Source organism: Lactuca saligna, chromosome 3 (genome assembly GCF_052625555.1).
Source record: "Lactuca saligna cultivar CGN05327 chromosome 3, ASM5262555v1, whole genome shotgun sequence".
NCBI classification, from domain to species: domain Eukaryota; kingdom Viridiplantae; phylum Streptophyta; class Magnoliopsida; order Asterales; family Asteraceae; genus Lactuca; species Lactuca saligna.
In genome coordinates, this window is record NC_136419.1 from 177,860,718 (window position 1) to 177,932,806 (window position 72,089).

The window sequence follows — 72,089 nt, forward strand, 5'->3', positions numbered from 1 at the left end:
ATTCTTGCATGGATTAGGAAGAGATTTGGATAAAACAAAGACTCTAAGTAATAGATCCAAGCATAACCTGACCTTAGATGAAGAGTTTGTGGAAATATCCTCTTGAAAGCTTCCTAAATCTCGAGATTTTTGAGTGGAGAGGGAGGATATGTTCTTGAGTGTTCTTGAGAGAGTTTGAGAGATATTTGTGTATGTGTGTGTGTGTGTTTCGGCCGTGAGTGAGGGAGAGGGAAGAAGGAATGAACTTTGAGGTGATGTATGCATGGGTATATGAGATATAATGCATGGATAACCATGAGGTAATAGTGAGGTGTCACTTGAAAGTCAACTCTCTTCATCTCCTCTTGGGTTTGGGCCTTGGGCCAAGAGTTTTGAATGGAAAAGGAAAAATTTGGGCTTTTGCCCCTAAGCCCAATATTAGAGTTTGTTTGGGTGTGTTTCAACCTAAAAGAATGTGATATGACTTTTACGTTTTTATTGGACTAGTTTAGGTTATTCATGGATCAAAGCTTTTAATTCATTTCATTCTAGGCCCAATATGGCCCAAAATGTTGAAATAAATTAATGTGAGTCCAATTAGAGCCCATTTAAGGTTCTAAGCCCATGATAGTCAAATTGGAAGCTTATTGGTCCATTTGGGTCCAATAAGGAAGTCCTAGTCCAAAGTGGACCTAAACAAGAACTTCTAGGGTTTCCAATTGTTTGGTGACTATTTGTAGTACTAGTATGATGTATTTGATTGAAGTTTTTGATGTCATAATAATAGGTGTCACACATGTTCTTAAGTTTTTGATTCACATTAACTTGAGTGTATAGATTACATGACACAAAATTTCCAGTTGTGACACCCCAAAACCAAGAACAGCAGAAATGTTCAGGGGTGGAGGACGTCATGTGAAGTATCATAACAATGTAAAGTAGTAAACAAGCAACAACATCATCCGTTGCATTAAAAGTAAAGTTTTAATACATGTGTGTTCTTTCATTGTAATAAGACACTAAAATATGTAATCAAACTAAAAGACGAGTCTTGTCTGTGCTCCGTCTTCTCAAAACCTGGTTATCGTACCTGTCTACTGGTGACCTAAGAATACAAGTTATTCTGAAAGCGAGTATCAGCATAAAGCTAGTGAATTCATAAGTATTTAAGTGTCATTACTCTGTTTTGGAAAGCTGTTATGAAGCCCTGTAAATCTTTGAATGAACATTTAATATAAGTATGAAAAAGCTAGCAAATCCAATATTTCCTACTAGTATAAAAGTAGTCTTCTACCAAGACCCGAATGTTTTGAAAGTAGTTTTCTACCAAGACTTGAATGTTTTATTGTAACAAAGATGGTTTTTCCCCTGTATGGCTACTATTAACAATATATAGTCTACCTCATCGTTTATGTCAACGTATCACAAAATAAAAGTAATAAGGAAAATATAGCCATAAAATGTATTATCCTTTTGTGTTAGGATAAACACGACATCGTGACTGCCGAAAAGTATTAACCTTGAACATCCGTAGATGTTCATTTTCCTCAGTAGCTAACAGCAAGTCGAAGGAATGGTTAGCCCCGTAAAGGTACCCCTAGTATAAGTATTAACCGTAGGCATCCATAGATGTTTATTACCTCTGTTGCTAACAGGTGCGTGCCGGAATGGTTAGTCTCGTATAGTATCCTTTTGTACTAGGATAGACAGAACTAAACTACACATATGATATGTAATATTATCTCATCATATAGTATCTAGGTATAAGTATCCATGTAAGTGTATCCAGTAAGTGTATCTCTTCCTATAGCATTTAGTATAGACTCATGAATGAACGGACTCTGCTGTAATTCCTTTGTAATAGGAATAATGTTTTGTATCCCGTAAACTATCGCTATGATAGTTTACTGGTGTGGGAACTGAATGAAGGATGAAAGTTATCATATCAGTACATACACACACACACACACACACACACACACATATATATATATATATATATATATATATATAAGAGCATAAGTGTTTAGATATAGTTTTGATCAAGAAGATGAAAATGGTTTTGTAAGACCTTTAAGATTTTTGAGCAATAAATAACAATGACTTGATGTCATTTTAATAAACATCTCAAAAGTAATACATTTGATAACAAAGTGTTTTTAAGATAGAAAACCATTTCATGCATCACATTTTGAAGTATGTGAAGTCAGCTGGATGAAAACACAGTTATAAATCACATGTGATTGATTCATTAACATGCTGTTTTCTACTTGCATTCCCCCCACCCGATTAAAGCATTTAAAATCATTTAAAAACATTGATTAAGGGGTATGAACTCACCTGTACATGGTGGTTTAGATGAACTGAATTATGTAGGATAGCTAGGTGAAAAGTGAAGACTTGTTCACACCCAATGATCCTAGTTAACATATAATCACACATCTATGTATTCAATTAGACTTTAAACCACTAATTAACAAAGTTAAGACATCCTAAGGCATGTAAAACACCATATATAAGTGCTACAAGTCATAAGCATTGCATCTATGTGCTAAAGCACCTTGCTATTGTGTTTGGGGTTCAAGGGTAAACTCCTTTGGAGTTTACGGTTTTCATGACCATTACCCAATGAGTTTACGCTCGTATACTCAAGAGTTTACGGTTGTAAGTGCATCACTCTTTGACCATAAGATGTTTTGAGGCTTTACAAGTTCTTTGAAGCATTTACACTCGATGGTTAGGCCTTTGGAAGAGATTAGGTCATCATTACACTCCTTTTAGGAGTTTACGGCCCCAAGACCATTTCCTTTTGGGTTTACTACCGTAAACCCATATGGAAAGTGGTATTTTCATGTTTTCAAGTCCTATACACAATAAGGAGTGGATCTTGACTAGATTCAAAAGGAAGGAAGGGACTAAGGCACACTTTTGGCCCTTAAAGAAGACTTTACGGTTCAAGGAGTTCTTGAACCGTATACAGCTTTGATCTTGGTGTTTCCTTGAGTTTCTTTGATCTATAGAAGTATAACAAGCCTTACAATATACTAGGGTAGGAATACTTACTAGTTGGAAGCTTGAAAGGTAACAAAAGGCCAAGAACACTAGTGTGTGTCCTTGGTGTAAATTGAAGAATCGACCTTTTGGAATGATTTCACGGTTAGAAGTGTGTTAAATCACTAGATTAAGTGATATACTAACTTGAAAGGGTTAGAAAAACTTACTAGAAGAAGATTTAGACGAAATCTTTGGATGATACTTGAGAGAGTTTGGGATTTGGATCTTGAAAGTTGGAAAAGTGATAAAAATAACTAAGTGTCACTTTTATACCACTTCCCATTAGGGTCTACGACCATAAATTCCTTGTTTAGGTTGTAAAATCTAAACTTTTGATGTTTTGAGAGTTTATTGTTGCACAAGAAACCCTAGGTCATCCTCTCTCCTGACTTCTATTGACTTGAAATGTTGTACATAATAGAAATTTCGGGTTGTCAAATCATCCCCTCCTTAGAAGGAATTTCGTCCTGAAATTAGAATTTAAGCAAATAAGTAGTTAAAAATAACTAAGCAAAAAGGTTAGGATATTTTAGTTTTATCTGATCCTCTTGCTCCCAAGTGAATTCCGATCCTCGCTTGGCGTTCCAGCGAACCTTCACTATCGGGATATCGCTTTGCTTCGTTTGCTTGACCTCTCGGTCCATGATCTCTACTGGTTCTTCCATGATGTTTAGACTCTCATTGATCTTGATCTCATCGAGTGGGATAATGAGAGTCTCGCCGGACAAACACTTTTTCAAGTTTGAGATGTGGAAGGTAGAATGTACGTTACTGAGTTCGCGCTGTAGATTGAGTTTGTAAGCTACAGGGCCGATTCGGGAAAGAATATTGAAAGGACCTATGTATCTTGGATTGATCTTCCCACGCTTTCCAAAGCGTTTCAAGCCCTTCCAGGGTGAGACCTTTAGTACAATCTCCCTAATGTAGGTTCTCGTAAGTTTCTCCATTTTGTCGGTTTCTTTGATGGGTAAGAAGTGTGCAGACTTGGTCAATCTGTCGATGATGACCCATATGGTATTAAGTCCACCCGTTGTCTTGGGAAACTTGGTTATGAAGTCCATAGTGATCCACTCCCACTTCCATTCTGGTATCTCCGGTTGTTGCATAAGACTGCAGGGTCTATGGTATTTGACCTTTACCTTCGCGCAAGTAAGGCATTTAGTTGTGAAGGTAGCAATATCTGCTTTCATGTTAGGCCACCAATATAACTTTTTAAGATCCAGATACATCTTATCTGAGCTTGGATGGACGGAATAACGAGTGTTGTGTGCCTCGGTCATGACCAAGTCTCTGAAGCCACCGTGTTTTTGTGTCCAGATTTGATCAATGAGGTATAAGGCTCCGCTACCCTTGACTTCCAAGTTCTTATCCATCCCTCTCCGGGATTCACTTGCCACATTTTTAGGTTTCAAAGCGTCGAGCTGAGCCTCCTTAATTTGTGTGGACAAGTGTGAATGGATAGTTAGAGTCAAAGATTTGACTCTACGACCAGAGTATTCCTTCCGTCTCAGGGCATTAGCTACTACGTTGGCTTTACCCGGATGATAACGAATTTTGCACTCGTAATCAGTGAGTAGCTTGACCCACCGTCATTGTCTCATGTTGAGCTCCTTCTGGTCGAAAATGTGTTTTTGACTTTTGTGGTCTGTAAAGATCGTGCTTTTTGTACCATACAGGTAGTGTCTCCAGATTTTCAGAGCAAATACAACTGCTCCAAGTTCAAGATCATGGGTGGTGTAGTTAACCGCATGTGTCTTCAGCTGTCTCGAGTCATAGGCGATGACTTTACCTCACTGCATCAGAACACATCTGAGTCCTTGATTTGATGCATTGCAATAGACAATGAAGTCTTTTATCCCTTCGGGGAGGGATAATATTGGTGCGGTGCACAAGGCTCGCTTGAGCTTTAGGAATACTCTCTCCTGTCTCTCTTCCTAATCAAAGGCCATGCCCTTCTGGGTCAGTGTTGTAAGAGGTTTCGCTATGTGGGAGTAGTTCTTAATGAACCTGCAATAATAGCCAGCGAGACCTACAAATTGACGAATTGTTGTAGGTGTCTTTGGTGTTGACCAGTTCTCAATGGCCTTGATTTTAGAAGGGTCCACATATATTCCCTCTTTGCTAACAACGTGGCACAAGAATTTGACTCGTTGGATCCAAAATTTGCACTTAGAGAACTTCGCACAGAGCTTCTCAAATCGTAATGTTTCTAAGACTTTCCGGAGATATTGACTATGCTCTTCCTTACTTCAAGAGTAGATGAGTATGTAATCGATGAAGATGATGACGAACTGATCCAACTAAGGACGACACAACCAATTCATCAGATCCATGAATAGTGCGGGTGCGTTAGTTTATCCGAATGGCATTACTACAAACTCGTAGCGTCCATAACGAGTTCGGAAGGCTGTCTTGGGAACATCCTCCTCTAACACTCGTAGTTGGTGATATCCGGATAGTAGATCTATCTTGGAGAAGTAGTTGGCTCCTTGAACTTGATCAAATAAATCGTCAATGCGGGGCAAGGGATAACAATTTTTAATGGTAAGCTTGTTGAGTTGCTTGTAGTTGATGCACAAGCGAAACGATCCATCTTTCTTCTTGACGAACAAGATTGGTGCTCCCCATGGTGTGAAGGTTGGCCTAATAAATCCATTCTTGAGAAGTTCGTTAACCTGACTGGAAAGTTCCTGCATCTCTTCCGGTGCCATACGATAATTAGACCTGGCTACAGGAGTAGCCCCTGGCATTAAGTCGATTCTGAACTCGACTTGGCGTTGTGGTGGTAATCCTCGGAGTTCCTCTAGAAAGATGATGGGCAAGTCGTGCACCTATGGGATGTTATGAATGTCCTTTACTTCTTGACTCGTATCGATGACGTGTGCGAGGAATGCATGATATTCCTTTCGTAAGCATTTCTGAGCTTGGATGCACGAGATGATGCAAAGGCTCGTACTCGGTTTGTCGCCGTAGATAACTAAGGTTTCGTTGTTAAGAAGGTTAAGACCAACTACTTTCTCAAAGAACATGATGTCGGCGTGAAGAAGACTCAACCAATCCATGCCGATGATAACGTCAAAAGATTTAATTGGGACCGACATGAGGTCTATCTTGAAAGTTTGGCCATCTAAAGTTAGAGTACAACCTACGTATATGCAGTTAGCACTTTCCGTTTTCCCGTTTTCCATCTCTACAATGAATGATTTATCTAAGGCACGAGGTTTTTGTATAAGTAGGTGTGCAAATTTATGGCTTACAAAACTGTTCTCCACTCCACTGTCGAAAAGTATGCAAGCATATGAGTTATCGAGGAGAAACGTATCAGTAACTATCATAGGATGAGCTACTGCTTCCTCGTGGCCCATGGGAATAACTCTTCCTACTCCGCCAGCCATCCCTGCCTTAGGGAAGTTCCTCTTGTAGTGGCCTACCTCGCCAGAACCGTAGCAAGCTTGGCCCACACTGGCGTTAGTATCTTGGGCAGTCGGCGCTGCTGGAGTCTTGCAAAAACGGGCAGTATGCCCCTTCCTATTGCAATTAGAGCACTACATTTCTTTGCAAGGTCGATGGTGATGGAAGTTTCATTTGTTGCACCTAGGAAGATTACCGGCATATGCTTTTGCTGGTAAGGGGTTTGCAGGGATAACATGGGTTACCATGGCAGCATTCATCACCACAAGTTATTGTCTCTTTGAGGATTCTTGTGAAGCTCCTCTTTTTCTCTTGTTCCACCCCTTTTTCTTATTGTCGTCGTTGTTTCCCTTTTGTGGTTGTGGTGTAGGGATTGTTGGGTACTAGTGTTTCCCATGATCTATGAGAGATTGTGCCAGCTCTTTGGCGCTGTCAAAAGTGACAGGCTTGGATGCTAACACACTTGACTGGATCTGGGGAGAAAGTTCTGAGATATATCTCTCCCTATTTTCTTGCTCTCTAGAGCAACCATATCAGGGCATAGAATTGCCAGATCACAAAACCTATTCATATAGGTTGATATGTCGGACCCAACCATTTCCAGACCCCAGAGTTCCTATTCGAGTTTTTGTATTTCCCCTCGAGGGAAATACTCTCTCATAAGCATGGCTTTCAAGTTTTCCCAGCTGATAGAATTTGCCACCAGTATAGTCAGAGACTTAACATGGACATTCCACTAGGTTAATGCTTTGTCAGAAAAGGGACAAGTAGCAAACTTGACCTTGTTGTCATTTGGGCAGGCACAAATTTCAAAGACCGCTTCCATCTTTTCAATCCATTGCCTTAAAACCATAACCCACCAGTTCCATTGAAGTTTCGGGGCTTGGAATTCGTAAAGTCCTTGTAGGTGCATTCCCAGTGATGCCCATGGTTCTCGCCGTGGTTGGAAGGATGTGAACTTGTTCCCGATCCACTAGGGACAAGAGTATTGATGGATGACACAGCAGCTGCTACTACTGCCTGGAACATAGTGGGCATCGAAAGGAGGAAGTCGTGGTATCGCATTTCGTTATTCGGGTTACGCCTTGGATCCATGCGTGGTGACATATTTTAACTATACGTTTAAAAAGATGATAACATTGATAAGAATAATCGAATAATGAGAGTGACTTATGGACTAACGCTCCATATTCCAACAGGACAATGAATAGTATGATTGAATGAAGATGATAGCATTTGGATAATAATTTCCATATGATTAGGTATCTGTCAATAATACTGGAATTACAGATGTAACAAGTTTTGGAAAAACGGCCTAGAAGTAGGTCTTACATCAACCAGGCTGAGAAAATATTGACAGAACTATGACTAGATCAAGACCTAACAGGTCTAAGATTTACAAGGATTGGAAAATAAATCAAAGTTTCTACATAAACTAGGTTATATCCAAAAGATGAGTCGATGAGATTCTATCAGTGACGAGAACTGCTAGCATGAGTTCTTGATCCCGACAGTAGGCGTTCTATGTCCCTTATAAGCCTTTCAGCTCTCACTTGCTGAGCTTGAAGTTCCCTAACTTCAGCTTGGGTTTCAGCAAGTTCTGTCTATAGAGCTACATTGTGGACTAGATTCCTTTCCTGAGCAGACTCTAGTTGGGGAATGCGAACAGTGTTAACGCCAGAGTTAGCCTCAATCTCCAAGACTCGATTGATAGTGGAGTAACCCAGTATCGTGTTCCGAGAAATCCTACGAACCATGATGGGTAGGACCCTATCAGCAGAACCTCCCTCAGTGAGGTTGTAGAAACTTCTGTCTCCGTTGTAAGGGATAGGTTGACCCTGTTCCTAGCTCCATGTATTCAAGTTTGTGGCCCGCAGAGGCTTGGTCCTTGAAATGTTGGATGAGGGTTCAGGATTGGGTTTTGAGCAGCTGGAGGTAGGTTGTTGACTTCAGGCTCCGAGTCAGAACTATCAGAAAAACCCTCAGCATGGTGATCATCCAAAGGGATTAGGTGATCATCTTCTGGTTCTTCCTCTAGCCATCTAGCGTTGCCTTAGTTTGGGAAGTACGGGTTGCCGTGGTGAAATCTAGTCATGATATCTACGCGAGAAAAGGGATATAAGAAATAACTAACTAGACGAACTAACTAAGATAATTATAAGATGATCTTTATCAGTTTCTTCAATACTGGTTTAGTGTATCCACTAAACAACTATTGACATATTAATAAAAATCTATTTAGTTCTCAAATAAATAATTATAGTAAGAACAAATACCCCTATGGTATTTATTTGTAGTTTTGTTGGTAAGTTTTTAGACTTGTTGCCACATCACAACCATTCTTGGGCATATGCTAATCACTCCTTGGACAAGCATAGTTGATCAGACTATGCCACTCACAACACTGACCATATATCCCCAGGCTCACTTGTGATATTCAACAATTATAATACATTTGTTCTTGTCATTGTGACACTGATTTTAGTATGAATGCAGGCACGTATACTTACTTAAATGTTTTATTATTTAAAAGTATAAAGTCTCAGTCAGAGTATTTTAATCCCAATGTATTTATAGTTAGTATATCTTCTATGGGTGGATATACTTTATTCACTATAAACAATGCTCTAATACCAATCTGTCACACCCCAAAACCAAGAACGGCGGAAACGTTCAGGGGTTGAGGACGTCATGTGAAGTATCATAATAGTGTAACCTAGTAAACAAGCAACAACATCATCCGTTGCATTAAAAGTAATGTTTTAATACATGCGTGTTCTTTCATTGTAATAAGAGAGCAAAATACGTAATAAAAATAAAAGACGAGTCTTGTCTGTGCTCCGTCTTCACAAAACCTGGTTATCGTACCTATCTACTGGTGACCTGAGAATACAAGTTATTTTGAAAGCGAGTATCAGCATAAAGCTGGTGAATTCATAAGTATTTAAGTGTCATTACTCTGTTTTGGAAAGCTGTTACGAATGCCATGTAAATCTTTGAATGAACATTTGATATAAGTATGAAAACCCTAGCAAATGCCGTATTTCCTACTAGTATAAAAGTAGTCTTCTACCAAGACCTGAATGTTTTGAAAGTAGTCTTCTACCAAGACTTAAATGTTTTATTGTAACAAATATGGTTTTTACCCTGTATGACTATTATTAACAATATATAATCTACCTCATTGTTTATGTGAACGTATCATAAAATAAAAGTCATAAGGAAAATATAGCCATATAAGTATTATCCTTTTGTATTAGGATAAACACGACATCGCAACTGCAAAAAATTATTAACCTTGAACATCCGTAGATGTTCATTTTCCTCTGTATCTAACAGCAGGTAGAAGGAAGGTTTAGTCCCGTAAAGGTGCCCCTAGTATAAGCATTTACCGTAGGCATCCGTAGATGTTCATTACCTCTGTTGCTAACATGTGGGTGTCGGAATGGTTGGTCCCGTATAGTATCCTTTTGTACTAGGATAGGCAGAACTAAACTACACATATGATATGTAAGATTATCTCATCATATAGTATCTAGGTAAAAGTATCCATGTAAGTGTATCCAGTAAGTGTATCTCTTCCTATAGCATTTAGTATAGACTCATGAATGAACTGACTCTGGTGTAATTCCTTTGTAATAGGAATAATGTTTTGTATCCCCTAAACTATCTGTATGATAGTTTATTTTATTGTATTTGATGTTCAAGAAGGTTTATACACCCTTGCTACCCAAGAGTGTGGGAACTGAATGAAGGATGAAAGTTATCATATCAATACACACACACACATATATATATATATACATATATATATATATATATATATATATATATATATATAGAGATATATACATATATAAGAGCATAAGTGTATTGATATAGTTTTGAACAAGAAGATGAAAATGGTTTTGTAAGACATTTAAGAGTTTTGAACAATAAATAACAATGACTTGATGTAATTTTGAGAAACATTTCAAAAGTAATAGCTTTGATAACAAAGTATTTTTAGGATAGAAAACCATTTCACGCATCACATTTTGAAGTATGTGAAATCAGCTGGATGAAAACACAGTTATAAATCACATATGATTGATTCATTAACATGTTGTTTTCTACTTGTATTCCCCCCATTAAATCATTTAAAATCATTTAAAAACATTGATTAATGGGTATGAAGTCACCTATAGATGGTGGTTTGGATGAACTGAATGATGTAGGATAGCTAGGTGACAAGTGAAGACTTGTTCACACCCAATGATCCTAGTTAACATATAATCACACACATATGTATTCAATTAGACTTTAAACAACTAATTGACAAATTTAATACATCCTAAGGCATGTAAAACACCTTATATAAGTGCTACGAGTCATAAGGATTGCATTTAAGTGCTAAAGGACCTTGCTATTGTGCTTGGGGTTCAAGGGTAAACTCCTTTGGAGTTTACGGTTTTCATGACCATTACCCAATGAGTTTACGGTCGTAAACTCAAGAGTTTACAGTCGTAAACTCATCTTACTTTGACCATAAGTTTTTTTGAGGTTTTACAAGTACTTTGAAGCATTTCTACTTGATGGTTAGGCCTTTGGAAGAGATTAGGGCATCATTACACTCCTTTGAGGAGTTTATGGCCCCAAGCCAATTTCATTTTGGGTTTACTACCGTAAACCTATATGGAAAGTTGTATTTTCATGTTTTCAAGTCCTATACACAATAAGGAGTGGATCTTGACTAGTTTCACAAGGAAGGAAGGGACTAAGGCACAATTTTGGCCCTTAAAGAAGGGTTTACGGTTCACGGAGTTCTTGAACTGTAAACTCCTTTGATCTTGGTGTTTTATTGAGTTTCTTTGATGTATATAAGTATAACAAGCCTTACAATACACTAGGGTAGGAATACTTACTAGTTGGAAGCCTAAAAGGTACCAAAAGGCCAAGAACACTAGTGTGTGTTCTTGGTGTTCTTGGTGTAAATTGAAGAATCAACCTTTGGAATGATTTCACGGTTAGAAGTGTGTTAAATCACTAGATTAAGTGATATACTAACTTGAAAGGGTTATAAACACTTACTAGAAGAAGATTTGGACGAAATCTTTGGATGATACTTGAGAGAGTTTGGGATTTCGATCTTGAAAGTTGGAAAAGTGATAAAAAAACTAAGTGTCACTTTTATACCACTTCCCATTAGGGTTACGACCTTAAACTCCGTGTTTAGGTCGTAAAGTCTAAACTTTTGATGTTTTGAAATTTTATTGTTGCACAATAAACCCTAGGGAATCCTCTCTCATAATATCTCCTAAAGTGTTAATCTTGAAATACTCAAACTTATTCCAAAAAGTCTTAAAATTAACAGTAACTGTTCTGACTTCTATTGACTTGACATGTTGTACAGAATAGAAATTTTGGGTTGTCACACGTGAACAACATGTTTCTTTTCACTTTGGCTGCAAACAACATTTCTCTTTTACTTTTAGACCCTATACTCCATTTTGGAGTGGTTGTTTGGCGTTAAACCCCCTTGTTGGAGTTAATTCTAGACTTTAATGCATTGATTTCTTGGGGAAAACTCAATTAATAGGGGTTATTTATGTTTTAAACTATTAGTCCTTCAATCTATTTTCATTTATAACACCCTAATTTAGCTTAATTTTTTAATTCATACCTCTTTGTTAACTTTTTAAACAAGCCCTTAAGCGATAAATGATAAAATGCAAAAATGATTGGACTGTGGTTTCGCTTGAACTAGGTTAGGGTTTAGGCTTTGGTGAGTCAAAAATTATGAGTTGTGACATCATCCCCACATTTGAGTGAATTTCTTCCTGAAATTTGAGCTCTGAGCGGTTACTTATGGATAGGGAAGGGGTAGGTACTTATATTCCATATGGTCTTGTCGTCCCCAAGTGAATTCTGATATTCGCTTGGTGTTCCAGCAGATCTTCACTATTGTGTCTGCTGTCTAAATCGGTAGGGAGAGTATGAGTTCGGTTTACTTGTCTAGGTTCGTTCAGATGGTAGAACGTTCACTCGTAGTCCTGGGTAGATTTGTCGTAAAATTCATGGTAAGACTCATACTTGGTCCATCTATCATTATGTAACAACCCGAAATTTCTGTACCATCTCTTGTAACTCTTTCGTAGTACAATTCGCGCAACCAATCGTCATTTCCAAATTCGATTTCGGATCTTCTGTTTAATTAAGTCATTAACTTGTACGGATATAAAATGACTTAATGGGTGTCTTAATACATTTAGAAATCATTTTAACACCCCACTTTAGTGATCGGAATATTTCTAGAAATTACCGTATCGGGTTACGACAACCTAATCGGGTACGACCAAAAGCCTCGCCTAACGCCGGTATCGGGTAGAATTCCACCGTGTCCAAAACATAGACACTATATAAAGTGTTTTAAGACTCCATTTGAAGCCTTTGGCCATTTTCTCATAAAACTCTCCCAACCTCTCTCCTCATCCATAATCAAAGGTCCAAAATAAAGATTCAAGGCTTCCAATCAAAGAGGTAACATCCCTAACTTGTTATCTAACCTCTTTAGCCTTCAAATTGATGTTTAAACTTAGTTTTGGGACCAAGAACATGAGTTTACGGCCAAGGATCAAGCTTGGGCCGTAAACTCCTCAAAATGGGGTTTTTAAGCCAAAATTACCCTTCCAAATCATAGTTGGGACTTAGATATGACCTTGAGGCTTACCAATCTGGACTTGGAACACATTAAACATGAATTATATGGAACAAAAGAGAGTTTACGGCCAAGGTTCCTTCTTGGGCCGTAAACTCCTCTAAAATGGGGATTTAGTGCCTTTAAACATGTCCAAATGCCTTGAAACTCAACCAATGACCTTGTGGTAAATCCTAGATCCTTCTAAAAATAGTTTTGGGGTTTGTAACACTTCAAAAGTACCACGTATAGGAGTTTACGACCTAGGAACATACCCTTGGCCATAAACTCATCAAGACATGCCAAAAATGTCCTTAAACCACCCCAAAGGCTTGGATAAATTCCTAGAATTACATATGAGTGTTTTGAGCATCAAAAACTAATTTTCATTAACCATATTAGAGTTTACGGCCAGAGGGTATATGTCTGGGCCGTAAACTCATATAAAGTTGTCAAATGAAGCCACAAGTTTATACCAAGCCTTAGAAAATTAGTTAGAATCACATCTGATTGCTCCTTGTGCCTTAAAACAATTTTTCTTGACCATGGGTGAGTTTATGGCTGTAAACTCCAAGTGTGTGGCCGTAAACTCCCTTTTAAATGGTATAAATCCAAACAAATGAAACCAAGGCATTCTAGAAGTCCATTCCAACAATCCCGATGTCCATTTAAGCCACTAAACCCTCCAAATGACACCAACATGAGTTTACGGCCGTAAACTCATGTGTGTGTGTTTTGTGGCTGTAAACTCCATAAAATGTTTACTTTTGGAGATTAAACTCAAGCCCTAAGCCCCTAGTGCCATATTATGTCCGTAGATGGCACCCGGGTCACTCCGAACGCGTGTTTTGAGGTGTTTTACCTCGTCGGAGTGTAATGTTCCATATAAGTAGTGAATGTATCCCTAATTGAATATATATGGACATTATTACATTTTACATAGGGACATCGTGAGTAAACAAACCCCAAACCAACGTCTAGTATCCAAAACCGACGCATTTCCGAGTCCGGTGAGTTCATACCCCTACCCTTTTACACTGTTTTCAGGGGGGGAACATGTCACACCCCGAAAACCAAAGGCGGAAACGTCTCCGGGGTTGACTACCATGTTGTGTATCAAATCCAATGTACATAGTAATCACAGTAAACAAACATTACATTACATATATATGAAAGTTTACATTTGTTTCAAAAGTAAAGTTATACAAGATATACATATGCATCATATTAACAAAAGTTGAGGCGAGTCTTCCACGCACTCCGTCTTCACCAAAAGAGATCACCGGGTACTTGTCTAACTTGGACCTGAGAATACAAGCGGTTTGAAAATCAGCATAAAGCTGGTGAGTTCATAAGCGGTTTTGGTTTATGAAAATGTATCGGTTTCCTTTAGTTTCCGAAAAGGTTTGTTATCCAAGAAAATCCCATATTTTCTTATGTGAAATTGGTTAAGTTATCATTGGTTACCAATTCGATTATGTATTGTATTCTACCCCAGGAAAATCCCATATTTTCCTAATTGTAAGATCGGTTGTATAATACAAAGTATAGTTTAACACTCAAAACTATATAATGAAAATCTTGGGATCACTATCCCGAAAGACATATAAGATAGTTTGACACATCTGAAAGTACAGGTTTGAGATCATGGGACTATCATCCCGGACTAAACACGAGATAAGTTGATGTATATATGTAAATATAGTTTGAAACCATGGGATCACTATCCCGAATAAGATACAGATTTGGAAAACCATGGGATCACTATCCCATATAAGATATAGATACAAAACCTTAGGATCATTATCCCGTATAAGATATAGATTTAGAGAACCATGGGATCACTATCCCGTATAAGTTATAAATACAAAACCATGGGATCATTATCCCGTATAAGATATAGTTAAAGACCATGGGGAAAGACATCCCGTACAAGTTATAGGCATAAAACCATGGGATCACTATCCCGAACTAGATACAAAATAGTTTGGTTAATACCATGGGATCACTATCCCGAAAGAGATATAAGAATAAACCATGGGATCACTATCCCGTATAGGACATAGATATAAAATAGTTTGATAATACCATGGGATCACTATCCCGAAAGAGATCTAGAAACAAAACCATGGGATCACAATCCCGAAAGAGATATAGGAATAAACCATGGGATCACTATCCCGTATAGGACATAGATATAAAATAGTTTGATAATACCATGGGATCACTATCCCGAAAGAGATCTAGAAACAAAACCATGGGATCACTATCCCGAAAGAGATATAGGAATAAACCATGGGATCACTATCCCGAACGAGATATAGTTTCTGAACCCAAACTGTGAATAAGTTGATATTAATACATATTGTGAGTCGAGTAACCATACTAATACGACAACGTGACCTCCTCGACGTTTGTCAGACGTCGAACGATATCCAGAAATTTGTCACCCTAGGCGTGCCCGCCTAACTGTAGCTAGCAGTTAAGGTGTGGGATTGTCAGTCCCGAATAGATCTATTCACAAATTCCGCGCTCTCCCTCCAGGAGACTCTGGTTACACTTCCGGGGGGGATTTACTGATCATCCATAAAGGGTAGTGACTATCTCACAAATTAGTACTAAACTATTCACAGGGTTCTTATAAGATATCGACATACAGAAGATTATGAAACATAGTACAGTAAAGTATAGATACATACATGAAATTATCTGACAATACATTCAAATGATACGGAGATAAACTGAATCAGACATAGTTTATCTAATAACTTGATATAGACATCAGTATACGATAGAAAGAACGGTAAAGACCCCCAAATTATTCCCATAATAATTTGATTAGTTTGATTATTTCCTTAACTAAATTCCATTTAGTTGAAATTGAATAGTCATTCCTTATGCTCAGTAAAATACATAAGGAGTAAAAGAGTTTATAAGTTTGTCAGATATAATTTGAAACATATCAATGTTATGATTTGAAAACAATTACAGTTTGCTTGTATTCCCCCCTGAAAACATTGAAAACAGTGAAAAAGTCGTAGGGGTATGAACTCACCGGACGAGATATGAGACGGTTTGGATGCTAAGAGCTGAGCTGGGACTTGTAAACACACGAGGTTCCGAATTATGATGTAAAGATACACATTTGTATCTAATTAGGACTTAGATTGATTGTTGGATAGGGAAAAATGCTTCAGGTCGCGATAACACTCCGATACAAGTGTTTGGTGGGACCCGGGTGGCATTTAGGGACATGAATGATACAACGGACTTGGGAAATGAGTTGGGACATCAAAGGAACACCCCCCTTATGGGAGTTTACAGCCAAAACACCCATCCCCATGAGTTTACGGCCGTAAACTCTTGATGGGTGGTTTATGGTGCAATTTGGACTTCCAACATTTAGGGGATAATTTCTAAACTTGGTTTAAGGACTTGGAATCATTACAAAACATCAAATAGACCCCCTTTATGGGAGTTTATGGCCTAGCATGGCTCCATGGCCGTAAACCCCTATTTTTCCAAGAAAATGATGTTAAATGGTGCTAGAACAAATCACATGTGATTGGTAGAATTAATCCAAGGCCTATCATGAGTTTGCAAGGGACTTTTGGGGTGTTTATGGAGTTTACGGCCCATGAGACCCCCTCATGGCCGTAAACTCTTCAAGGTGTTTCAAGATCTAAAACTTGCATGAAAGGACTTCTAAAATTCATCTAAGAGCCTTAGGGGTGTTTAGTTTGCATTCTAACACCAAGAATTTTGGAGTTTACGGCCCAAGAACAAGTCTTGGCCGTAAACTCTTAGAAATCCCATGAATGATGTGTTTTAGGCCCTTAAAGTATTTTTGGTTGGTCCCTTGATTTATTCCAAGGCTTTTGGTGGTGTTGGATGGCTTTCTAACACCTTAGAATTGTATTTATGTCAAGTTTTGGGGAGTTTACGGCCCAAGCACTCACCTTGGCTGTAAAATCATCTTAATCCCCCAAAATTCATGTTTCAAGTGTCCAAATGCTTAAACCAAGGTCCTATAATTCATATCAAAGCCATACTAGTGATTTGGAAGGGTTTAAGGGCATGAAAACCCTAATTATATGAGTTTACGGCCCAAGAATGATCCTTGGCTGTAAACTCCTTCAAACATCACAAAATTCAAGTTTTAAATGTTTAGAGTCCATATCTTGAAGTCCCTTAGCCATATCTAAAGTCCAATTGAGTCTAGCAAGGAGTTTAAGGGCTAAAAACCCTTCTAAATGGTGTTTATGGCCTAGGCAACCTCCTGGGCCGTAAACTCCAATATGTTGACCCATTTCATGATTAAATGTCGAATTTGGAAGCTAAACATGCTATAGATTAAGGCTAGGAAGGTACCTTAAGGATTTGAAGCCTTAAAATTGAGTTTTGGACCCTTAATCTTTGGATTTAGGAGAGAGGTTAGAGAGAGAGTAGTGAGAGAAGGAAAAGCTTCATATGAAAGATAAAACACGTTTATATAGTTCCTAAAATTTGCACGCGGTGGAATTCTACCCGATACCGGTGCTATACGCGGCTTTTGGTCGCACCCGATTGAGTTTCCGTCACCCGACGGGAACATTTTTAAAACTCATGAAATAAATGTTTTTGGGCTAATAACATAAGTTCCTGAGTGATTTAGACACTCATTAGAATAAAATAAACATATAAGTTTATACAATCAACTCCAAAGAGAAAACGGAACAAATCTGATAACGGCGACTTTCCGGGTAGAACGGGTTTTGGCGACGAACAAATTTCGGGTTGTTACATTATCCCCCCGTTAGAGGGAATTTCGTCCCGAAATTCAAAGAATAAGATATGGATCATGAGTTTGAAATGAGACACGAATGGATTCGATATTTTGGATCATCACTTTCTCAAGTGGAATCGGGTCTCTACGAAGATTTCGAAGAGTATGGCATGGAACTAAATTTTAGATGTTCGAATGAAATTCTCGGAAACTCTTCGGGACAGACCTTTAATAGAAAGAGCTACTAACTTCTCGTTTCCCAATGATCACGGAAATGAGGAATGTGGTGACTCATATCAGGAAAACTCTTGAGTTTTAAAGCATGACACAATAGGAATGTTTGATGTCGAAGATCATGAGAGTTAGGTCGAGGAAAGAGATATAGACAAGCGACCCTCTCGAAACCAGGATAACAACATGAATGAGACTCCGTCATTCCATGTTAAACGTAGCATCAAAGTATTTTCGCGAAAGGTTTCCCATTTAACCGAATGGGACAGAATAGTCCTCTAGACCGAGGATTCAATCTATAGGCGCGAAGTTAGTGTTCTCAATCTCATTGGTTAGTCGTCTCGATGATGCACGTTTCGATCACATACGAGGAATTGAGCTTAGAAAATGTTCGAATAGATAGATAACAGGTTTCCCTCCAAACACGGGAATCGAAACGATTTGCAGGTATAAGAGTTATCAAAGAGAAGTATACCTGCGGCGACAGAGGGATCAGTGGTGGTAGTTGCTTTGGGGCAGTTCCTTTTGAAGTGCCCTGCTTCACCACAATTGTAGCAGGCTGGACTGATTCCTACTCCCGATGATTGGCTCGTTGACTTGGCCGGTTTTCTACAGGTTTGAGACAGATGGCCCTTCTTGCCACAGTTGTCGCATCTTCTTTCGCGACATGGACCAGGGATGCGGTGATGGTAGTTGCACTTACCACACCAAGGAAGACTGCCAATGTATCCACTGGTGGGAGTTTGGGCTGTAGAACCGACAGCTAAGACAGCAACAGGGGCAGTAGCAGCATGGACTGCTATCGTTTGTTGTTTCTTAGAAGACCTTCTCGTACTCTGGGCCTTTCGCTTGTTCCGAGATTTCTTTTTACTTTCACCTCAACTTGTGTCCGATTTAGGAGTGGTAGTTTCCTCATCAGAGTTGTCTTCGTGATCGATCCAGATTTTTGCAAGGCATTTAGCGCTGTCGTACGTGTATGGCTTCGCAGCCAAGACATTCCCTTTTGTTGGCTTGGCCAATCCCCAGATGAATCTTTTGATCTTTTTACTCTCAGGGGTAACCATTCCCAGACAGAGTAAAGCCAGGTCATCGAATCTTGAAGTATAGGCAGCTATGTTGGAACCCTTCATCTTAAGGTTCCAGAGTTCGTGTTCTAGTTTCTGAATTTCACCCCGAGGGCAGTACTCTGCAAGCAGAAGCTCCTTCATATCTTCCCAACCCATGGCATTCGCTACAGGTAGAGTTAAGGATTTGACTCGGCCGTTCCACCAAGTCAGGGCTTTGTCAAGGAAGGTGCAGGCGGCAAACTTGACTTTGTCAAACTCCGAACAGGCACATATTTCGAAGATTGACTTGATTTTCTCGAACCATCGAGTCAGGGAAATGACACCTCCAGTGCCATCAAAGGTTGTGGGTTTCGCGTTCATGAAGTCTTTGCAGGAACCCCCTCTTCGGTGTTCCTGGCTGTCTTCTGGATTTTGGGCTTGAGGACCACCTCTGGAGCCACCGGGATTCATTTGAGACATAGCTGCCACCATTGCAGCAGTTAGAACTTTTTGAAGTGATGCGAGATCAAATTGAGGAGAAGGTGGTGGCGGAGGAGGATTATCGTTGTTCTTCGAGCTGGGTCTCTTTCTTGGAGGCATCTTGATCTAAAAAGATCAGGAAAGAGAGGATTATAAGTCCTCTGAATTGAATCAAGAGATATGGAACAGGGGATATCTCATCAAGACAGATATAGCATCATACTAAGCGATAAAGCAGGAAGGAGTTATCATGACAGAACATTTTATCGCTAGCGGAATGATCAAGTAACATCGCGTATACGAGGATTTTCTACGAAGGATTGGCTCGAGAAATACTCCCATAGTATTTCATGGTTCGCTGCAGCGGCGATTTGTTGTTTGAGATACTAGGTAAGTTTTAGGCATGCTGCGTACCACAGTCACTCCCAAGCACATGTTGGCCGTGTCTCGAATGAATATAGTTGGCCAGGCTATATTGACCCTAGACACGACTACATAACTGCCCAGGTTTAACCGCAGTGTACAACACCCATTTACTTATGTTTTGTTCTACTTGTGGTTACGGATTCCGACGGTTCGGTATACTTGTATACTTTTGAAAATACTTATAGTTTTGAAGATACTTTTAATTCAGAGCACTGAGGCCCTTTAGTGTTTATAGTTTTATACCATGTAAGGTCTGGTATACTCTGTTCACTATAAACAAGGGCTCTGATACCAATCTGTCACACCCCGAAAACCAAAGGCGGAAACGTCTCTGGGGTTGACTACCACGTTGTGTATCAAATCCAATGTACATAGTAATCACAGTAAACAAACATTACATTACATATATATGAAAGTTTACATTTGTTTCAAAAGTAAAGTTATATAAGATATACATATGCATCATATTAACAAAAGTTGAGGCGAGTCTTCCACGCACTCCGTCTTCACCAAAAGAGATCACCGGGTACCTGTCTAACTTGGACCTGAGAATACAAGCGGTTTGAAAATCAGCATAAAGCTGGTGAGTTCATAAGCGGTTTTGGTTTATGAAAATGTATCATTTTCCTTTAGTTTCCGAAAAGGTTTGTTATCCAAGAAAATCCCATATTTTCTTATGTGAAATTGGTTAAGTTATCATTGGTTACCAATTCGATTATGTATTGTATTCTACCCCAGGAAAATCCCATATTTTCCTAATTGTAAGATCGGTTGTATAATACAAAGTATAGTTTAACACTCAAAACTATATAATGAAAATCTTGGGATCACTATCCCGAAAGACATATAAGATAGTTTGACACATCTGAAAGTACAGGTTTGAGATCATGGGACTATTATCCCGGACTAAACACAAGATAAGTTGATGTATATATGTAAATATAGTTTGAAACCATGGGATCACTATCCTGAATAAGATACAGATTTGGAAAACCATGGGATCACTATCCCGTATAAGATATAGATACAAAACCTTAGGATCATTATCCCGTATAAGATATAGATTTAGAGAACCATGGGATCACTATCCCGTATAAGTTATAAATACAAAACCATGGGATCATTATCCCGTATAAGATATAGTTAAAGACCATGGGGAAAGACATCCCGTACAAGTTATAGGCATAAAACCATGGGATCACTATCCCGAACTAGATACAAAATAGTTTGGTTAATACCATGGGATCACTATCCCGAAAGAGATATAGGAATAAACCATGGGATCACTATCCCGTATAGGACATAGATATAAAATAGTTTGATAATACCATGGGATCACTATCCCGAAAGAGATCTAGAAACAAAACCATGGGATCACAATCCCGAAAGAGATATAGGAATAAACCATGGGATCACTATCCCGTATAGGACATAGATATAAAATAGTTTGATAATACCATGGGATCACTATCCCGAAAGAGATCTAGAAACAAAACCATGGGATCACTATCCCGAAAGAGATATAGGAATAAACCATGGGATCACTATCCCGAACGAAATATAGTTTCTGAACCCAAACTGTGAATAAGTTGATATTAATACATATTGTGAGTCGAGTAACCATACTAATACGACAACGTGACCTCCTCGACGTTTGTCAGACGTCGAACGATATCCAGAAATTTGTCACCCTAGGCGTGCCCGCCTAACTGTAGCTAGCAGTTAAGGTGTGGGATTGTCAGTCCCGAATAGATCTATTCACAAATTCCGCGCTCTCCCTCCAGGAGACTCTGGTTACACTTCCGGGGAGGATTTACTGATCATCCATAAAGGGTAGTGACTATCTCACAAATTAGTACTAAACTATTCACAGGGTTCTTATAAGATATCGACATACAGAAGATTATGAAACATAGTACAGTAAAGTATAGATACATACATGAAATTATCTGACAATACATTCAAATGATACGGAGATAAACTGAATCAGACATAGTTTATCTAATAACTTGATATAGACATCAGTATACGATAGAAAGAACGGTAAAGACCCCCAAATTATTCCCATAATAATTTGATTAGTTTGATTATTTCCTTAACTAAATTCCATTTAGTTGAAATTGAATAGTCATTCCTTATGCTCAGTAAAATACATAAGGAGTAAAAGAGTTTATAAGTTTTTCAGATATAATTTGAAACATATCAATGTTATGATTTGAAAACAGTTACAGTTTGCTTGTATTCCCCCCCTGAAAACATTGAAAACAGTGAAAAAGTCGTAGGGGTATGAACTCACCGGACGAGATATGAGACGGTTTGGATGCTAAGAGCTGAGCTGGGACTTGTAAACACACGAGGTTCTAAATTATGATGTAAAGATACACATTTGTATCTAATTAGGACTTAGATTGATTGTTGGATAGGGAAAAATGCTTCAGGTCGCGATAACACTCCGATACAAGTGTTTGGTGGGACCCGGGTGGCATTTAGGGACATGAATGATACAAGGGACTTGGGAAATGAGTTGGGACATCAAAGGAACACCCCCCTTATGGGAGTTTACATCCAAAACACCCATCCCCATGAGTTTACGGCCGTAAACTCTTGATGGGTGGTTTATGGTGCAATTTGGACTTCCAACATTTAGGGGATAATTTCTAAACTTGGTTTAAGGACTTGGAATCATTACAAAACATCAAATAGACCCCCTTTATGGGAGTTTATGGCCTAGCATGGCTCCATGGCCGTAAACCCCTATTTTTCCAAGAAAATGATGTTAAATGGTGCTAGAACAAATCACATGTGATTGGTAGAATTAATCCAAGGCCTATCATGAGTTTGCAAGGGACTTTTGGGGTGTTTATGGAGTTTACGGCCCATGAGACCCCCTCATGGCCGTAAACTCTTCTATAGGGTGCTTCAAGGTGTTTCAAGGTCTAAAACTTGCATGAAAGGACTTCTAAAATTCATCTAAGAGCCTTAGGGGTGTTTAGTTTGCATTCTAACACCAAGAATTTTGGAGTTTACGGCCCAAGAACAAGTCTTGGCTGTAAACTCTTAGAAATCCCATGAATGATGTGTTTTAGGCCCTTAAAATATTTTTGGTTGGTCCCTTGATTTATTCCAAGGCTTTTGGTGGTGTTGGATGGCTTTCTAACACCTTAGAATTGTATTTATGTCAAGTTTTGGGGAGTTTACGGCCCAAGCACTCACCTTGGCTGTAAAATCATCTTAATCCCCCAAAATTCATGTTTCAAGTGTCCAAATGCTTAAACCAAGGTCCTATAATTCATATCAAAGCCATACTAGTGATTTGGAAGGGTTTAAGGGCATGAAAACCCTAATTATATGAGTTTACGGCCCAAGAATGATCCTTGGCTGTAAACTCCTTCAAACATCACAAAATTCAAGTTTTAAATGTTTAGATTCCATATCTTGAAGTCCCTTAGCCATATCTAAAGTCCAATTGAGTCTAGGAAGGAGTTTAAGGGCTAAGAACCCTTCTAAATGGTGTTTACGGCCTAGGCAACCTCCTGGGCCGTAAACTCCAATATGTTGACCCATTTCATGATTAAATGTCGAATTTGGAAGCTAAACATGCTATAGATTAAGGCTAGGAAGGTACCTTAAGGATTTGAAGCCTTAAAATTGAGTTTTGGACCCTTAATATTTGGATTTAGGAGAGAGGTTAGAGAGAGAGTAGTGAGAGAAGGAAAAGCTTCAAATGAAAGCTAAAACACATTTATATAGTTCCTAAAATTTGCACGCGGTGGAATTCTACCCGATACCGGTGCTATACGCGGATTTTGGTCGCACCCGATTGAGTTTCGGTCACCCGACGGGAACATTTTTAAAACTCATGAAATAAATGTTTTTGGGCTAATAATATAAGGTCCTGAGTGATTTAGACACTCATTAGAATAAAATAAACATATAAGTTTATACAATCAACTCCAAAGAGAAAACGGAACGAATCCGATAACGGCGACTTTCCGGGTAGAACGGGTTTTGGCGACGAACAAATTTCGGGTTGTTACAGAACACAAGCAAAGTACAAGGAAATTCTTGTACTCAAAACATATTTTCAAATGTGTGTTTTATATTCCATATGTTTTTATTACTGATTACTACAACTGATAACCATTTGAACATGCAGATCACGTAACATATATTTGTGAAATAGGTCTTTAAACTGTTATGTTTTACATATATTTCACAAATGGCTTTACATATTTTATCAGTTAAAAGAATAACATTAGACATTTGAATATAATCCTTGTACACTGTTTTGTCCTCGGTAACACTCCACATATATACGCGAGTGGAGGACTATCGTATTATTATAAGTAAATTTGTTAATCCTGTATGATTGGAGACACATCCTCGGTGAACACTCCACAGAGATACGCGAGTGGAGGACTGCACCCGTAACAAGAATCTCTGGTATTTAGAGAGTATGACTTGAGTGTATAGATCTATACGGGGATGACTACCGCACGCCTGGCTGCTAGCTACAGTCGAACCGAAATTGTTCAAGGGTGACGAAAGTCATAAGTATGTGGACTACTTATTGCCACATGTGGACTACTTATCGCCACAGGTTTTAGTCTATCGTATGGTTATGGAACTCGCAATTAGGATAACAGAGATTTACTTATAGTAATAATGAACCATTTTATACATCTTTTACATGTTTGACGTACGGTAACTAACATTCAGGAAAGTATGGGACTTTCCTGGGGAAAACATGGAACCTAACCACATTTACATCTTTTACATCTTTTACATCGTTCACATCAGAAACCAACACGCAGGAAAGCATGGGGATTTCCTGGTAACTCCTACATAACTAGAAAGTGTAACAAACTGTGTAACATTACATCATTTACATTTGGTAATATACAATAAGGAAAGTATCGGACTTTCCTGGGAATACATGATAGGTAAACAGCACAGTTTAACAAGTCGGATAACAAAACTATACATTTTTTCATAAGTAGACATGTTTTCAGTGTATAAACTTACTATACTTTACATGTGTGAAACAACAACCAACTTTTAAGAAAATATGGATTTTCTTGGTGTGCTTAACATTTTAGAAACAGAAAGGAAACTTGAACATTTTCACAAAGAAAAACCGCTTATGAACTCACCAGCTTTATGCTGATTTTTAAACCGCTTGTGTTCTCAGGTCAGCATTCGAACAGGTACCCGAAGATCCTTTTTGCTTGAAGACGGAGTACATGAAGATCCGTTTCATTTTTGTTCATATATATACTATGTATCACAACTGTACAAACATTACTTTTGAAACAACTGTAAAACTTTTCTTATGTAATGTAATGGTTGTTTTACTTTACTTACTATGTGCATTGGATTTGATACTCAACGTGGAGTCAACCCCGGAAATGTTTCCGCCTTCGGTTTTCGGGGTGTGACAGATTGGTATCAGAGCCCTTGTTTATAGTGAATGAAGTATACCAAACCTTACATGGTATAAAACTATAAACACTAAAGGGCCTAAGTGCTCTGAAATAAAAGTATCTTCAAACTACAAGTACTTTCAAAAAGTATACAAGTATACCGAACCGTCGTCATCCGTAACCACAACTAGAATAGAACATAAGTAATTGGGTGTTGTGTACTATGGTTAAACGTGGGCAGTTATGTAGTCGTGTCTAGGGTCAATATAGCCTGGCCAACTATATTCATTCGAGACACGGACAACATGTGCTTGGGAGTGACTGTGGTATACGGCATGCCTAAAGCTTACCCTAATATCCCAAACAACGAACCATTGTTGTAATCAATTCGTGAAATACTATGGGAGTATTTCTCAAACCAATCCTCTGTAGAAATCCTTATTTGATTGGCTTTTTGTGATTATTCCTAGCGATAAATTAGTTGTTTCGATAACTCTTTCCTGCTTTATCGCTTATTAAGATCATATAATTGCCATATCTATTGATTCGATGTAGAGGACTTACCATCCTCTCTTTCTTGATCCTATTAGATCAAGATGCCTCCCCGAAAGAGACCCAGCTCAAAGAACAACAACAATCCTTCTTCGCCGCCACCTCCTCCCCAATTTGACCTAGCATCACTCCAGACGGTTCTGACTGCTGCAATGGTGGCAGCCATGTCACAAATGAACCCTGGTGGTTCAGGAAGTGGTCCCCAATCCCAGAACCCTGAAGTTAGCCAGGGACACCAAAGAGGGGGTTCCTATAAGGATTTCATGAACGTGAAACCAACATCCTTCAATGGTGCTGGAGGTGTCATTTCTTTATCCCGATGGTTCGAGAAAATCGAATCCATCTTCGAAATCTGTGCTTGCGTGGAATCTGATAAGGTCAAGTTCGCGGCCTTTACCTTCGTTGATAAAGCCTTGACTTGGTGGAATGGCCGAGTCAAATCTCTGACCTTACCCGTAGCTAATGCCATGGGCTGGGAAGTCATGAAAGAACTCCTTATTGCTGAGTACTGCCCCCGTGGTGAAATGCAGAAACTAGAGCACGAGCTCTGGAACCTGAAGATGAAAGGTTCCGACATTGGTGCATACACTTCCCGATTTGATTATCTCGCACTTCTCTGTCTGGGATTAATCACTACTGAAAACAAAAAGATTGAAAGGGTCATTTGGGGGTTATCCCAACCAACAAAGACTCATGTTTTGGCTGCCCGTCCGGATACCTATGATAGTGCCAAGACTTTAGCTCAAACTCTGATTGATCACAGTGATGACGTTAAGGAAATCACTACCACTTCTGAGCCGACCCAAAGGAGTGGAGAAAAGAGAAAATTCTGGAAGAAGAAGAAGGGTCAATCTTCTCAAGGATCTTCTAAGAAACAGCAGACAGTAGCAGTTCATGCTGCTACTACCCCTGTTGCTGTTGCTTCTGTTGTGGGATCCACAGCTCCAGCTCCTACCAGTAAATATGCTGGTAATCTTCCTCTGTGTGACAAATGCAAATACCATCACAATCCTGGTCCCTGCCAAGAACTATCCTGTACCAACTGTGGTAAGAAAGGGCACACAATTCGATTGTGCAAAACTCCTACCCAACCGGCCAACCAATCATCTGGAGCAGGTGTTAGCCAAGCCTGCTACAACTGTGGAGAATTTGGGCACTTTAAAAGGATCTGTCCCAAGAAGTCAACTGTTGATAACACCGGAAGAGTTCTAACCATGGGACGGGAGGAAGCAGTCGTTGATCCCACTATTGTTTCGGGTACGTTCCTTCTCGACAACTCATATGCTAGTATTCTTTTTGATTCGGGTGCTGAAAGGAGTTTTGTTAGTCATGCATTCAAACATAATCTAAAACATAATCCCCAACCACTAACTGAAACGTTTATCGTTGAGATGGCTAACGGTGAGAAAGAAAGTGCTAACGATGTATTCATAGGTTGTACGCTTACCCTAAATGATCACTCATTTCCTATAGATCTCATGCCAGTTTCCATTAAGAGCTTTGATGTTATCATTGGCATGCATTAGTTGAGTCCCAATCGTGCTGATATCCTTTGTTACGAAAAAGCCGTCCGTCTCAATCTTCCTTCGGATCAAACTCTCGTAATCTATAGCAATAAACCCAGTTCCAATTTTCGTATCGTTTCTTGCATCAAAGCTCGAAACCTCCTACGAAAGGAGTGCATTGCATTCTTAGCCCATGTGATCAACGAGAAACAAGAAGTTAGAAACCTCGCGAGCATCCCCGAAGTCTGTAACTTTCCAGATGTATTTCCCGAAGAGCTTCCAGGAATTCCTCCCGAACGTCAGGTCGAGTTCCGTATTGAGCTAATTCCTGGAGCTACCCCCGTAGCAAAGTCTCCGTATCGCTTAGCTCCAGCGGAAATGCAGGAGTTATCCAGTAAACTCAATGAGTTGCTAAGTAAAGGATTCATTAGATCGAGTTCCTCACCCTGGGGAGCTCCGGTATTGTTTGTCAAGAAGAAATATGGATCCTTTCGAATGTGTATCGACTACCGTGAACTGAACAAGTTGACCATTAAGAACCGATATCCTCTTCCACGAATTGATGACCTCTTCGATCAACTCCAGGGAGCCAGCTATTTCTCAAAGATAGACCTATGGTCAGGGTACCATCAGTTACGAGTTCAGGAGAGTGATGTTTTCAAAATAACTTTTAGGACTCGGTATGGACACTACGAGTTCGTAATGATGCCCTTCGGTCTAACCAATGCACCGGTTGTGTTCATGGACCTGATGAACCGGGTGTGCCATCCCTTCTTAGACAAGTTCGTCATCGTGTTCATTGACGACATCCTCATCTACTCCCGAAGCGAAGAAGACCGCAAGAAACACTTGAGGTTAGTGTTGGAGACCCTTAGATCCGAAAAGCTATACGCGAAATTTTCCAAGTGTGAATTCTGGATACGGAAGGTAACTTTCCTCGGTCACATGGTAAGCGAAGAGGGAATTCACGTGGATCCTTCCAAGATTAAAGCAATAGGGAATTGGTCGGCACCGAAGACAACCACAGAAATTCGTAAATTCTTGGGTCTCGCCGGCTACTATCGAAGATTCATTCAGAACTTTTCCAAAATCACCAAACCTTTAACCACTCTAACACAGAAAGGTGTACCCTTTTGTTGGAGTGATAAACAAGAAACTGCATTCCAAACGTTGAAGAGAGCCTTATGCAGCGCGCCTGTTCTGTCCTTGCCCAAAGGGATAGAGGACTTCGTTGTCTACTGCGATGCGTCTAATCAAGGTTTAGGTTGTGTGCTTATGCAAAGAGGAAAGGTGATTGCCTATGCCTCAAGATAGCTGAAAGCACACGAGGTCAACTATACTACACATGACATGGAACTAGGAGCTGTAGTCTTTGCATTGAAGATTTGGAGACATTATCTCTACGGAACCGAGTGCACGATTTTCACTGATCACAAGAGCCTGCATCATATCTTTGATCCGAAAGACTTAAACATGAGGCAACGATGATCGGTAGAACTACTCAATGATTATGAGTGTGAAATCCGTTACCACCCCGGCAAGGCCAATGTGGTAGCAGATGCCCTCAGCCGTAAAGATAGGGCATGCCACAAAGTGAAGAACCAGACGATGACCATCCATTCAAACCTACCCATGCAAATCCGAGAAACCCAGTTAACAACCCTCAAACCCGAGAACATGTCGAATGAAGCCTTGAGAAGAATGGAAAAGAAACTTGAGATCAGAGATGACGGAGTTTACTGTTTCATGGATCGAATCTGGATTCCCAAATCCGGAGGATTCATGGAAATAGTCATGGAGGAAGCACACAGAACCAAATACTCTGTTCACCCAGGTTCGGACAAGATGTACCTAGATCTCAAGAAACAATACTGGTGGCCCAACATGAAATCTGAGATAGGTACATTCGTGGGCAAGTGTCTGACTTGCACCAAAGTCAAAGTTGAACATCAGAAACCCTCAGGTCTGCTCCAATAGCCCGAGATCCCTGAACGGAAATGGGAGATGATTACCATGGACTTCATCACCAAACTGCCCAAGTGTTCTAGTGGGTATGATACCATTTGGGTAATTATCGATTGTTTGACAAAATCCGCTCACTTCATTCCGATCAAAGAATCATACAAGATGGAAAGACTCGTACGAATCTACATCCAAGAGGTAGTACGTCTACACGGTGTACCTGTATCCATTATCTCTGATCGAGATAGCAGGTTTACCTCCAGATTCTGGCCGTCCCTTCAGAAAGCCCTTGGAACCAAACTAGATATGAGCACGACGTATCATCCTCAGACCGATGGACAGAGTGAGAGAACCATCCAAACCCTGGAAGATATGCTTAGGGCATGTGTCATTGACTTTGGAAAGTCGTGGGACACACATCTATCTTTGATCGAATTCTCATACAACAACAGTTACCACAACAGTGTTAGGGTTGCTTCGTTTGAAGCCCTATACGGTCGTAAGTGCAGATCCCCTCTATGTTGGGCCAAGGTGGGGATACACAGTTAGCCAGGAGTCGAGTCCCCGACAGTGCTCTCACTGGTCCTAAAATCATCCGTGAAACCACCGAAAAGATCATTCAAATCCATAACCGATTGAAAGCTTCACGTGATCGCCAAAAGAGTTACGCTGATAATCGTCGGAAACCACTAGAATTCCAGGTTGGAGACCGTGTCCTATTGAAAGTCTCGCCCTGGAAAGGCACTGTACGCTTTGGTAAGCGTGGGAAACTTAATCCAAGGTACATTGGACCCTTCGAGACCCTCTCCAGGATCGGTCCAGTTGCCTATAAACTTCGCTTACCTCATGAACTCAGTAACATTCATCCTGTCTTCCATGTCTCAAATCTCAAAAAGTGCCTATCCGATGAAACCCTAGCGATTCCCATAGACAAGATCGAGATCAATGAAAACCTTAAGTTTGTGGAGGAACCAATCGAAATCATGGATCGAGAAGTCAAACGTACAAAGCAAAGTCGCATCCCGTTAGTGAAGGTTCGCTGGAATGCCAAGCGGGGACCGGAATTCACTTGGGAACGGGAAGATTCAATGAAACAGAAGTATCCATAACTCTTTCCAGATCCATGATTTGTTTCTTGTCTTGTGTTTTAAACTTTGAATTTCGGGATGAAATTCCCTTTAACGGGGGGATAATGTAACAACCTGAAATTTCTGTACCATCTCTTGTAACTCTTTCGTAGTACAATTCACGCAACCAATCGTCATTTCCAAATTCGATTTCCGATCTTCTGTTTAATTAAGTCATTAACTTGTATGGATATAAAATGAATTAATGGGTATCTTACTACATTTAGAAATCATTTTAACACCCCACTTTAGTGATCGGAATATGTCTAGAAATTATCGTATCGGGTTACGACAACCTAATCAGGTACGAACAAAAGCCTCGCCCAACGCCGGTATCGGGTAGAATTCCACCGTGTCAAAAACTTAGACACTATATAAAGTGTTTTAAGACTCCATTTGAAGCTTTTGGCCATTTTCTCATAAAACTCTCCCAACCTCTCTCCTCATCCATAATCAAAGTCCAAAACAAAGATTTAAGGCTTCCAATCAAAGAGGTAACATCCCTAACTTGTTATCTAACCTTTTTAGCCTTCAAATTGATGTTTAAACTTAGTTTTGGGACACAGAACATGAGTTTATGGCCAAGGATCAAGCTTGGGCCGTAAACTCCTCAAAATGGGGTTTTTAAGCCAAAATTACCCTTCCAAATCATAGTTGGGACTTAGATATGACCTTGAGGCTTACCAATCTGGACTTTGAACACATTAAACATGAATTATATGGAACAAAAGAGAGTTTACGGCCAAGGTTCCTTCTTGGGCCGTAAACTCCTCTAAAATGGGGATTTAGTGCCTTTAAACATGTCCAAATGCCTTGAAACTCAACCAATGACCTTGTGCTAAATCCTAGATCCTTCTAAAAATAGTTTTGGGGTTTGTAACACTTGAAAAGTACCACATATAGGAGTTTACGACCTAGGAACATAACCTTGGCTGTAAACTCATAAAGACATGCCAAAAATGTCCTTAAACCACCCCAAAGGCTTGGATAAATTCCTAGAATTACATATGAGTGTTTTGAGCATCAAAAACTAATTTTCCTTAACCATATTAGAGTTTACGGCAAGAGGGTATATGTCTGGGCCGTAAACTCATATAAAGTTGTCAAATGAAGCCACAAGTTGATACCAAGCCTTAGAAAATTAGTTAGAATCACATCTGATTGCTCCTTGTGCCTTAAAACAATTTTTCTTGACCATGGGTGAGTTTACGGCCGTAAACTCCTAGTGTGTTACCGTAAACTCCCTTTTAAATGGTATAAATCCAAACAAATGAAACCAAGGCATGCTAGAAGTCCATTCCAACAATCCCCATGTCCATTTAAGCCATTAAACCCTCCAAATGACACCAACATGAGTTTACGGCCGTAAACTCATGTGTGTGTGTTTTGTGGCTGTAAACTCCATAAAATGTTTACTTTTGGAGATTAAACTCAAGTCCCAAGCCCCTAGTGTCATATTATGTCCGTAGATGTCACCCGGGTCACTCCAAACGCGTGTTTTGAGGTGTTTTACCTCATCGGAGTGTAATGTTCCATATAAGTAGTGAATGTATCCCTAATTGAATATATATGGACATTATTACATTTTACATAGGGACATCGCGAGTAAACAAACCTCGAACCAACTTCTAGTATCCAAAGCCGACGCACTTCCGAGTCCGGTGAGTTCATACCCCTACTCTTTTTCACTATTTTCAGGGGGGAACACAAGCAAAGTACAAGGGAATTCTTGTACTCAAAACGTATTTTCAAATGCGTGTTTTATATTCCATATGTTTTTATTACTGATTACTACAACTGATAACCATTTGAACATGCAGATCACGTAACATATATTTGTGAAATAGGTCTTTAAACTGTTATGTTTTACATATATTTCACAAATAGGTTTCCATATTTTATCAGTTAAAAGCATGACATTAGACATTTGAATATAATACATGTACACTGTTTTGTCCTCAGTAACACTCCACATATATATGCGAGTGGAGGACTATCATATTATTACAAGTAAATTTGTTAATCCTGTATGATTGGAGACACATCCTCGGTGAACACTCCACAGAGATACGCGAGTGGAGGACTGCACCCGTAACCAGAATCTCTGGTATTTAGAGAGCGTCACTTGAGTGTATAGATCTATATGGGGCTGACTACCCCACGCCTGGCTGCTAGCTACAGCCGAACCGAAATGGTTCAAGGATGATGAAAGTCATAAGTATGTGGACTAGTTATTGACACATTTGGACTACTTATTGCCACAGGTTTTAGTCTATCGTATGGTTATGGAACTCGTAATTAGGATAACAGAGATTTAATTATGGTAATAATGAACCACTTTATACATCTTTTACATCTTTTACATCTTTCACGTACGGTAACTAACATTCAGGAAAATATGGGACTTTCCTGGGGAAAACATGGAACCTAACCACATTTACATCTTTTACATCTTTTACATCGTTCACATTAGAAACCAACACGCAGGAAAGCATAGGGCTTTCCTGGTAACTCCTACATAACTAGAAAGTGTAACAAACTGTGTAACATTACATCTTTTACATTTGGTAATATACAATAAGGAAAGTATGGGACTTTCCTGGGAATACATGATAGGTAAACAGAACAATTTAACAAGTCGGATAACTAAACTATACATTTTTACATAAGTAGACATGTTTTCAGTGTACAAACTTACTATACTTTACATGTGTGAAACAACAACCAACTTTTAAGAAAATATGGGATTTTCTTGGTGTTCTTAACATTTCAGAAACAGAAAGGAAACTTGAACATTTTTACAAACAAAAACCGCTTATGAACTTACCAGCTTTATGCTGATTTTTAAACTGCTTGTGTTCTCAGGTCAGCGTTAGAACAGGTACTACATGAAGATCTGTTTCATTTTTGTTCATATATATACTATGTATCACAACTGTACAAACTTTACTTTTGAAACAACTGTAAAACTTTTCTTATTTAATGTAATGGTTTTTTTTTACTTTACTTACTATGTGCATTGGATTTGATACTCAACGCGGAGTCAACCCCGAAAATGTTTCCGCCTTCGGTTTTCGGGGTGTGACACATTATCTTGTGTATACAGGTCATATATAATTAACATTGGTGAGACGCTCAGATGGGTGAGTCTCTCCCATGTCGATAACATATAAGGAACAGGAAATAGGGAGGAAACACACATCCTACTTCCATAGAATCTTAATTATATACCACCCTCGCATATACACTTATTAGTGATAGGTTAACCGTATTCATCCCTTGCCTCTATGTTTGAACTTAATCTGATGCACAAGTGGTATTCTCGAAAGGTCTGTTGGGAATGCCTCGAGAAGTGTTCTGGAAATAAAGTACTCTTCGCATATGTACTTTGAGGTTTCATAACAAAATATGCTTCTGAGGTCTGAGACAGATTCGTCATTATGAGTGACCAAGGTTTTGTTAGTCGGTTGGTCTAGAAGAATCCTTATTTGGTAGTACGTGGAATCGGTTTGACGACGTCAGATTTCTTGGTGAAATATGTGTTGAGTTGGTTTGAACGAAATTTTTGTTAGAACAATAGCGCATCCTTGCGTGAACATGATAATGCATTATATTTGTACTTTTCTAGTGCTTTCAGTTTTTTTCCTTGTTAGTACCGCGAATGATTTGTACCGCGATAGGTGAGTACTAGAACTAAAAGTGTTATGATAACTAGTGATGATACTTCATATTATGAATCCTCTCAGGTCCCTCTATGATCGCTTGGTGTATACAAGTCGTGCATAATTAGGATTGATAGGATTGTCGATCTTAATTATAAATAAACCTGATGTACACACTAGGCCATCACAGCTCACATGTAAGGATCTTTTGTTTTTATATGAATACTGTGACTTGTTCGGACGAGTGTGTAATTAAAAATTACATTTTAATTGGTACCAATTGTACAAAAAATTTTCGCTCCGAAATATTTTTATTTAGAAAACATACCTCTGTTCACATGGGTTCCGAGTTAGTCTCTCTTGCGGTGATCATCAGTATTCTTCCCTCCCCACCAGAGTTCTTTGTTATAAGGCAGTCCCTTATGAAGTTCCCAGTTTCACTGCTTAGATGGGGACTGGGCTCACACTAACATTGGTGGCCGAAGTGATGTGTCGAGCCGGAGGCCTACATAAATGGGTAGTGTGCCTCTTCCTATTGCAGCTCTTGCAATGCATCTGCTGACATACTCCCTTGTGATGGCAATTACACTTGTCACACTTCGGACGTGTTCCAGGATATCAACAGATATGGGCTGGAGTGATAGATGTAGTGGCGAATGCTGAGGCAGATGTTGTGACTGATGTTGTGGTTGTAGAGACAACCGTAGGCTGTTGTCTCTTGATAGGACCTTGAGCCGAGTTTTTCCCCTTCTTGATCCATAATTTATGCTTCATGCTCTTAGGTTTTGTGACAACCCAAAACTTCTATCCCGTACGATTGGTCAATTACATCAATACTAAACTCGATTTCGTTATCTTTTAACATTGTTTAAGGGTGCGTTTAATTGTTCTAAGCTTCATTACAACCGAGAATGACATTAGGAATAATTCGACAAGCCATATAGGGACAAAACCGAGCCATACACCCTCTTGGGAGGTGTGTACGGCCGCATACCCATCCTCCATCCGCACACTCCCCTCTATATATAGAGGGTGACCGCCCTTCACTCATTACATTCTTTTAGCTGCACTCTACTCTCTCTCTCTCTAGTTTCTCTCTCTAGCATTCTCATCCAAGAATACTCTAAAGGCTTAAAAAACGTGAACTACTCCATCATTTGGCTTGTTATACTAGTAAGACACCTTGATCTAAGCGTAAAACTCTTCATGTTCTTCGGGTTCTTCTTCACTTGAAGGTGTATGGTTGCACACCTTCATAAAGTGGTCGTACACACCACAAAGACCCTCCAAAGTGAGAGTGTGGTCCTTATCTAGTAGTTGGACCAAGTTTGAGCCTTAAAACACTTGAAAATTGACTTTTGCAGTATAAATGAAGAGTGTACGGCCGCACACCCCTGTGTACGGCCGCACACTCCTGTGTGCAACCGCACACACTTCCTGGCCGCACACTTTGGCCTCACACACAACAAAATCCTTGATTTTGTGGCCATACACCTCCCTCGTTTGATTATTTATGGATCTGACACTTAGTACAAGCATTTCCAAGTCCTTAGGGTGGTTTCCCATCATGTTTACTCATGGAATACCCTAATCTAATACATATATGTGTTACTATATGTTAATAGGATCCACTTGCATATGAAACATCCGTTGACACTCAACACTCATACCGATCATACATTCGAATCCTACGTTAAATAGTGAGTTCATACCCCTACGCTTTTATAGCATTTAAATGTTTTCAAGGGGGAATATGAGCCAAACATAACGGTTTTTGACTGATGTAATTACAACAGTTTTACCTTAATCATTTAGACACCTTACCCCTTTTGTAATATGCAGAGCATAAGGGATGTTTTTCTAAACATAACTGCATAGTTTTCCGAAGAGTACATGAACATAACAAACCAGTCAAACTATAATAGGTATAGTTTGGGAAATTCATTACTCGTTTTACAAATTCAAACTTCATGCAAAGTTAAACACATAAACTATGTTAGATTTAGTTTATCCATTACTACAAACAGAAAACTAGAGTATCTTACTAAATAATTATTTTGTGTATAACTATTTATACTCTATACCGTTACAAACAATTTCGAATTGGAGAACAACCAAACCACATGTAAACTAGTTAATACTGGACTGTGAGAGCTATCTTCGTTATGCCCTTCGAGGTACCAGTAAATCCTCACCTTTAGTAAAACCAAAGTGTCTTGGAGGGAGAGTGTGAAATTTGTGAATAGATCTATTTGGAACCAACAATCCTACACCTTAACTGTTAGCTACAGTTAGGCATGCACGGTTGTGGTGACAAATTTTGTAATCGTACCGCCCCTGAAGAAACATCAAGGAGGTCATCACTCGTATTAATATGGCTATGCGAACTCACAATAGTATCAACTAATCTTTGTTTATGGGATTTCATTCTTCCATAGTATTATATTAATTAATAAAACTACCTATCTACATACTGGAGGGTATTCCAGTGACATAACCTTTGGTTTTATTTTACATAATAAAACTACTATACATACTGGTGGTAACCAGGGTTTTCGAACATAATTACTATACATACTGGTGGTAGCCAGGGTTTTTGAACAGAACATACACTACATACTGGTGGTAGCCAGGGTTTTCAAACGAATCATAATTGTGTTTTCGAAATCAACAAACATGTAAGAAAATATTGGATTTTTTTGGAAAGCATGCATACATATTTTAGAACATGATAAAAATGGTTTTTCGATACAAACAACATTTTTAATTACAATCAAAGAAACCATTTGTACAAATTCAATACTAGTTTCAATACAAAAACTTGTTTATCAACTCACCAACTTTATGTTGATACATTTCAAAACCGCTTGTATTCTCAGGACAATGGTAGACAGGTACCTTCACCAGCTTTTGGAGAAGACGAAGCCTTTTTGGAGTCTCGTATTTATCTTTTGTTTATACTGATGTATACAAACTATGTTTTCAAACAAATGTAACTATTTATATTGTAATGTAATGGTTGTGTTTACTCTGATTGCTATGATACGATTGTTATGATACTATGGATGATGTCACTCGCCCCCGGACGTTTCCGATGTTGTTTTCTAACGCTTCGGGGGTGTGATAGATTGGTATCAGAGCTATTGTTCATAGTGAACTAAGTATGCCGAACCTTACATGGTATACAACTATAAACACTATGGGTCCGAGGCGCTCTGAACTAAAAGTATACTTTAAAAATATAAGTTATTTTACTAAAAGTATACAAGTATACCTACATACTGTTGGGTTTTGAGCAATCTAACACTTCCTAAGTGTGCATGAAACCCTAATAAACCTTGGATCTATGTTTTCTTCTAAAATACATGCAAATAATAACTTCCTAGGTTTCTTCCTAACTAGCATAGCATAAGGATTATGAATCATAAATCTACTAGTAGAAATACATACCTTTTGATGATGGTTGATTGTTTGGAGTTTGAGATTGTAACAACCCGAAATTTGTTCGTCGCCAAAACCCGTTCTACCCGGAAAGTCTCCGTTATCGGATTTGTTCCGATTTCTCTTTGGAATTTATTTGTATAAATTATATGTTTATTTTATCCTAATGAGTGTCTAAAGCACTCAGGAACTTATGTTATTCGCCCAAAATCATTATTTCATAAATTTTGGAAATGTTCCCGTCGGGTGACGGAAACTCAATCGGGTGCGACCAAAAGCCACGGTTAGCGTCGGTATCGGGTAGAATTCCACCGTGTGCAAATTTTGGGAACTATATAAACGAGTTTCAGCCTTCATTTGAAGCTTTTTCCCTCTCTCACTACTCTCTCTCTAACCTCTCTCCTAAATCCAAAGATTAAGGGTCCAAAACTCAATTTTAAGGCTTCAAATCCTTAAGGTACCTCCCTAGCCTTAAACTATAGCATCTTTAGCTTCCAAATCCGAGATTTAAACATGAAATTGGACAAAATGCATGATTTTATGGCCTAAGAAGGTGTTTAGGCTGTAAACACCCAAGATGGTGGGTTTTGAGCCTTTAAACCCTTCCTTGATTAGTTTGGACCTTGGATATGGCTATGAGACTTTAAAATATGGAATCTAAACATGTAAAACTTGAACTTTGTGATGTTTGGAGGAGTTTACAGCCAAGGATCATTCTTGGGACGTAAACTCACATAATGAGGGTTTTCATGCCCTTAAACCCTTCCAAATCACCCCTATAGCTTAGATATGAATTATGGGACTTTGATTCTTGAATTTGGACACTTGAAACATGATTTTTGAGGGACTTAGATGAGTTTATGGCCAAGGAGAGTTCTTGGGCCGTAAACTCCACTAAACTTGGCATAAATCTCATTCTAAGGTGTTAGAAAGCCATCCAACACCACCAAAAGCCTTGGAATAAATCAAGGGACCAACCAAAAATACTTTGAGGGCCAAAAACACAACATTTGTGAGGTTTCTAAGGGTTTACAGCCAAGACATGTTCTTGGGCTGTAAACTCCAAAATATTTGGTGTTAAGATGCAAACTACACACCCCTAAGGCCCTTAGATGAATTTTAGAAGACCATTCATGCATGTTCTAGACCTTGAAACACCTTGTAGCCTCACACACTAGAGTTTACGGCCATGAAGGGGGTTTCATTGGCCGTAAACTCCACAAATCACTCATAAGTCCCATGCAAACTCATGTTAGGCCTTGGATTAATTCTACCAATCACATGTGATTTGTTCTAGCACCATTTAACATCATTTTTCTTAGAAAAACAAGGGTTTACGGCCATGGAGCTTGCTAGGCCGTAAACTCCCATCAAAGAGGGTCAAATTGATGTTATGAATCATTCCAAGTCCTTAAACCAAGTCTAGAAATTATCCCCTAAGTGTTGGAAGTCCAAAAGGCACCATAAAACACCCATCATGAGTTTACGGCCGTAAACTCATGGGGAAGGGTGTTTTGGCCATAAACTCCCTTAAGGGGGGGTGTTCCTATGATGTCCCAACTCATTTCCCAAGTCCCTTGTGCCATTCATGTCACTAAACGCCACTCGGGTCCCACCAAACACTTGTATCGGAGTGTTATCGCGACCTGAAGCAATTATTCCTATCCGACAATCAATCTAAGTCCTAATTAGATACAAATGTGTATCTTTACTTCATAATTAGGAACCTCGTGCGTTTACAAGTTCCGGATCAACTCTTAGCATCCAAACCGTCTCATACCTCGTCCGGTGAGTTCATACCCCTACGGCTTTTTCACTGTTTTCAATGTTTTCAGGGGGGGAATACAAGCAAACTATAACTGTTTTCCAATCACAACATCAATGTGTTTCAAACAATATTTGACAAATCTATAAACTCTTTTACTCCTTATGTATTATGCTGAGCATAAGGAATGACTACTCGATTTCAACTAAATGGATTTTAGTTAAGAAACAATCAAACTAATCAAATTATTATGGGAATAATTTGGGGGTCTTTACTGTGCTTTCTATCGTATACTGATATCTATACTAAATATTTAGATAAACTATGTCTGTTCAGTTTATCTCCGTATCATTTGAATGTATTATCCGATGATTTCATATATGTATCTATACTTTACTGTACTATGTTTCATAACTTTCTGTATGTCAATATCTTATAAGAACCCTGTGAATAGTTTAGTACTAGCTTGTGAGATAGTCACTACCCTTTATGGATGATCAGTAAATCCTCTCCGGAAGTGTAACCAGAGTCTCCTGGAGGGAGAGCGCGGAATTTGTGAATAGATCTATTCGGGACTGACAATCCCACACCTTAACTGCTAGCTACAGTTAGGCGGGCACGCCTAGGGTGACAAATTTCTGGATATCGTTCGACGTCTGACAAACGTCAAGGAGGTCACGTTGTCGTATCAGTATGGTTACCCGACTCACAATATGTATTAATACCAGTTTATTCACAGTTTGGGTTCAGGATCTTTATTTCATTCGGGATAGTGATCCCATGGTTTTGTATCTATATTCTAGTTCTCTTTCGGGATTGTGATCCCATGGTATTGTTTCTATGTCTCTTTCGAGATAGTGATCCCATGGTATTATCAAACTATTCTATATCTATGTCCTATACGGGATAATGAATCCCATGGTTTATTCTTATATTTCTTTCGGGATAGTGATCCCATGGTATTAACTAAACTATTTGGTATCTAGTTCGGGATAGTGATCCCATGGTTTTATGTCTACTATCTGTACGGGATGTCTTTCCCCATGATCTTTAACTATATCTTATATGGGATAGTGATCCCAAGGTTTCATATCGATAACTTATTCGGGATAATGATCCCAAGGTTTTCTAAATCTATATCTTATACGGGATAGTGATCCCAAGGTTTCATATCGATAACTTATACGGGATAGTGATCCCATGGTTTTCTAAATCTATATACGGGATAGTGATCCCATGGTTTCTAAATCTATAAATTATTCGGGATAGTGATCCTATGGTTTCTAAAGGCTGTATCTTATTCGGGATAGTGATCCCATGGTTTCAAATCTATATTTACATACATACATTAACTTATCTCGTGTTAGTCCGGGATGATAGTCCCATGATCTTGTACCGTACTTTCGAATATCTCAAACTAACTTATATGACTTTCGGGACAGTGATCCCAAGACTTCATTATATAGTTTTGTGTGCTAAACTATACTTTGTGATATACTATTGATCTTACAATTAGGAAAATATGGGATTTTCCTGGGGTAAATACAATACATAACCGAATTGATAACAAACGATAACTTAACCAATTTCACATAAGAAAATATGGGATTTTCTTGGATAACAAATCTTTTCGGAAACTAAAGGAAACTGATACATTTTCACAAAACAAAACCGCTTATGAACTCACCAGCTTTATGCTGATTTTCAAACCGCTTGTATTCTCAGGTCCAAGTTAGACAAGTACCCGGTGATCTCTTTTGACGAAGACGGAGTGCGTAGAAGACTCGTCTCAACTTTTGTTTATATGATGCATATGTATATTTGTATAACTTTTACTTTTGAAACACATGTAAACTTTCATATATATGTAATGTAATGTTTGTTTACTGTGAATACTATGTACATTGGATTTGATACACAACGTGATAGTCAACCCCGGAGACGTTTCCGCCCTTGGTTTTCGGGGTGTGACAGAGATCCAAGCACCAATAGTGTGAATGCCTCAAATGGAATCACAAATCACCACAAACGTTTGGAAAAATTTGAGAGAGTAGTATACTTTCTTGTGGAATCGGCCACCACTAAGTCTCACACAACTAGAGTCTACCCTTTGAGCCATATTTCTTGCATCATATGCTTCTTTATATAGTGTGCATGGTTAGGGTGGAACCCTAATAACCCATGTCTTTTCCTTTCCAAGGATCCATGGGTTAAAAGCTCCATGGACTTCCATATTAGCTTAGCCCATTAACAAATGAGTATTAGCCTACACTATATAAAATATAATAGCCCATAATTTAATCAGTCTTCTTTTTAATCTCTAAATTAATTCATAATTCATTTAAGACTAAAACTAAATAAATAACATGACTTCATATTAATATATTATAACTTATAATATATTAATAAATCGTAAGTATACAATTCTCATAAAATTATCCATAAATCGTTTGGATGAAATGCAACCCAAATGGACCATGCCGGGTCGGGTCAAGTTTGTACCAAATAAGTTATGGACTTAGACACCTTATCCAACACATACCAGAAACAATATCATAAGTAGAACAAAACAAAAATAATTAGGTGTTGGACACTGCGGTTAAACCTGGGCAGTTATCTAATCATGTCTAGGGTCAAGATAGCCTGATCAACTATATTCATTCGACACATGACCAACATGTGCTTGGAAGTGACTATGGTGTTGCAACAAGCCTAAAACCAAACAAGTATTCCTACCACAAGATGTCGATAGAACAAAGCATTCAACGTAAAATACTATAAGAGTATTTTAGTCACAGCCGAATACATTGTAGATATTCGTTTCTAGTGTTTCTACTCATTCTTTCTTAATTATAGTTTACTTGTTTTAGTAACTCTCTCCTATTTATCTCTTAGTAGAACACTTTATCTATCATATAGAGATATACCTTGTTTCATATCTCTTGATCCTAAAGTCAAAGGAACTTCTCATATTCTTCTCCCTGATATAGAACAAGATGCGTCCAAAGAAAAGACCCAACAAAAAGAACAACAATTCCTTAATAGATCCAACGCCACCACCACCTCCTCAATTTGACCCCGCTATGTTCCAGGCAGTCGTTACTACTGCTGTGATTGTTGCTTTGTCGCAAATAAATCCTGGTAGTTTTGGTGGTTCCAGGAGTGGAAATCATTCCCAAAATCATGAAGGTAGTTAAGGGCATCAGAAGGGGTGCTCCTACAAGGACTCCGGGAATGCAAAACCCACATGTTTCGACAACACTGGAGGTGTTATTGCCTTGTCTCAATGGTTCGATAAGATCGAGTCTATCTTCAAAAATTTCTCTTGTTTTGAAGCCAACAAGGTGAAATTCACCACCTGAACTTTCACGAACAAAGCATTGACCTGGTGGAATAGTCGGGTGAAATCCCTAACCCTGCCAGTAGCAAATAGTATGGGTTTGGAGAGCTTGAAAGAACTCATGGTCACTGAGTATTGCCTACGGGGCGATATGCAGAAGCTGGAAAACGAACTCTAGAACTAAAAAATGAAGGGTTACGACATTGCTACCTACACTTCTAGGATTAAAGCCCTATCACTTCTGTGCCCAGGAATGGTCACCCGGAAGGCATGAAGATAGAGAGATACATTTGGGGATTAACGCCCCCAACTCAAGGGAAGGTCTTGGCTACCAGACCAATCACTTTTTACTGCGTCAAGTGCCTGGCGTAGACTCTCATAGATGACGGGGTTGATCTGGATAATGTAACAGCCGCTTCCGAACTAGCGAAAGGAAGTGGCGAGAAAAGAAAGTTTTGGAAGCAGCGAAAGGGCCAGTCTTCGCAGGAGCCCTCCAAGAAAAAGTAAATTGTGGCATTCCTCGCTGCTACTACTCCTGCCGTTGCTCCTACAACTCAAGCACCTACTAGTGGATATATAGGTACTCTTCCTTGGTAGAGCAACGTCACACCCCCGAACCGTCAGAAAAACAACGGCAGAAACGTTCAGGGACGGGTGACGTCACGCATAGTATCACAACAATTGTATCATAGCAATTAAAGTAAACAGAACCAATACATTACAATATGAGTATTTACATTTGTTTGAAAACATAGTTTGTACAAACTGTATATAGCAAAAGATAAAGACGAGACTCTAAAAATGCTCCATCTTCTCCAAAAGCTGCTGAAGGTACCTGTCTATCGTTGTCCTGAGAATACAAGCAATTTGAAAATGCATCAGCATAAAGCTGGTGAGATCATAAGCATATTTTGTATTGAAAACTAATCAATGAATTTGTACAAATGGTTTCTTTTCATTATAAGTAATATTTCGTTTGTATTGAAAATCATTGTTATCAAGTTCTAAAGTGTGTATGCGTGATTTCCAAGAAAATCCAGTATTTTCTAACATGTTTGTTGATTTCTGTATGAAAATTATGTTCCGTTTGAAAACCTTGGCTATCACTAGTAAGTAGTGTGTGTTCTGTTCGAAACCCTGGCTACCACCAGTATGCAGTGTATGATATGTTTGAAAACCTTGGCTACCACCAGCATGTAGTGTATGTTCTGTTCGAAAACCCTGGTTACCACCAATATGTATAGTATGATATGTTTGAAAATCATGGATACCACCAGTATGTAGTGTTTGTTCTGTTCGAAAACCCTAGTTAGCACCAGTATGTATAGTATGATCTGCTTGAAAACCCTAGCAACCACGAGTATGTAGTGTATGTTCTCTTGGAAAACCTGGGTTACCACCAATATGTATAGTAGTTTTATTACTTAAAATAAAACTATAAAAGAAAGAAATTCCATAAATAAAGGTTAGTGGATACTATTGTGAGATTTTATAACCATGCTAATATGACTGATGACCTCCTTGACGTTTCTTCAGACGTCGTACGGTTACAAAGTTTGTGACCCCAGGCGTGCCCGCCTAACTGTAGCTAACAATTCAGGTTTGGGATTGTCGGTCCTAAATAGATCTATTCATAAATTTCACGCTCTCCCTCCAGGAGACTCTATTATACTAAAGGTGAGGATTTACTGGTACCCCGAAGGGCATAACGAAGATAGGTCTCACAATCCTGTATAAACTAGTTTATGTGTTGTTCTCTAATACTCGTGTTCGAAATCGTTTGTACACGACATAGAGTATAAATAATTATACACCAAATAATTATTTAGTAAGATACTCATGTTTTGACTTTGTACGTGGTTTGAATCTGTAAGACTAGTAATGAAATCCCAAACTATACCTATTATAGTTTTAATGGTTTGTTACGTTCATGTACGATTCTGAAAACTATGTAGTTATGTTTGGAAAAACATCCCTTATGCTCTGCATATTACAAAAGGGATAAAGTATTTAAATGCTTGATGTACAACTCTTGTAATTGTGTTAGTTTTTAACTTGTGAAAACGGTTACGTTTGGCTTGTATTCCTCCCTGAAATGTTTAAAAACTGTAAAAGCATAGGGGTATGAACTCAATGTTTAACGTGGGATCTGAATGTACGATCGATATGAGTGATGAGTGTCAACGGATTTTTTGTACGTAAGTGGATCCTATTAACATATAATAACACATATATGCATTAGATTAAGGTATTCCATTAATAAACATTATGGGAAACCACCATAAAGACTTGGAAATGCTTGAACTAAGTTTCGGAGCCATAAATGATCGAACGGGGGAGGTGTATGGCCACAAAATCAAGGGTTTGGTGTGTGTGCGGCCAGAGTGTGTGGCCAGGGTGTGTGTGCGGCTGCACACATGAATGTGCGGCCGTACAGAGGGTGTGGGCGGCCGTAGACTCTTCATTTATACTCAAAAAGTTAATTTTCAAGTGTTTTAAGGCTCAAACCAAGTCCAACTAGAAGATTTGAGCCAAACTCTCACTTTGGAGGGTCATTGAGGTGTGTACAGCCACCTTATGAAGGTGTGCGGCTGTACACTTTCAAGTGATGCAGAACACGAAGAACATGAATGGAGGGAGAAACTAGAGAGAGAAAGTAGAGTGTAGCGAAAACTAGAGTGTAGCAAAAAGAATGGAATGTTCTTGGATGAGGATTTTAGAGGGAGAAACTAGAGAGAGAAAGTAGAGTGTAGCGAAAAGAATGGAATGACTGAAAGGGTTCACCCCCTATATATAGAGGGGAGTGTGTGGGTGGGGGATGGGTCTGCGGCCATACTTACCTCTCAGGAGGGTCTATGGCCCGATTTTATCCCTATACGACTTGTTGACTCATTCCTAATCTCATTCCCAGTTGTACTCGGGCTTAGAACACTTAAACGAACCCTTAAACAGTGTTAAAAGGTAAAGAAATTGAGTTTAATGTTGATAAAGTTGACCAATTGTACAAACTAAAAGTTTCGGGTTGTCACATCATCCCTTCATTAGAGGGAATTTCGTCCTGAAATTCAAGAATAAAGGTCCAAATCATGGATTTGGAAAAAGATGGGGCTATTTCTGTTTCATTGAATCCACACGTTGCGAAGTGAATTCAGGTCTCCGCTTGGCATTCCAACGAACCTTCACTATAAGGATGCGACTTTGTTTCGTTCGCTTAACCTCCCGTTCCATGATTTCGATTGGTTCTTCCACGAAGTTCATATTTTCGTTGATTTCAATTTCATCGAGAGGGACCAGAAGTGTTTCGTCGGATAGACATTTCTGAGATTCGAAACATGGAAGAAAGCGTGAATGTTTATATGTTCATGCGGTAAACGAAGTTTGTAGGCTACGGGACCAATCCTAGCAAGGATTTCGAATGGTTCTATGTACCTCGGACTTAGCTTCCCACACTTTCCAAATCGTATCATGCCTTTCCGGGGTGAGACCTTCAGCAAGATGTGGTCACCAACATGGAACTCCAAGGGTTTTCATTGTTTATCGGTGTAGCTCTTTCGTCGATCTCGTGAAGCTTGTAGTCATTCCCGAATTTGTATGATCTTTTCAGTGGATTCGCGGATGATTTCTTGACCAATGAGTGTGCTATCAGGAACTTGCCCCTTAGCTAGCTACGTGTCGCCCACCTCAGCCCAACATAGAGGGGATCTGTACTTGTGGCCATAGAGGGCTTCGAAAGGCGCAACCTTGATACTGGTATGATAACTATTGTTGTAGGAGAATCAACCAAGGGAAAATGGGTGTCCCACCATTTACCGAAGTCGATGAGACATGCTCTTAACATGTCTTCCAAGGTGTGGATGGTTCTCTCACTCTATCCATCTATCTGAGTGTGGTAAGTTGTACTCATATCCATCTTAGTTCCAAGAGGTTTCTCTAAGGACTACCAAAATCTCTAGGTGAACCTTCTATCTCGATCGGAGATAATGGATACAGGCACTCCGTGCATTTGAACTATTTCGTGGACGTAGATTCGTGTGAGTCTTTTCATTTTGAAAGTTTCTTTGATTGTTAGGAAGTGAGTGGATTTTGTCAGTCGGTCGACTATTACCCTGATGGTGTCTTACCCACTCGGAGATTTGGGTGATTTGGTAATGAAATCCATGGTAATCCGCTCCCACTTCCACTCATGTATCTCTGGCTGCTGCATCAAACCTGAGGGCTTCTGATATTCGACATTCACCTTGGCGCAAGTCAGACAATTACCCACGAAGGAAGGGATCTTTGCTTTCATGTTTGGCCACCAATATAGTTTCTTGAGATCAAGGTACATCTTTTCCAATCCTGGGTGAACATAGTATCTAATCTTGTGAGCTTCGTTCATGACAACCTCTCTATATCCACCGAACTATGGGGTCCACATCTGGTTCATGAAATAGTGGACCCTGTCTCCCTTGATGTCTAAGTTTTTTTCTATTCCTCTCAAGGCTTCATCCGCCACGTTCTCTGGTTTTAGGACTTCCAGATGAGCCTCTCTCATTTTTGTGGATAACTGGGAATGGATGGTCATAGTAAGTGCTTTCACACTGTGACCTGAGTACTCTTTTCTGTTGAGGGAATCTACTACCACATTGGCATTGCTGATATGGTAGTGTATTTCACACTCATAATCACATAGTAGTTCTACCAATCGCCATTGTCTCACATTCAAGTACTTCTGGTCGAAGATGTGTTGTAGGCTTTTATGGTCAGTGAAGGTCATGCACTTTGTTCCGTAAAGGTAATGTCTCTATATTTTTAATGTCAAAACCACAGCTCCCAACTCCAGGTCGTGAGTTGTATAATTGACTTCATGTGCTTTCAGCTGCCTTGAGGCATAAGCAATAACCCTTCCTCGCTGCATGAGCACACAAACTAAGCTTTGATTGGATGCATCACACTAGACAACGCAGGCTTCCATCCCTTCGGGCAGAGACAGGATAGGTGCGCTGCATAGGGCCTGCTTCAATGTATGAAACTCAATGTCTTGTTTCTCACTCCAACAAAACGGTACACCTTTCTGTGTCAGAGTGGTTAAGGGTTTGTCAATTCTAGAGAAATTCTTGATGAACCTGCGATAATAGCCAACAAGACCCAAGAATTGATGGATTTCTATGGGCGTCTTCATTGCTGACCAGTTCTCTATCGATTTGTTTTTGGACGGGTCCACGTATATGCCTTCCTTGCCTACCATGTGACCTAAGAAAGTTAGTTTTGAAATCCGGAATTCGCACATAGAGAATTTCGCGTATGGCGTCTCTGTCGTCAGAGTTTCTAGTACCAATCTCAAGTGTTGTCTGTGATCTTCCTCGCTTCTGTAATAGACAAATATGTCATCGATGAACACAATAACGAATTTGTGAAGGAAAGGACGGCACACCTGATTCAGCAGGTCCGTGAATATTGTCGGTGCGTTGGTTAGACCGAAGGGAATTACTACGAACTTGTAGTGACCATATCGAGTATGGAATGTTGTTTAATGAATATCAGCCTCGTCGACTCGCAGCTGATGGTACCCTGATCTGAGGTCTATTTTGGAGAAATAGTTGGCTCCTTGAAGCTGGTCGAAAAGTTCATCTATTCAAGTAAGATGATAACAGTTTTTGACGGTGAGCTTGATCAGTTCATGGTAGTCAATGCACATCCGAAAAGATCCATCCTTTTTTTCCACACATAATACTGAGGCTCCCCAGGCTGAGGAACTCGGTCTGATGAATCTTTTGTTGAGCAGCTCGTTGACCTGGCTAGATAACTCTTGGATTTCGGCTGGCGCTAGGCGGTTTGGGGATTCAACTACGAGGGTAGCTCCGGGGATTTAGTCAATGTGAAACTCGACTTGGCGCTTAGGAGGAATTACCGGAAGTTCTTCAAGAAAGACATCAGGAAAATTACAGACTTCGGGGGTGCTCTTGAGGTCTTTTACTTCTTGTTTCTCATTAACAACATGGGCTAGGATTGCATGAAACTCCTTTCACATCAGTTTGTGGGCTTTGGTGCACGAAATGATACGGAGGTGTGAGCTGAGTTTATCACCATAGATCATAAGGGTTTCTCCAGAAGGAGATTAAGGCGAATGGATTTTTCGTAACAAAGGATATCAGCACGATTGGGGCTCAACCAATCCATTCCAATGATAACATCGAATCTTTTTATGGAAACTGACATAAGTTCGATGGGAAAGGAATGATAATTTAGGGTAAGGGTACAACCGACGAATATGTTGTTAATGCTATTTTTCTCTCCGTTATCCATCTCAACAGTAAATGTTTCGATTAGAGGTTGAGGTTTACGTTTGAGGAGATGTTAGAATGCATGACTAATAAAACTTATCTTTTCACCAGAATCGAAAAGAATACACGCATAAGAGTTGTCAAGGAGGAACGTACACGTAACAACAATAGGGTCAATGATTGCCTCCTCTTGGCCCATCGCTAGAACTCTTCTGGTGTTGCCAGTTGTTGTTGCCATGGGGCAGTTTCTTTAATAATTCCTTACCTCCCCACAACAATAACAGGCTTGACCAACACCTACTCCAGGTGCCTGATTGGTTGGTTGGACTGCTGCTTTGTAGAATCTAGCAGTGTGTCCCTTCTTGCCACAACTTTTACACGACATCTCGCAACACTACCCATGATGATGAAACCTACACTTGTCACACTTTGGCAGATTTCCAGCATATTCACTGGTAGGTGTTTGAGTCGTAGGAGTAGTGGCAGCGTGGACTGCAACAATTTGTTGTTTCTTGAGGACTCCTGCGAAGACTGGACCTTTCGCTGCTTCAAAAACTTTCTTTTCTCGCCTCTCCCTTTTCGTTGGTTTGGGAGCGACTGTTACTTTATCCAGATCAACCCCATGATCTATGAGAGTCTGCGTCAGGCACTTTGCACTGTCGAAGGTGATTGGCCTGGCAGCCAAGACATTCCCTTGAGTTAGGGGGCGTCAATCCTCAAATGTATCTCTTTATCTTCTTGCTTTCTGAGGTCACCATTCCCGGGAAAAGAAGTGCTAGGTCTTCAAACCTAGAAGTGTAGACAAGAATGTCAGAACCTTTCATTCTCAGGCTCCATAGCTCGTGCTCCAGTTTCTGCATTTTGCCCCTTATGCAGTACTTTGTAAGCATGAGCTCGTTCAAGCTCTCCCAACCCATAACATTTTCTATTGGCAGGGTTAGGGATTTGACCTGACTATTCCACTAGGTCAATGCTCTGTTGGTGAAAGTGCAGGCAACTAATTTCACCTTGTTGGCTTCAGAAATGGAACAAATTTCGAAGATAGACTTGATATTCTCGAACCATCAATTGAGGGCTATAACAACTCTGTTGCCATCGAAGAAAGTGGGTTTTGCATTCATGAATTCCTTATAGGAGCACTCCTTCTGATTCCCTTGACTACCTTCATGATTTTGGGAATGATTACCACTCCCGGAACCACCATAACCACCAGGATTTATCTGTGACAAAGCGGCAGTAACGGCTGCTTGGAACATAGCGGGATCAAATTGAGGAGGTGGTGGTGGTGTTGGATCCGTCGAGGAATTGTTGTTCTTTTTGTTGGGTCTTTTCTTTGGGGCCATCTTGTTCTATATCAGGAAGAAGAAGATGATACGTCCCATTTTACTTTAGAATCAAGAGATATGAAATAAGATATATCTCTTTATGGTAGATAAAGTGTTCTACTAAGCAATAAACAGGAAAGAGTTACTAAAACCAATAAACTATCGCTAGGAAAGAATGAGTAACAACACTTGGAATGAATTTCTACAATGTATTTGGCTCTGACTAAAATACTCCTATAGTATTTTATGTTGAATGCTTTGTTCTATATATATTTTGTAGTGGGAATACTTGGTGAGTTTTAGGTCTGCTGCAACACCACAGTCTATCCTAAGCATATGTTGGTCATGTCTCGAATGAATATACTTGATCAGGGTATATTGACCCTAGACATGATTACATAACTACCCAGGTTTAAAAGCGGTGTCCAACATCAAAATACTTTTGTTTGGTTCATTTTACGGTATGGTTTCTTGTATGTAGGTACACTTGTATACTTGGAGTAAAAATACTTATATTTTTAAAGTATACTTTTAGTTCAGAGCACTTCGGACTCTTAGTGTTTATAGTTGTATACCATGTAAGGTTCGGTATACTTCGTTCACTATAAACAATAGCTCTGATACCAATCTGTTACACCGCCGGACCGTCAGAAAAACAACGGTGGAAACGTCCAGAGGTGGGTGATGTCATGCGTAGTATCACAACAATTGTATCATAGCAATCAAAGTAAAGACAACCAATACATTACAATATGAATATTTACATTTGTTTGAAAATATATTTTGTACAAACTGTATATAGCAAAAGATAAAGATGAGTGTAGCACCTGGTTCTTGGTACGTATTATATTATTAAATCTTCATTTAGTTTTGCAGTTTTAGCCTTAGACTCGGTGAGTCGAAGGATTGACTCACCGAGTAGAAGCGAGATGAGCGGAGGAGTTTAAGTTGCAGACTCGGCGAGTCGGGTCTCGGACTCGGCGAGTAGCCGCTGTCTGGACAAAAACCCTGATCCAGGGGTTTGCAACCTACTTAAACGAGCTTATGCAGCCTGCATTCCCCCTTTATGCTCCCAAACATTTCTCATAGAAAACCCTAGCCGTTTTTGAGAAAATCCAAGGGTTTTGAGTGATTCTTGTGAGTTTTGACCTCAAGGAAGAAGGAAGAGCATAGAAGGATCAAGAGGAGACCGAAGGATTCGAGTTTGGTTCACCATTTGCAGTCTACAGAAGGTATAAAGTTTGAACCTTGCTCATTCATTTGTTAGATCCCTCTTTGGGGTGATTTAGGGCTTTTATAAACCATTTTTGGTGGCCAACCATGTTTGCAAACATGGTTGGGGGTCTGAGCTTCTGGATCATGTCATTATTGGAGTCACAAGACATATTGGGTTGCTTTTACACTCAAGGAAGGCCCCATGCAACAAAAGAACCATTATAGAGCCTTTTAAGCTCAAAAGTCACACGCATGCACGTAAAGTTTGTAACTTTACATGGTAGATTGAGTTTAGAGGCCTGGATCTATCTTTTGGTCAAGTGTTGTACATCATAAATCGAAGTTATAAGGAGTGGATGTGACCGAATCGGTGAGTCCATTCATGGACTCGGCGAGTCCAAGGGTTATGTCCCATATCAGTGAGGGTCAAAAGGACCAGATGAGTGTGCATAGGTTTTAGGGAGTCCCAGGGAGTGACCCGACGTTCTGAACTAAGCAAAATGTTATGGGAATTCATGGTGTCGGCGAGTGCGTGAACAGACTCGGCGAGTCCAAGGCAATCTTCATAGAACTCGACGAGTTGTTCATCAACTCGGTGAGTCGAGGATAGAACATGTTCATCAGATGAAGAGTAACTCGACGAGTTGTACATATAACTCGGCGAGTTAAGGGCAGGACATGAGTATCAGTTGATGATGAACTCGACGAGTTGTTCATACAACTCGGCGAGTCGGATGAGGATTCAGTCGGTGTTCATTTAGAAGGAAAACTCATCGAGTCATCGCCTAACTCGACGACTAGAGACGGGGTATGAGGTCTAATGGAAGGATAGGGATTCAGCGAGTTGGCGAGCCAACTCGGCGAGTCCCTATCCTTTGGCGAGACAACTCGGCGAGTCAGGTCAAATAGATGTTGACTTTGACTTTGACTTGGCCGGGGAGTAAAATGTTCATTTTACCCTAAGAGTAGATGTCAGTATTCTGACTAAGTGTTTTGGGGGAATTTTAGCCGGAGGATTTTCGGAGCAGCAGCAACAACAGTCGGAGGATTCCTGCATAGTTCAGCAGCTACTACAAAGTGAGTTACCTTCCAGTAGCGGTGGGTCTAAGGCCACAATGCCGACACACCATTAGGAGACGTATGATAGATAATTGTCTTTGTGATATCATCTAGGTTTGCTACTACCTGATATGTTGTATGCTAGCATGATATGTTGTATGTGATAGTAGTATAGTTCGGTTGTTAGGACCGAAGGGTAGTCAGACACCCCAGATACGTCTGACAGTATGTGATGATATGTATGCGTGCTGGCTTGTTATGTTATATGCGATAGAGGTAGTAGGAGGGGACCAGTCCCCGTGTTCGGTTGTTAGGACTGAAGGGTAGTTCAGGCACCCCAAATATGTCTGATAATATGTTTATGTTATGTTATATGTGATATTAGTAGTAGGGGTGAAATAGTCCCTGAGGTTCGGTTGTTAGGACTGAAGGGTAGTTAGCACCCAAGAATGGCTCGACATGGGTTGGTCAGCACCCCAGAATGGCTAGACACGGGAAGGACGACACCCCAAAATGGCCGCATATGTAGGTCGGCACCCCAGAATGGCCGTACGGGTAGGTTGGCACCCCAGACTGGCCGTACCGTGTAGGTCGGGCACCCCACAAATGCCTGTCAGTATGTATGTGATATGATCGTATGGTATGTGGTACGATGGGGGGAACTCACTAAGCTCTGTGCTTACAGTTTCAGTTTTGGTTTCAGGTACCTCTTCGGTGAAGGGGAAGTAGCTGGCGCGGTAGCGGCACATCATACACACACACACATTGGTTTTCCGCATTATGAGATGTTCTGGGATTGTACTCTGGCATTATTATAATTTTCATGTTTTGGGTTTCAGACACGAGATATGTTTTATAAAATGATATGATCGGATGATGTTTTACTACAAATGTTGTACAAACCACTTAATTTTAAATGAAATTTTTGGCTTGTATTCTTGGGACGTTACAAGTTGGTATCAGAGCCCTGGTCTGAGGGATTCGGACACACCTTCGGGGGAGTTTGGACTCAAACCGAGGGATTAAAAGATTTTATAAGAAAATAGTTTTCTAAAGAATAAAACTAAAGAGTTCTGATTTAGAAAGAACAAGTCTGTGATGTGCTCGACCGACCGAGCTTAAGTAAGTATTCCCCAAAGTACCCATACAAGTTTATGTTACGTTTATCAGTTTCAGTAGAACAACATGCTAGAATAGGACTAACGATCTATGAGTCACTACTAGAACAAACCTTTAATGACGCGCTTTTTACGACACGCACTGGTTAATGATACGCGAAAGGGCGTGCCCTTAAAATAGTGTTATCTCTCCAAAAAATTTAAGGATTTACGTCATGCATTGTTGCGTGCCCTTAATTTAGTGTCTCACGAAAAAAACAAAAAAACGGAGGGCACTTTATCTTAAACGCGCGTCGTCTATACCTGTCACTTTATAATTTTAATGAAACGCGCTTTTAGTAGACAAGGGGGGAAACGAAATCCCCAAAATTTTGAAAACCCACCTCGGTTTTTCTATCTTCTCTCTATCTTTCATCCTTGCAATCCACTCTCCCTCTCTGATACTCTCTCCTCTAGATCTCCCTTCATTCTCTACCTCCCTTCTCTCTATAAACCCTAAGCCATCGCCACCTCCTTTCTCTCTAGCACGTGCTAGGGTTTTATTTTCTTTCAAGCTTTCGCTTCTCTTGTTTTCTCTCAACCCAGTACGTGTGAGGGTTCGAAATAACTGATCGAATTCAAACAATCAATCTTCCATTTCAACTTCTTTCAACTATGGATCATCGGGTATTTTTTCAGATTCCTTTTCCAGTTTTGTTCACTCTCGACGTTGGAATGGGACCCGTTCTTTTCTATTTCAATACTCTCGATCTCAACCAGCTTTTCTTCTTCCACTTCGTCTTCTTCTACTTCTTCTAAGAATGGTGGTTCCTGCTCAGGGGTAACCTCAGCAATATGCAATTTAAAAACCCCAAATAAGTCGAATTTTTTAGGTATAGGGTTCTTTATCTGGAAGCACAAGGCCATCTGCAATTGATTCAGCTAATCTGAGCTCACAGGTACATGTTATAGTCAACAAATCGCCATCATCATCTTTGTATTTTATCAAAATAGACTTTGAATCCATATGCCTGTTAGTGTCATGCCTATTGACCATTTTATAACTCATTCATATAATGTCAGTGTGTAAAAGAGAATATAAATGCATTTATGTATGTACGTACACTTTGAGTGATCAATTGCACATACATCTGTTATTTGAGACCATGTAGTACTGAAATCAGAGAATGATGAACTTATATCTTTATGCATTTTGCTGGTTTAGCTCTCAAGAATGGAAGGCACAATTGAACATATCTGCAACAGATACCCGTTACAGGACAGAGGTACATATGGTGTAAAACAATCTTCTTCATTTTTTTCCTGTGATGCATTTGCTGTCACACCCCGAAAACCGAAGGCGGAATCATTTCCGGGGATGACTCCACGTTGAGTATCAAATCCAATGCACATAGTAAGTAAAGTAAAACAACCAACACTGAAATGGGACAAAATGAAAGTTTATACAGTTGTGATACATAGTATATATAGACAAAATGAAACGGATCTTCATGTACTCCGTCTTCTGATCAAAAGGATCTTCGGGTACCTGTTCTAACGTTGACCTGAGAACACAAGCGATTTGAAAATTAGCATAAAGCTGGTGAGTTCATAAGCGGTTTTGTTTTATGAAAATGTATCGGTTTCCTTTCTGTTTCGGAAATGTTATGTACACCAAGAAAATCCCGTATTTTCTTAAAAGTTGGTTATTGTTTCACAAATGTAAAATATAGTAAGTTTGTACACTGAAAACATGTCTACTCATGTGAAAATGTATAGTTGATTATTTGTCTGGTTAAACTGTTCTGTTTACTTATCATGTGTTACCAGGAAAGTCCCATACTTTCCTTATTGTATATTACAAATTGTAAAAGATGTAATGTTATCCAGTTTGTTACTCTTTCTAGTTATGTAAGTGTTACTCAGGAAAGCCCCATGCTTTCCTGCATGTATGTATCTAATGTAAACAATGTTAAAGATGTAAAAGATGTAATCGTGATTAGGTTCCATGTTTTCCCCAGGAAAGTCCCATACGTTCCTGAATGTTAATTACAGTAAGTGAAAGATGTAAACGATGTAAACGATGTAGAAAGTAATTCATTATTACTATAAGTAAATCTCTATTATCCTAATTGCGAGTTCCATAACCATACAATAGACTGAAACCTGTGGCAATAAGTAGTCCACATGTGGCAATAAGTCGTCCACATACTTATGACTTTCGTCACCCTTGAACCATTTCGGTTCGGCTGTAGCTAGCAGCCAGGTGTGGGGTAGTCAGCCCCGTATAGATCTATACACTCAAGTCACGCTCTCTAAATACCAGAGATCCTGGTTATGGGTATAGTCCTCCACTCGCGTAACCTGGGTGGAGTGTTCTCCGAGGACGTGTCTCCAATTATACAGGAATAACAAATTTACTAGTAATAATATGATAGTCCTTCACTCGTATATGTGTGGGGAGTGTTACCGAGGACAAAATAGTGTACATGTATTATGTTCAAATGTTTTAATGTCATGCTTTTAACTGATAAAATGTGGAAAACCATTTGTGAAATATATGTAAAATATACTAGTTTAAAGACCTATTTCACAAATATATGTTACGTGATCTATATGTTCAATCTGTTATCAGTTGTAGTAATCAGTTATAAAAGCATAAGAATATGAAACACACATTTGAAAACATGTTTTGAGTACAAGAATTCCCTTGTACTTTGCTTGTGTTCCCCCCCTGAAAACAGTGAAAAACAGTGAAAAAGGGTAGGGGTATGAACTCACCGGACTCGGAAACATGTCGGTTTTGAATGCTAGACGTTGGTTCGGGGTTTGATTACTTGCGATGATCCTATGTAAAATGATATAATGTCCATATATATACAATTAGAGATACATTCACTAATCATATGGAACATTACACTCCAATGAGGTTAAACACCTCAAAACGAGCGTTCGGAGTGACCCGGGTGACATCTTCGGACTTGTAATGGCACTAGGGACTTGGGACTTGAGTTTACTCTCCATAAGTAAACATTTAAATGAGTTTACAACCATGGAACACACACATACATGAGTTTACGGCCGTAAACTCATGTGGGTGTGGTTTTGATGGTTTAAGGGCTCAAATGGACATAGGGGTTGCTAGAATGGATTATCTAAATTGCCTTGGAACACTTGGAATGAATTTAAATCATCAAAATGATTATTTTATGGGAGTTTACGGCCTAATATAGGCTCCTGGCCGTAAACTCCTTAATCTTCATGAAAATGGTGTTAAATGTTGTTAAAACAAATCACATGTGATTACTAGGATTATTCCAAGACCTTACATGAGTTTTATGGGACATTTGAGGGGTGTTATGGAGTTTACGGCCCATGAGACCGTCCTCGTGGCCGTAAACTCTTATATAGGGTCATACAAAGTGTTTCAAGGTCTAAAACTTGCATAGAAGGGCTTCTAAAATTCATCCAAAGGCTTTAGGGGTGTTTAGTTTGCATTCTAACACCAAAAATCTTGGAGTTTATGGCCCAAGAACAAGCCTTGGCTGTAAACTCTTAGAAACCCCACAAATGATGTGATTAAGTCCCTTAAACTATTTTTGGTTGGTCCTTTGATTTATTCCAAGGCTTTTGGTGGTGTCGGATGGCTTTCTAACACCTTAGAAATGAAATTATGCCTTGTTTTGGGGAGTTTACGGCCCAAGCACTCACCTTGGCCGTAAACTCACATAAGTCCCCCAAAAGTTATGTTTCAAGTGTCCAAATGCTAAAACCAAGGTCCTATAATTCATATCTAAGCCATAGAAGTGATTTGGAAGGGTTTTAGGGCATGAAAAACCCCTTTTACATGAGTTTATGGCCCAAGCTTATGCCTTGGCCGTAAACTCCTTCAAATGGCTCAAAATCAAAGTTTCAAATGTTCTAAGTCCATATCTTGAAGTCCCATAGCCATATGTAAAGGCCAATTGAGTTTAGGAAGGAGTTTAAGGGCTTAAAACCGCATTTAATGGAGTTTACGGCCCAAGCTTGCTCCTTGGCCGTAAACTCAAGTTCTTGGTCCCAAAACTCAATTAATTCATCAATTTGAAGGCTAAAGGTGTTGAATAACATGTTAGGGAGGTTACCTTAAAGATTTGAAGCCTTAAACTTGTGATTTGGAACTTAATTCTAGCTTGAGGAGAGAGGTGGGTAGTGTTTAGTGGTAAATTGACCAAAGGCTTCAAATGAAGTCTTAAACACGTTTATATAGTGTTTAAGTTTCGGACACGGTGGAATTCTACCCGATACCGGTGTTAGACGAGGCTTTTGGTCGTACCCGATTGAGTTACCGTAACCCGATACGGTAATTTCTAGATGTATTAAGACACCCATTAAGTCATTTTAAATATGTATCAGATAATGACTGAATTAAACGGAAGATCGGAAATCGGAATTGGAAACGACGATTGGTTGCGCGAATTGTACTACGAAAGAGTTACTATAAAATGATACGGAAATTTCAGGTTGTTACATTATCCCCCCGTTAAAGGGAATTTCGTCCCGAAATTCAAGTTTAGAACATAAGACGAGATACAAATCATGGATAAGAAAAGAGTTGTGGATACTTCTGTTTCATTGAATCTTCCCGTTCCCAAGTGAATTTCGGTCCCCGCTTGGCATTCCAGCGAACCTTCACTAACGGGATGCGACTTTGTTTTGTACGTTTGACTTCTCGATCCATGATTTCGATCGGTTCCTCCACAAAGTTAAGGTTTTCATTGATCTCGATCTCGTCTAAGGGAATTGTTAGGGTTTCATCGGATAGGCACTTTTTGAGATTTGAAACATGGAAGACAGGATGAATGTTACTGAGTTCGTGAGGTAAATGAAGTTTATAGGCAACTGGACCGATCCTGGAGAGGATCTCAAAGGGTCCAATGTACCTTGGATTAAGTTTCCCACGCTTACCAAAGCGTACAATGCCTTTCCCTGGCGAGACTTTTAACAGGACATGGTCTCCAACCTGGAATTCTAGTGGTTTCCGACGATTATCAGCGTAACTCTTTTGACGATCACGTGAGGCTTTCAGTCGGTTACGGATTTGAATGATCTTTTATGTGGTTTCGCGGATGATTTCAGGACCAGTGAGAGCACTATCGGGGACTCGACTCCTGGCTAAGTGTGTATCCCCCACCTCGGCCCAGCACAGAGGGGATCTGCACTTACGACCGTATAGGGCTTCGAACGGAGTAGCCCTAATGCTGGTGTGGTAACTGTTGTTGTACGAGAACTCGATCAAGGATAGATGTGTATCCCACGACTTTCCAAAGTCAATGACACATGCCCGAAGCATGTCCTCCAGGGTTTGGATTGTTCTCTCACTCTGTCCATCGTTCTAAGGATGATATGATGTGCTCATATCTAGTTTGGTTCCAAGGGCTTTCTGAAGGGATTGCTAGAATCTGGAGGTAAACCTACTATCTCGATCAGAGATAATGGATACAGTACACCGTGTAGACGTACTACCTCCTGGATGTAAATTCGCGCGAGTCTCTCCATCTTGAATGATTCTTTGATCGGGATGAAGTGAGCGGATTTTGTCAAGCGATCGACAATTACCCAAATGGTATCGTACCCACTAGAACACTTGGGTAGTTTGGTGATGAAGTCCATGGTAATCATCTCCCATTTCCACTTGGAAATCTCGGGTTGTTGGAGTAGACCTGTAGGCTTCTGATGTTCCACTTTGACTTTGGCGCAAGTCAGACACTTGCCCACAAATGTAGCTATCTCAGCTTTCATGTTCGGCCACCAGTATTGTTTCTTGAGATCCAGGTACATCTTGTCTGAACCCGGGTGAACAGAGTATTTGGTTCTGTGTGCTTCCTCCATGACTATTTCCCTGAATCCACCGGATTTGGGAATCCAGATTCGATTCATGAAACAGTGAACTCCGTCACCTCTGATCTCAAGTTTCTTTTCCATCCCTCTCAAAGTTTCATCTGACATGTTCTCGGGTTTGAGGGTTGTATACTGAGCTTCTCGGATTTGCATGGGTAAGTTGGAATGAATGGTCATCGTCTGGTTCCTCACTTTGTGGCCTGCACTATCCTTTCGGCTAAGGGAATCTGCTACCACATTGGCCTTGCCGGGGTGGTAACGGATTTCACACTCATAATCACTGAGTAATTCTACCCATCACCGTTGCCTTATGTTTAAGTCTTTTTGATTAAAGATGTGTTGCAAACTCTTGTGATCAGTGAAGATTGTGCACTTGGTTCCGTAGAGATAATGTCTCCAAATCTTCAATGCGAAGACTACTGCTCCTAGCTCCAAGTCATGTGTGGTATAATTGACCTCATGTGCTTTCAACTGTCTTGAGGCATAGGCAATCACCTTTCCTCTTTGCATAAGCACACAGCCTAAACCTTGATTAGACGCATCACAGATGACAACGAAATCTTCTATCCCTTCGAGTAAAGACAGAACAGGCGCACTACATAAGGATTTCTTTAATGTTTGGAATGCGGTTTCTTGTTTATCACTCCAACAAAAGGGTACACCTTTCTGTGTTAGAGTGGTTAAAGGTTTGGCGATTTTGGAAAAGTTCTGAATGAATCGTCGATAGTAGCCGGCGAGACCCAAGAATTGACGAATTTTTGTGGGTGTTTTCGGTGCCGACCAACTCTCTATCGCTTTAATCTTGGAAGGGTCTACATGAATACCCTCCTCTCTTACCACGTGACCGAGGAAAGTTACCTTCCGTATCTAGAATTCACATTTGGAAAATTTCGCGTATAGCTTTTCGGATCTAAGGGTCTCCAACACTAGCCTCAAGTGTTGCTTGTGATCTTCTTCGCTTTTGGAGTATACGAGGATGTCATCAATGAACACGATAAAAAATTTGTCTAAGAAGGGACGGCACACCCGGTTCATCAGGTCCATGAACACAGCCGGCGCATTAGTTAGACCGAAGGGCATCACTACAAACTCGTAGTGTCCATACCGAGTCCTAAAAGCTATCTTGGGAACATCATTCTCCTGGACTTGTAACTGATGGTACCCTGACCGAAGGTCTATCTTAGAAAAGTAGCTGGCTCCCTGGAGTTGATTGAAGAGGTCGTCTATTCTTGGAAGAGGATATCGGTTCTTAATGGTCAACTTGTTCAGTTCACGATAGTCGATACACATCCGAAAGGATCCATCTTTCTTTTTGACAAACAGAATCGGAGCTCCCCAGGGTGAGGAACTCGGTCTAATGAATCCTTTACTGAGCAACTCATTAAGTTGACTGGATAACTCCTGCATTTCTGCTGGAGCTAAGCGATATGGAGATTTTGCTACGGGAGTAGCTCCAGGAATTAGGTCAATACGGAACTCGACCTGTCGTTCGGGAGGAATTCCTGGAAGTTCTTCGGGAAAGACATCGGGAAAGTTACAGACTTCGGGGATGCTTGCGAGGTCTCTAACTTCTTGTTTCTCGTTGATCACATGAGCTAAGAATGCAACACACTCCTTTCGAAGGAGCTTTTGAGCTTTGATGCAAGAAATGATATGAAGGTTAGAACTGGGTTTATCGCCATAGATTACGAGAGTTTGATCTGAAGGAAGATTGAGACGGATAGCTTTTTCGTAACAAAGAATGTCAGCATGATTGGGACTCAACCAATCCATGCCAATGATAACATCAAAGCTCTTAATGGAAACGAGCATGAGATCTATAGGAAATGAGTGATCATTTAGGGTAAGCGTACAGCCTATGAATACGTCGTTAGCACTGTCTTTCTCACCGTTAGCCATCTCGACGGTAAACGTTTCAGTTAGTGGTTGAGGATTTGGTTTTAGATTATGTTTGAATGCATGACTAACAAAACTCCTTTTAGCACCCGAATCGAAAAGAATACTAGCATATGAGTTGTCGAGAAGAAACGTACCCGAAACAACAGTGGGATCAACAACTGCTTCCTCCCGTCCCATGGTTAGAACCCTTCCAGTGTTATCAGCAGTTGACTTCTTGGGACAGTTCCTTTTAAAGTGTCCAACTTCTCCACAGTTGTAGCAGGCTTGACTAACACCTGCTCCCGATGATTGGTTGGCTGATTGGGTAGGAGTTTTGCAGTATCGAACTGTGTGCCCTTTCTTACCACAGTTGGTGCAAGACAATTCTCGACAGGGACCAGGATGATGATGGTATTTAAACTTGTCACACAGAGGGAGGTTACCAGCATATTTACTGGTAGGATTTGAGGCTGTGGATCCCATAACAGAAACAGTAGCAATAGGGGTAGTAGTAGCAGCATGGACTGCTACCGTCTGTTGTTTCTTGGATGATCCTTGAGAAGATTGACCCTTCTTCTTCTTCCAGAATTTCCTCTTTTCACCACTCCTTTGAGTCGGCTCAGAAGTGGTAGTGATTTCCTTAACATCGTCACCGTGATCAATCAGAATTTGTGCTAAGGTCTTGGCACTATCGTAGGTATCCGGACGAGCAGCCAAAACGTGACTCTTTATTAGTTGAGATAATCCCCAAACGAACCTTTCGATCTTTTTGTTTTCAGGAGTGACTAATCCTGGGCAGAGAAGTGCGAGATCATCAAATCGGGAAGTATATGCAGCAATGTCAGAACCTTTCATCTTCAGATTCCAGAGCTCGTGCTCTAATTTCTGCATTTCACCACGGGGGCAGTACTCGGCAATGAGAAGTTCTTTCATGGCTTCCCAGCCCATGGCATTGGCTACAGGTAAGGTCAGAGATTTGACTCGGCCATTCAACCAAGTCAAGGCTTTATCAACGAAGGTACAGGCTGCGAACTTGACTTTATCAGACTCCACACAAGCATAGATTTCAAAGATGGACTCAATTTTCTCGAACCATCGAGATAAGGAAATGACACCTCCAGCGCCATTAAAAGATGTTGGTTTCTCATTCATGAAATCCTTGTAGGAACCCCCTCTTTGGTGTCCCTGGCTACCCTCAGGGTTTTGAGATTGAGTACCACCACCTGAACCACTAGGGTTCATTTGTGACATAGCTGCTACCATCGCAGCGGTCATCATCGTCTGGATCGATGTTAGATCGAACTGGGGAGGAGGTGGCGGCGAGGAAGGATTGTTGTTGTTCTTTGAGCTAGGTCTCTTTCGGGGAGGCATCTTGATCTAATAAGATCAAGGAAAAGAGGATGGTAAGTCCTCTACATTGAATCAATAGATATGACAGTTATATGATTCGAGTAAGCGATAAAGCAGGAAAGAGTTATCGAACAGATAATTTATCGCTAAGAGTAATCACAGAAAACCACTTGAATAAGGATTACTACAGAGGATCGGGATCGAGAAATACTCCCATAGTATTTCATGAATTGTTTACGACAATGATTCGATGTTTAGGATATTAGGGTAAGTTTTAGGCATGCCACATACCACAGTCACTCCCAAGCACATGTTGGCCGTGTCTCGAATGAATATAGTTGGCCAGGCTATATTGATCATAGACACGACTACATAACTGCCCAGGTTTAACCGTAGTACACAACACCCATTTACTTATGTTCTGTTCTACTTGTGGTTACGGATGACGACGGTTCGGTATACTTGTATACTTTTTGAAAATACTTGTAGTTTGAAGATACTTTTAATTCAGAGCACTTAGGCCCTTTAGTGTTTATAGTTTTATACCATGTAAGCTTTGGTATACTTCATTCACTATAAACAAGGGCTCTGATACCAATTTGTCACACCCCGAAAACCGAAGGCGGAATCATTTCCGGGGTTGACTCCACGTTGAGTATCAAATGCAATGCACATAGTAAGTAAAGTAAAACAACCAATACATTACATAATAAAAGTTTTACAGTTGTTTCAAAACTAAGTTTATACAGTTGTGATACATAGTATATATAGACAAAATGAAACGGATCTTCATGTACTCCGTCTTCTGATCAAAAGGATCTTCGAGTACTTGTTCTAACGTTGACCTGAGAACACAACCGATTTGAAAATCAGTATAAAGCTGGTGAGTTCATAAGCAGTTTTGTTTTATGAAAATGTATCGGTTTCCTTTCTGTTTCGGAAATATTATTGACACCAAGAAAATCCCGTATTTTCTTAAAAGTTGGTTATTGTTTCACAAATGTAAAATATAGTAAGTTTGTACACTGAAAACATGTCTACTCATGTGAAAATGTATAGTTGATTATCTGTCTGGTTAAACTGTTCTGTTTACTTATCATGTGTTACCAGGAAAGTCCCATACTTTCCTTATTGTATATTATAAATTGTAAAAGATGTAATGTTATCCAGTTTGTTACTCTTTCTAGTTATGTAAGTGTTACTCAGGAAAGCCCCATGCTTTCCTGCATGTATGTATCTAATGTAAACAATGTTAAAGATGTAAAAGATGTAATCGTGATTAGGTTCCATGTTTTCCCTAGGAAAGTCCCGTACGTTCCTGAATGTTAATTACAGTAAGTGAAAGATGTAAACGATGTAAACGATGTAGAAAGTAATTCATTGTTACTATAAGTAAATCTCTATTATCCTAATTGCGAGTTCCATAACCATACAATAGACTGAAACCTGTGGCAATAAGTAGTCCACATGTGGCAATAAGTCGTCCACATACTTATGACTTTCGTCACCCTTGAACCATTTCGGTTCGGCTGTAGCTAGCAGCCAGGTGTGGGGTAGTCAGCCCCGTATAGATCTATACACTCAAGTCACGCTCTCTAAATACCAGAGATTCTGGTTATGGGTATAGTCCTCCACTCGCGTAACCTGGGTGGAGTGTTCTCCGAGGACGTGTCTCCAATTATACAGGAATAACAAATTTACTAGTAATAATATGATAGTCCTCCACTCGTATATGTGTGGGGAGTGTTACCGAGGACAAAACAGTGTACAGGTATTATGTTCAAATGTTTTAATTTCATGCTTTTAACTGATAAAATGTGGAAAACCATTTGTGAAATATATGTAAAACATACTAGTTTAAAGACCTATTTCACAAATATATGTTACGTGATCTATATGTTCAATCTGTTATCAGTTGTAGTAATCAGTTATAAAAGCATAAGAATATGAAACACACATTTGAAAACATGTTTTGAGTACAAGAATTCCCTTGTACTTTGCTTGTGTTCTCCCCCTGAAAACAGTGAAAAACAGTGAAAAAGGGTAGGGGTATGAACTCACCGGACTCGGAAACGTGTCGGTTTTGAATGCTAGACGTTGGTTTGGGGTTTGATTACTTGTGATGATCCTATGTAAAATGATATAATGTCCACATATATACAATTAGAGATACATTCACTAATCATATGGAACATTACACTCCAATGAGGTTAAACACCTCAAAACGAGCGTTCGGAGTGACCCGGGTGACATCTTCGGACTTGTAATGGCACTAGGGACTTGAGACTTGAGTTTACTCTCCATAAGTAAACATTTAAATGAATTTACAACCATGGAACACACACATACATGAGTTTACAGCCGTAAACTCATGTGGGTGTGGTTTTGATGGTTTAAGGGCTCAAATGGACATAGGGGTTGCTAGAATGGATTATCTAAATTGCCTTGGAACACTTAGAATGAATTTAAATCATCAAAATGATTATTTTATGGGAGTTTACAGCCTAATATAGGCTCCTGGCCGTAAACTCCTTAATCTTCATGAAAATGGTGTTAAATGTTGTTAAAACAAATCACATGTGATTACTAGGATTATTCCAAGACCTTACATGAGTTTTATGGGACATTTGAGGGGTGTTATGGAGTTTACGGCCCATGAGACCGTCCTCATGGCCGTAAACTCTTATATAGGGTCATACAAAGTGTTTCAAGGTCTAAAACTTGCATAGAAGGGCTTCTAAATTTCATCCAAAGGCTTTAGGGGTGTTTAGTTTGCATTCTAACACCAAAAATCTTGGAGTTTATGGCCCAAGAACAAGCCTTGGCCGTAAACTCTTAGAAATCCCACAAATGATGTGATTAAGTCCCTTAAACTATTTTTGGTTGGTCCTTTGATTTATTCCAAGGCTTTTGGTGGTGTCGGATGGCTTTCTAACACCTTAGAAATGAAATTATGCCTTGTTTTGGGGAGTTTACGGCCCAAGCACTCACCTTGGCCGTAAACTCACATAAGTCCCCCAAAAGTTATATTTCAAGTGTCCAAATGCTAAAACCAAGGTCCTATAATTCATATCTAAGCCATAGAAGTGATTTGGAAGGGTTTTAGGGCATGAAAAACCCCTTTTACATGAGTTTATGGCCCAAGCTTATGCCTTGGCCGTAAACTCCTTCAAATGGCTCAAAATCAAAGTTTCAAATGTTCTAAGTCCATATCTTGAAGTCCCATAGCCATATCTAAAGTCCAATTGAGTTTAGGAAGGAGTTTAAGGGCTTAAAACCCCATTTAATGGAGTTTACGGCCCAAGCTTGCTCCTTGGCCGTAAACTCAAGTTCTTGGTCCCAAAACTCAATTAATTCATCAATTTGAAGGCTAAAGGTGTTGAATAACATGTTAGGGAGGTTACCTTAAAGATTTGAAGCCTTAAACTTGTGATTTGGACCTTAATTCTAGCTTGAGGCGAGAGGTGGGTAGTGTTTAGTGGTAAATTGACCAAAGGCTTCAAATCAAGTCTTAAACACGTTTATATAGTGTTTAAGTTTCGGACATGGTGGAATTCTACCCGATACCGGTGTTAGACGAGGCTTTTGGTCGTACCCGATTGAGTTACCGTAACCCGATACAGTAATTTCTAGAAATATTTCGATCACTAAACTTGGGTGTTAAAATGATTTCTAAATGTATTAAGACACCCATTAAGTCATTTTAAATGTGTATCAGATAATGACTTAATTAAACGGAAGATCGGAAATCGGAATTGGAAACGACGATTGGTTGCGCGAATTGTACTACGAAAGAGTTACTATAAAATGATACGTAAATTTCGGGTTGTTACATTTGCATACCTCATATACCTTGTATTATCTCATTTTCTTACAAAGATATTTCCTTTGATTCTAACACTCTTTCATTCCCCCCCCCCCCCATTTCCTTCGATTCTAACACTCTTTTTTCCAAAGATACCCGTTACTGGACAAAGGAATTGACTGGAATGATGCTAACAATTGGGTTGTAGAGGTCCAAAACATGCTTAAGAAATATGCACATAAAGGGTTTGTAGAAATGCCAAAGAGAGAAAAAAAGTGGTGAAACTGTTAAAACTATGGTGGAAGCACGTGTGGAGGTGGAAGCACGTGTGGAGTTGTTAAGTGTGAAAAGTGGGGAGACTTCTACAGAGAGACAAGTTTTGGCTCCTAGTGCAGCGATTGGTGAATGTTTATAGGAAGGTGACCTGCAGCTCAGCATCTCTTCTTCAGTGTCTGTTATGGGACTATTCAGAAGGTATGTCTGCCAAGTTGTTTGTTTTAAATTCTTAATGATGAGAAATTTATAAAGATTTATACGGGTCTGTTTGGTTGGATGGAATGGAATTATTACATTGTATTGTCATGGTATTTGTATATTTGGATATAGTATTTATTCATAGTTTAAAATAAATAAATTATAGTATTAAGTTTATTTCCACTTTAGATATTAATGAATGAAATTTTTTGAATTTATTATTTATAGTAGTAAAAGAATAACAAAACAAGTAAGCTTAAGAAGAGAGCAAGGGAAAAGCACCCTTCAAAATAGCCCAGTCATGACAGATGTTCATCTCGAGTCAAGAAATGAATCTCAATATCACTGTTGTAGAATCCTTCATTGAGGTTTCTTTCAGAACATTCGATATGATTACAGATGCTTGGGATCTCATGAGTCTGAATGTTTTTCCCGAAAACTCAAGTTTAACAGCAGCAACTCACACCAATGAAAATAAAAAATACACTAGCCCCCTTACGTATAATTTACTCTGTAGAATGCTGTTTCAAATAAAGGTAAATAATGGTGTTCTTTTTTTTGTAGATAATATAGAGAAGAGGATCCTGGATCTTGAATCTCAACATATAATTTGCTGCTGGCACATACATGCATATCATTACTCTTGTATGGGAACCGAGAAAATAGACGGTTAACACAGGTAACAATCAAAATATTTTGTATTCAGTATCTAGATATTTTTTATATTATTATAAGGCTCATATAACTTATATTAGAGTTAATGTGGAGTGAACAAAACAATTAAAGAGTTTTTTTGTTGTACATAGTTGTACTTTTTGATTCGTTTTTGATGGTTGTCTCCAATTTGTATGATATATTTATTCACTTGCCAGATGATCTCATTGTGAACTTATCAAAATCCATAACTTGGATAAGATGTAAATAATCCACGTGGAAAGAATTGAAAAACAAAGGTTGTCATGAGGGCAATAAGGTAATTTCAAAAAGCCTCGAGTGTGTGATTAAAAAACAACAAACACAAGTGGTTTAGGTATAAAAGTTGATGGGGTCTCACAAGAACCTCTCCATTTGTTTGGCACGTGTTTTTATAGACATGTCAAACACCTTATGACGAAATTCCACCACAAGCCCACCAAGAATACTTTGATAAAACTGATTGATATAAAAAGATGAGTCATCATCTGATTATGTGCTAACCTATTACAATTTTGTCCTGAATTGTTTTTCTCGATTAAACTAAAATTTTGGTCCCTATACTCTACTAAAAATCACAAGTTCAAACCAAATTTTGAGATCGTCCCAAATGTCGTCCTTGGATTTGCATTGTGTTGCGGCTATATAATAATGACTTCAATTTTTGGAGTAAATTTACAATTTTGAGTTAAACATAGGGACCATATCCGCAACAAAATAGGACATTATTGGGACAATTTCAATGATTGGATTCAACTTGTATTTTTGTGTAAACCATAGGGACTAAATTAGTAATTTACTCTTTTTCTTTTTCTATTTCCTCTGGGATGCCTCGTTTTCTCAAATACGTTTTTTTTTTAAATATGAATTTTTCAGACCACTTGATATCTTTTAAATTATCATTTTAGTCTTTTAGCTCCCAAGATTTTAGAAGGTTATCAATTTGTTTTCTACAATTATAACTTTTTTTTAATAGTTTCAAATCTTGAAATGATCCGTTTAGTAGGAAGTGGCTGAATGAAATAATTTGCAAGTCAATTGAAGACCAAACCAAGTATTTCTTATTTTAGCAATCTACTAAAAAAAATCTACCCAATTAAATCAAAATCAATGTTGTCCAAATATAAGGATATAAATGACCTAATAAGAAAATGATTGGTTAAATGCTGCCTATAATTGAGTAGCTTCTTCAAAGTACAATGTCTTGATACGACAAAGCTTGAAAGTATTATGTTGGTATATTTTCCTTCATGATAAGTTGTAAATAATATGATAAAGAAATGAATGGTGGATGCATTCTTGGATAGCTTGCCATCCATGTTTCAACTCAATGTCGATGTGGAATCTGCTTTTGGGCATGCGCTTAAAGCAGCTTTCATGGTTATGGATAGTTAAAAAAATGAACAAAATCAGGTGGTGTTGTAGAGATCAAGTAAATTACAGGCAAGGTGTTCTTGGAAGCTGTCAATTATCAAATAAAGAAGGAAGTTCTCAAATTGGTAAATATAATATATATATATATATATATATATATATATATATATATATATATATATATATATATATATATATATATATATATATGTTAATGTTATGATGGCTATCAGGGTGGACGAATGGCAGCTATAAACTTGGAGTCAAGAGTAGCTTTACTTGCAGCAAAACAAGTGATTGGATTTGGATATAAATATAATATATTTATATTATCATAATCTATTTATTTTGTTGTTATTTGCAGATTGTTGGATATTAAATATAAAAATAATATTATATAATGTTTTGAATTTTTTTTTTAGTGAAAGAATTGTTTATTGATTGGTGATTTTGTGAACATGGGTTAGCAGGTGATGCATCGTGATATCTTGGTGTTAATTATGAGCATAATGGTGTTACTTGGTACTATGTATTATTCCTTTTTAACCCTTCCACTAATAATAATTTATTTATTTATGTATTTATATTTATTTATGTTTATTTATGCAGGCTATGGGGAACATTACAGTAGGAAATGATATTGTTCCACTTGTGATGCCTTTCATTGAAGAAAGCATAACAAAACCAGATTGGAGACAAAGGGAATGAGCTACTTATGCTTTTGGATCCATCTTAGAAGGTACTTCACCCAATCAGTTGACTCCTTTAGTCAATGTTGCTCTAAACTTCATGCTCACAGCTTTGACCAAAGACCCCAACAACCATGTAATAGACACCACAGGTTGGACACTCGGAAGTCAGATTCGATATCCCATTTGGTGTATCTCCTAAGATTCTGGACCCTGTATATCCAAGACACGAGTTTCCTCTTCCTCTAAATTTAGCAGAATCAGGTTGGATAAGATGGTGTCCATTAGGGAACACTTACCCATTGTGTGAAGCTTATATCATTTCCAATATTCTTTCTAATGAACGTAAGATTCGACATTTGAGGTCATTTGTCTGCTACCCTAATCTAATCATATCGAATCTTCTCCTTTGATCTTACTGGAATATTATTTCCTATAGGGTCTAGAAATGGGATTATTACTAATAACAATAGATAATTACTTTGCTCTTCATGGGATTTTTAGGTATTATGTTACTTGGCTTCACTATTTCCAATATTCTTTCTAATGAAAGTAAGCTAGTTTTTTACCCTTTTATTTAATATTTTTGTGAATGAATGAAAGTCTTAATGAAAGTAATTGACAACCCTTTCTTTGTAAATGATGTTGTGATTGTGGGAGAGGTTTTGTGTTTTTCTCTGTTGCTAGGTAACCTTCTCAACAACACCATTCTACTTAAGCAGGTGAGTAATCAAGATTAAGGGATACTTGTAATCATGTTTGGCATTCCTTTCCAGTAAGAAACAAGGTTGTGTGATTCTTTGTTAGTTTTATAGGAATGTATAACCCATGTTAGCATTGTATTATTTTTGTTTAACATTTGAATGATTCTTTGTATGACATTATAATTTGTGCAATTTATTTTATTTTTTGAGTATGAAATTTTATTTTATATTATGCAATGGATTGCATTTTTTTTATGGTATATTATTTCTATTATGAGAAATTAAATGCAAATTTAACTTAAAAATTAATAAATATATAAAGTTATTTTTTTTAGAGATTTAAATTTACGATACACAAAAATGTGTGTCATCTTCATTTATGACATGACCTTTCTTGACAGGGGCTTTCTTGATACGCATTGTGTGTCATTAAGACGCACGTCGTAAGGTTACGACACGCGGATGTGTGTCGTCTTCCTTTATGACAGGGCTTTCCTTGATACGCATTGCGTGTCGTAAACGCATGTCGTAATTGCACATCGTAAATGAGCGTCGTAAATGCACGTCGTCTCTCTTTATGATAGGGCCTTCCTTGACATGCATTTGCGCGTCGTCTGAGCCTTTTACGATGCGCAATGAGCGTCGTAAAAGGTTGTTTTTCTAGTAGTGAGTGATACCTTATGTGCCTTCTTTATGTGCTTCAGCTTATGAGAATTGCTGGCTAGAATTCAGTAGACAGTAGTAGGATAGCATGTTTAGGTCATACCTGATAGTATGAGCTTAGCATTATATGCTAGTGCAGTTCCTGTTATGAGGATTGAGTTGATTGAGATTGTTCCCTTTTGTCTGAATGTTGTTTGCTTTGTGCTTTGTGGGCTTTCAGTGTTGGGAGTTAGTTGTTAGGTGAATATGTTAAAGTCACATGTGATCAGAGTTGAATAATCTCAGAGTTTTGGATTTGTCCCTACTGCGTAGCTCTTGTTTGAGTCCTAACCGTTGTAGGGATGAGTCCCTTACTAGAAGGATTATCCGAGCCTCGTTGCATGTGATTGTATTTAGGTAATGGATAATTAGCATTACAAAGAGACCTTCAGCAGCTGAGGACTGGGTTGGGTGGAGTCAGAGGTTTCCTAGGGTAAGCCAAGGACAATAGTAGCAGAGATCAGCAGTGGTGAAAGGGATCTGGTGGTGTCAAGGCAGTCCTTGAGGAAGGTACGGATAGATGTAGAAGGTAGTATGGGCCCGTACTACTGAAAGTAGAGGATCCGTACTCGACTTGAGGAAGGCTAAGAAAAGACCGGAGAACTTGTAATAGATGTGATCCCTTTAAAGATATTTGAATCGCAAATAGTTGCCTGTATGTATTGCAAAATGGTGGTACTACGTCAGAGGTCAGCGGTTGGCAGTTCTGGAGAGGGATCGGGTTCAGGATCAGGTT